Below are 72089 nucleotides of genomic sequence, written 5' to 3'. Positions count from 1 at the left end.
ATAAAATACAATATTTCCATAGCTTCTTGGCCTTTTGGCTAAGATCGAGTGTAGTATAAAAGACGATATTTCCAAAAAATTAAAAAAATAAATAAATAAAAATAAATGTATAGAAAAAAAAAAAAAGACGATATTTCCTGTATGAGTTAATGGAACTGAAGCTATATATACAAAAGATTCAATGTCTCTCACATACAGCCCCTCGCACTTCCCATTTGAGCTACAATAGTCCTATGACCAGCTTCTTTTGCATCCAACCCAAGACTGATTAGAATACTATCTTCCTTATGCACCTTTATGCTTACATTAATTCATTCACTTACGTACTCTCTTATTGGCTCAGTTGACTTACAACAATGCTCCTCAAATGTTAATGTGCTTAAGAATAACCTGGGGATCTTGCTAAAATGCAAATTCTGATTCAGTAAGTCTGAGGCTAGGGCAGGACCTGAGATTCTGCATTTCTAACTCCCAGGTCATGCCTAGCCCACGCTGCTAGTCTAAAGTCCACTCTTTAAGCACAAGGGCCTCAGGAACAAAGTACAAATTCTTTAGAGTAGCTTTCAGTGCCTTCCACAGTCTTATCCAAATTTCATCACTCATAACTGTGTATTCTGCTGGGGCAATGTCTGATAGGTCTCTGTTCTATCCCCAGCGCTTAATTTAGAGCTTGAAACAGGATAGGTGCTCAAAAAGTATTTGTTGAATGATTGAAGGAATGAATGAATAAACTAAACCACTACTCCCTGCTCATATACCATACATTCTAAGCAAACTAAATTACTTTCTATTTTCCTAGTACTTTCCCACCTCTGTACATTTGCTCACACTATTTTTTCTCCTTTCCCAGGATTTGCCCTATTCAAATTCTCTCCACCCTTAAATGCCCAGTTTAAATGAGAAAATCTCCATAAAGCCTTCCCTGATGTCCCAATATGGAAATAATCTCTCTCGTGTTGCAAGGCTTCTCCCGACCAGATTTTAAATGCCTTGCAAATAATAATCATAATAGTATTCATGTTTTGTTCACATTTGCTATAACCACCATGCCTGGCACAAATGTTAGCATATAGTAGAAAATCAGTGTTTATTAAATTGCAATGTGAAAATAAAGAATTATGTAGATCAGCACTATGTTTTAGAACTTTTTGCAAAGATGGCAATTTCTATAATTTGTGCTGTCCAGTATGGTAGCCACAAGTAGTTATTGAGCACTGGAAATGTGGCTAATGCAATTGAGGAACTGAATTTTTAATTTTAATTAATTAAAATTTAAATGTAAATAGCCACATGTGGCTAGTGGCTACATATTGGACAGTGGTTATCTAGATAATTCTAGTTACAATTGTTCTTCATTCAACAGTATTTACTGAATGCCTCCTATGTGCCAGACACAGAATAGGCCAGGGGCTGGTGATACAAAGATGAATAACTCACCGTCCTTGACCTCAAAGAGCTTGCAACCTATTAAGAAAAGATAGGATCAAATAAATCCAATCAAGTGTTATAGGTGCTATTATAGAAGACTGACAAAGTGGAATGTGTGTACAAAGGTGAATGTGGGCAGGAGTCAGGAAAAGGTTTATAAGGAAGGTAAGAGTTGAAATGACATAGTATTCATTAAGCAAACAAAAGATAAAGAGCTTTGCCCAGGGAGGAGTGTGAACAAGGACGTGGAAAGTCAAAACAGAGAGCCCCTCTCCTCCTGGAACTACAAGTAGTTCGTTTGGCTAACACCTAGGAAGTGGAGGGCAGAGAGCTCTATTAAAAGGAGAGCTAGAGAAGTTTATGCCGGAGAAATAGGCAGGAACCCAATCGCAGAGGGCCCTTACAATGCCATGCTAAGGAAGGAGCTTGGTATCTTGTAGGCAATGGGGAGCCATAGAAGTGACATGCTCAGTTTGACAGTTTAGAAAGATGTCTCTGGATGATGGATTGGGAAGGGATAGACAGTCTGAGAGGTGATGGGGCTTGGACTAAGCAGTGACAGTGAAAATGCAGTCCAAGTTTAGATAGGGTGTATGTGCTGTTTAGCCTGAAATAATGATGATAATTACAGTAACCATCTTTGTTTTGTCTTTATTTGATAATCCATTCGATTTTTCTTTTTCTTTCTTTTTTTTTTTTTTTTTTTTGCATATAAAGACATAGCCTTCACTGAATGGCCAGATCTCCATGGAAGCGAAGTCCAAACTTGGTATGAATGTCTGGAAATTTCAAGGAAAATACTACCGTCTGCCTTCTGCTTGAATCATTTGAGAAATACTAGCCAAAATAATTCATTCCTATCAGCAGCTAATTCTTTCATTACTTAATGCTGGCACTGGTCCTAGTTATTTGTATTAAGTAGTTAAACATACCAAAGGATTTGTTTGTGTAGACAGATGACATTTGCATTATTTTTTGAGTACCAACATTTAATAAACAACAACAAAAAAGACTTATCAAGACATGGGCAGACCTATCAACTCAGATTTGTGAATTACTTTAAAGGTCTTATTTAAAGATGCAGGATTTTTCAATAGATTCAGGAGACATTTATCATTTTAAACCCATACACATTTAATGATTACATTATTTTTCATTTTGTTTGTTGCTGTTGTGGAACTGTTGCTGGGTATTAGTTTTTATAGAAACAGCAATAGTTTTTGGAAGCAGAAACGTTGTTAGCAAAATAACAGACACACACACACACCCCAAAATAGTCATTTTTTAGCTATTTCCCTATATTGCTGAAAGTGATTTGGTTAAAATTAGCATTGCCCAGAACCTCCAGTAAGACTCTCTTTTATTGACACTCATGCAAGCTTATAAAGCCAAAGTCATATTAATAACTAAGAGGGACACTAACATTAATAACAACAAAGACTACTCCTTGAATTTAAGTGCAGTATTTGTTACTAGTACCTACCAACATTAAGTAAAATTCAAACACTAGAACCACTGTCAACATTTGATGTCTATCATTGGTAACGAGTTTACTGTTATATGCTGATAGCACTTCCAATGTTAGACACTAGAAATTAATGCCAAAACTACTCGTGGAAAGATGAAGAAGTGTGAGGAAAGGACGAAGGGAAATTTGCCTAGTGGAAGAGGGCTAGAGATAGAAACTTCTCAGAAAATACATTTTATCCCAAAATTATAGATAATACTGGATTAGATTCTGGACCAAACCCTTTTTTTAAACTATAAAGGGCATTATTGGGATAATTGGCAAAATTTGAATAAGATCTAGTAGATTATATGATAATATTGTATCAATGTTAATTTCCTGATTTTGATAATCATATTGTGATTATTAGAAGGATGTCTTTATTCTTTTTTTCTTTTTTTTTGTGAGGAAGATCGGCCCTGAGGTAACATCTGCCAATCCTCCTCTTTTTGCTGAGGAAGACTGGCTCTGGGCTAACATCCGTGCCCATCTTCCTCCACTTTATATGTGGGACGCCGCCACAGCATGGCCTGACAAGCGGTGCGTCGGTGCTCGCCCTGGATCCAAACCGGGGAACCCCGGGCCACTGCAGCAGAGCACACGCACTTAACCGCTTGCGCCACCGGGCTGGCCTCAGGATGTCTTTATTCTTAAGAGATATACACTGAAGTATTTAAGGGTAAAAGGGGCATTATGTCAGCAACTTATACTCAAATGGTTCAGAAAGAAATGTAAATGTATTCCTTAAATACACATTCTATATTATGTTGGTGTGCTCGAGTGTACTAGCACCGGCTCACAAGAGCTGATTGTGCACATGTTCTCCCAACTCCAGTTAGTGCCTTCACATTGAGAGCTTCATATCAGCCATGGTGAGAGCATTTACACCATGGAAATCAGCAAATGCTATAGATGAGGGCTATTTTTTCCTCTTGGAGAGCCAGTTGTTAAAACGTATTTGCCATGGATCAAAATCAAAGATAATGTCCGGATTCATGAAATTTTTTTGTGTTGTTATAATGACAGGTTACTCTATTTTGCTCTTAACTTGAATTGATGCATTCAAAAAAACCTAGTGCTGTTAAATACTCAATAATAAAAATAATTATAGTAATAATAATATACTTAAATATGCCATCTTTTAATCACCTGAAAATATCTTTCAAACTTATCTTCCCAAGAAAACAGGTAAATATATACATTATCCTAGTTTTGTAGTTATTTATTGTACACTGTAAACGAAAAGCAATCAGATATCTAGCAGCAGGAACCAATTAAGTTACACCCAAACACTACGTGCCTCCCAAGCATCTGAATCCTTCATAGGACTTTGTGGAGCCTCAGGTTCTCTGTAAGGTCTCTCTTGAATACCACATTCCACACTAGTCCCTTCTTTACAGTTCATAGAATTGTGTGGAAGATACTTAGAAGAGCATCCAGACCAACCCCCTCATTTTTCAGAGGATAAACTGAAGAGTCAAGAGATTAATGTCCCCAGTATTACACAATGTCCAGTGACAGAGTTAGGAACACCACCCTAGTCCTCTCATCCCCAAGCCCTGGGCTATTTCTCTACACCACTAGAGAACACACCTTCCAGACCAGATTTAGACACTGGATTATAGTCCTCTGCTTCCTGGTCAAACCTAGTATGCTTACTCATTTCAAGAGTAGGAACATCTAGGAGCCAGCCCCGTGGCGTAGTGGTTGAGTCCAGCACACTCTGCTTTGGTGGCCTGGGATTGCCGTTTTGGATCCTGGGCACGGACCTACATCACTTGTCAAGCCATGCTGTGGCAGCAATCCACATGCAAAGTGGAGGAAGATTGGCACAGATGTTGGCTCGGGGCTAGTTTTCCTTAAGAAAAAAAAAAAGAGGAAGATTGGCAGCAGATGTTAAAGTTAAATAAAGATGGGTAGTGTTTTTTCTTTTTTTAAAAAAAGAGGGTCCAGCCTGGGTCATAGTGGTTAAGTTCGAGTGCTCTGCTTCAGCGGCCCAGGGTTTGCAGGTTCGGATCCCGGGTGTGGACCTGCGCACTGCTTATCAAGCCGTGCTGTGGTGGCGTACCATATATGAAGTAGAGGAAGATGGGTACGGATGTTGGCTCAGGGCCAATCTTCCTCAGGAAAAAGAGGAAGATTGGCAACAGAGGTTATCTCAGAGCTAATCTTCCTCACCAAAAAAAAAAAAAAAAGAGTATGAACATCTATCTAGCACAGTAGATGCTCAATAAATAAAACTTTGTGCTCAATAAACACTTAATATATCCATTAGTTTGGAATGCCTTTCACACAGCCCTCTTTTTTTAAAAGATGCTTTTTTTTATTAGCTTTATTTATTTATTTATTTATTTATTGTGAGGAGATCAGCCCTTCCTCCTCTTTTTTTGCTGAGGAAGACTGGCCCTGGGCTAACATCCATGCCCATCTTCCTCCACTTTATATGGGACGCCACCACAGCATGGCTTGACAAGCAGTAGCATTGGTGCACGCCCGGGATCCGAACCAGCGAACCCCGGGTGCTGCAGTGGAGCTCGCGCACTTAACCACTTGCGCCACCGGGCCAGCCCCTAAAAGATGCTTTTGATTTATTTACAAAGCTATAAAACCTGACATGTATTTTCTTAGAGCTGTAAATGAAGAGCTGGCTACCAACAATGAAAATAGATGACTTGTTTCAAAGAGGGTGGGACATCCAAATGTCTAGGTGCCAAATTATAAAATGAGATCAGCCTCAGAGTATTTACCGAGGTTTTATTCTTTCAGATTTAAATATGGTTTATAGAACGCTTTGAGAATCGATTTAAAGTCACTTTACAGGGCAAAACATTACAGCGATTTAGATATTCTTAAAGGAGAATTGTCTCAATTAGTAGCACAAAAAAAGTGCAAAACATAATGGCTATCAGAAGTTGTTTGTCTCTATTTTTAAAAAATAACACTTTCCTACAATGAGACAATTTGAATAAATTTTCAAAAGGACTACCAGATGAAACTTAATGAGGTTAGTAGTCTAAGGTCCCAATCATCAGAGACTCTTTAACTGGGGTCTTTATTCCTTTATGAGTTGTTGAAACATTCTTAAGGTTTATAGCCTCCCATTCAGCAAGTTAGACCAATAAAACACCCACTTGACCAATTCAGTCTTTTCCCAAGAAGAAATAACAAAACAGAGTTTGAAAAGACATTCATTAGTTACAACTGTTGTGACATAGACCTCAAAAACCTTTGAAGTATGATGATCAATCAGATTTTTTATATGTAGTATAAAAAATGGTATGCTGTTTGATCAGAGGTCAAGTTCTATCCTTCAATTTGTGGATAGAAGTATGTGAAAATTAAAAGGCAATCAAAAATTAATTAATAAGACCAGTATTTGCTGCCGTGACATCATTACTTCAACCAAATTGTAATTCTAATGCTCAAGAGGATAGTTGCAAAGGTCTAGAAAGTCCCAAAAGCTATTGATTTTGAAGACATCGGAATGGATGAGACACATATTTCCTTTGCCTGTGAAAAAGAAATCAAAGCCATATTTTCTAAAAAATGTATCTTTCTAGAAATAGTTAAAGACAAAGAATTCTAGAGAAATTGTCTCATATATGTGCACAAGAAGACATGTACAAGGATGTTCATTGCAGCACTTTTTATAATGGAAACAACCTAAGTGCAGTATATTCATATGATGGAATATTATGCAATAATGAAAATGAACTAACGCTACATGTATCAATATGGATAAATTGCAAAAATGTTACGTAAAAAAAGCAAGGTGCAGAATGATGGCTAACACATTATGCTTAGTTTATCATCTTCTAAGTACTTTATATGTATCAACTCATTTAATCCTTAAAATAACCTTATGAGGTAAGTATTATCATGAATTTCCATTTTATAGATGAGAAAAATGAAGCACAGAAAGATTAAGTAATTTGCCCAAGGTCACACAGCTAGTAACACATACAGCAGACATTCCGGACCAACTCTGTCTCCAACATTTGTGCTCTTATTCACTGCACTATACTACCTCTACTACTGATGGTATGATACCACTTATATAAAGCTTAAAATATGCAAAACAATGTTCTATACAGTTAATGGATAGACAAATGTGGTAAAAATATGAAAACATGCATGAAAATAAAGGCATCAAATCCATAATTGTGGCTACTTCTGAGAAAGGGAGACAGGCGACATGAATGGATGCAGGAAGCCTCAACTATATCCATTGTCTTATTTCTTAAAAAAAAAATCTACAGAAAATGTGGGAAACTTAAGATTTGACAATGCTTGGTGGTGGGTACATGGGAATTTATTATATTATTCTCTATGTTTCTCTGTATATGTAAAACATTTCATAATTTTAGAAACAGAAGTTTTAAAAAGAAGAAATGGAAAGGTATAATATAAAGTCAGAATATTTGTCTTGGATCTCAAATGTAATAAATAATTCTGATTGTAATTTTAATTTTATTTATTTATTTATTTTTCCCCCAAAGCCCCAGTAGATAGTTGTATGTCATAGTTGCACAGCCTTCTAGTTGCTGTATGTGGGACGCGGCCTCAGCATGGCCGGAGAAGCGGTGCGTCGGTGCGCGCCCGGGATCCGAACCCGGGCCGCCCAGCAGCAGAGTGCCCGCACTTAACCACTAAGCCATGGGGCCGGCCCTGTAATTTTAAATACTTATATAAATAATGCAAAATAAAGATTCTGTGAAATTCAGAAACTCTTTTTCCTTTCAGTTGAAATGCACTTGGATATTTAATAAAAGTTCAGTAATACAGTCTAAAAAAATTAGATTCTACCGATAAAAATAATGAAAACTTCACAATAAAATATTGTTAGCATACATTCATATAAGCATCACACATACAGTCTCTTAAGAGACCACATCCAAATTCAAATCAGAAGTGCCCATCACCACTTTGGAATTCCTTAAATGCAATATTGTTGTTTTGTACATTTAAATTACATTGTTTAAAGAAAGGTGTACTTAATCAGGGAAAAGGAAGAATTCCGAAAACAGCCTTGAGAACTATACTGATAAATGACCAGGTTTGAAAAGACGCATAATTCTATTTGAATGATAGGACATTTTATTTGTGTAACAACTAATACGCCACTTTTAATTTAAAGGTCAAACCATTGATTTGGAGTGAGGCCGAGGAGAAGGGAGCCTGTTCCAGCTCCCTGTTTACAGACATTCAAGCAGTCACACAACACCGCCCAAGATCTAAGATGCAGTAGCTTTTCTTAATTTGGTGCAAACGGAGTTTGTTTCTGTTGACAACAGAAGGAAACACCTATATTCCTATTTTCCCCTTTTAAGTAAAGCAGAAAATCCCCCAAATAGATTTCACGTCAATATATCTTTCCCTAGAAATACAGTCAAGAGAGCTCAGAATTTTATAAATATTCACATAGTTTTTCCCCCTTTTAATTTTTTTCTGCCTTCCTCTTACTTACATATTTCAAAGCACATTTTTCCTGTCCAGAAGAATTATCCCCATCCCTTAACCTGGAAGTAAATGGAATTTTCCACTGCAAATGTTGCTGTCTAGCTACAGTGGCCCATAAATTATGTGTCTGAAGCATTGATTCTCAATGATTTCCAAAGCAGTATTCTCTCCACACTCTGGGGGTCAGACAACTTTTGGCACATCCTCAAATCTTGAAAGTAACATGGAGTTAATTACCTTGTTTATGAGACATTTGTTGCCTCCTCTCTCTTCCTCTGCGAGTGTGAGCTCACCCCTTGGGTGTGGAAGATCTGAGAAAGGAAGGTGAGAAGGAAAAATCAAGAAATGAGAATACCTTTCATTTCAATGTCCTAACAAGGAGCTCCACATACTTTTATTTTATAACTCTGCACTTGTCTTTGCAACTTCCCTGAGAACTGTGGATGTGGGAGCTGAGGGGAGGGACTGCGGCAATCATTTAACCTTTCAGTTTCATTATCCGTTAACTGGGAATAATAATACAGGCTTCACATACTTTGGCTTTTTGAAGATAAAGTTAATAATAAATATAATACCTGAATTCTTTCTCCTTTTAAAACATTGGAACATTAAAAAGATAAAGCTAAAATCCCTGTATTAGTTAGGGTCTCCAGAGAAACAGAACCTACAGGATATATATCTATGTCTGTGTGTGTATATATATATGTATATAGAATTAAACTATTATATATAGAGATTGATTTATAAGAATTAAACATTAAATACACACATATATATACATATATATAGAGAGAGAGAGAGAGAGAGAGATTGATTATAAGAAATTTGCTGAACACAATAATGGAGGCTGAGAAGTCCCACAACCTGTAGTCGGCAAGCCAGAGACTCAGGAGAGCCGACAGTCTAGTTCCAGTCTGAGAGCAGGCTCAAGACCCAAGAGGAGCTGATGTCTCAGTTTGAGCAGCTCAAGTAGTCAGGCAGGAGGGAGGGTCAGCCTTTTTGTTCTATTCAGGCTTTCAACTGATTGAGTGAGGGCCACTCACACTGGGGAGGGCAATCTGCTTGACTCAGTCTACAGATTCAAATGTTAATCTCATCCAAAAACACCTCACAAACACACCCAGAATAATGTTTGACCAAATATCTGAGAACTCCATGGCTTGGTCAAGTTGACACAGAAAATTAACCATCACAGTCCCCTTGGTCACCTCCCCAACTTGTTCCCCTCCTTTCTTCCCATAGGTAACCATTTTTGAATTTGATGTGCATTCTTCCACATAAATCTTTTAAATACTTTTACCTAAATAGGTATAGAAAAATACATAGTATTGTACTGTAGTATTTGACATAAATGGTATCATACCATACATATCCTCTTGTGGCTTGTGGTTTTCATTCAACATTATGTTTTTGAGATTTATCGCTGTCGACACATACACTAGTTCATGACTTTTAACTACTGTATAGTGTTCCATTGAATGAACAAGCTACATTTAGTCACTCTCTATTGATGGACATTGAGGTTGTTTCTTGTTGGTCGCTATTAACAACAGTTCTATAGTAAACATATTTGTGCACATATGGGTGTGTTTCTCTACCTAGAGGTGCAATGTATGTACTTCTTTCGATGGGAGAGAACTAGTGTGATGAAAACTGGTTGTAAAGTTTTAAGCTAGTCTTTTTGGTTTGTATGTCATCTTGTGAATTGTTGCTTTTTGCTAGAGATTCTCTAGATAGAGATACTGGATGGGGCCAGCTCTCCACTCAAACAGGGCTTTGCAGAGTGGCTGTACTTTGGAGGGGATCAACACAATTCAGAACTCACTTCTGCAAATCCAGGACCTTATTTTTGTCAGTCCACCCATGGAGTCATCCTGTTTCAAGTATCCAGGTACTGCTGAAGCCACCTCAGATATAATAAGGTAAATTCTTCTTATTTTATATTTTCCAGAGTATTTCATATTTTTTTTACAAAAGTTTTTTCTCAAAGTCTTGGGGACCACATCAGATTATTTGAACCTTTTGATGCCCGTGACTTAAATTGGTTGTCATTCATAAGTATGAGCTTTGATTTTTCAGAGCTCACAAACTGAAACTAATTTATTTTATTGGTTTTTAGACTTGTGTATAAGTGAACAAAATCCCTCATCTTGTAACTAGGTCCATAGTGTTATCCCTATTTTACACACATGAAAACTAAGGCTCAGAGAAGTTAGGGGGATGTGCCCCAGGTCTCAAAGCTCTGAAATGGTTGAGCCAGGATTCAGTCCCAGGTCCATTTGAGTTCAAGTTTAGTGCTTTTCCCACAGTATACTGCAGCCTTTCTTGACATATTTTCTTTCTCTATCTCTAACTCACTTTGTGACAATATGTATGAAAGTGCTTTGAGACATATAAAGGGCCAAGTAAATAATGAGTAAAACTACCATTTATTGACCACCTATTCTATGTCAAGTATGGGGCTAGGCGTGGTATCTGTAAACCTCATAACGTCCCTCTAAGGTAGATATTATCATCCCCATATTACGGATGATAAAACTGAGGTTCAGAGGGTTTAAGTGACTTGTACAAGGAGTGTCAGGACCAGGGTTCAAACTCAGGTCTATTAGGATGCAAAATGTATGCACTTTCCCCTACAACCAAGCTACCTTTTGGTGTATTATTTTATTATATTTATATGTATTATTAATATCTTCATTCTGGTCAAGTTTATAACTTTTTTAGACACCATTTGTGCCCCTCTCTGGTTTCCCTTAATTGTGGGTTTCATTTCATTTCTTACCTTAATGGGGAGGAGTTGAAGAAAGAATTAAACTCTTGCTATTATCTAGTGCCTTCTTCATTCCGCTGTTGTATATTTTCTCTTAATAAAATGATTTTGCTTGCATTTTTAAAACTGCCGACAGAACATCAGTAAATAGAAAACTTATCACCTATGAGCAGTCCTCTGTTCTTTTCCTTAATATAATTTGGGTTTTTATCGAAGTATGTGTCTAGTTCTGTAGGCATTTTTATCTTTAAAAAATAGCTAAAACAACAGAGCAAGAGGAATCATCCATAAATTTCAGGGGTCATTTGTTCATTCATTTGTCCATCCATCCATTCAACACACATTTATAGAGTGCCTATTATGTGATAGGTACTATGTTAGGTTCTGAGGGTAAAAAGATGAATTTAACATAATTTCTATTCTCGACAAACTCACAATAGGTAGGGAAGGCCTACAGGTAAATTGACAACTACAACACAGTGTGGTGAATACTGGGCCTGAGAGGGAAAGTAGTATAGTGGTTTCAACAGTAGGTCCTTGGGCCAGGCACCTGGGTTCAAATCCCAGCTCTGTCATTTACTAGCTGCCACTGTAAGAATCTCATGCAGTTGGTACGAGAATTGAGTTATTCACATAAGTCATCAATAAGTATTATTGTTATGATAGCAATAAGCACCAGGTGCTACGGCAACACAGAAGAGGGGCACCTAACTCAGATTGAGAGGGGGGTATGCGTCAGGGAAGTATTTCTAGAGAATGAGTCTTGAAAGAAAACTGGGAGTTACCCAAGCAGAGAAGGGGGCAATGGTTTTTGACACAGAATCTAGTATAGGCAAAGGCACGAAGATATATGGGGGCATGGCGTGAATTGAGGAGCTACAAGAAGTTTGGTATTGCTGAAATATAAAGGGCAAGGCAGGAGGCAGTAGAGGGAGATTGGGCAGGGGCCAAATCACGGAGGGCCCTTGTAAGGAGCGCTAAAGACTTTGAACTTTATCTTGAGAGCAATAGAAATCCACAAAGGCTTGTAATGAGGGGGCTACCATCAGCAGATGATTTTGGTGGAAGTATGGAGGGTGGACATGAGAGGCAAGACTAGTATCAGGGAAACCTGTTAACAGGCTATGACAATAGGTCAGAGGAGAAATGATGAGGCCCTGGACTAAAGCTATGCCAGTGTGGATGGGAGGATGGGACAGAGTCAGGAGATATTTAGGAATTATGATGACTACCACTTGGAGGCCATTTGGTTGAGATGGGTGGAAGATGCGAGTCCCTATTTCTGCCATTCACCCAGATAGGAAATATAGGAGAAGCAATTTGGGGAGAGAAGATGTTCTTCATTTTTTTTTTTAACTCCTTTGCCATTTATTTATTTATTTATTTATTTTCCCCCAAAGCCCCAGTAGATAGTTGTATGTCATAGCTGGACATCCTTCTAGTTGCTGTATGTGGGACGCGGCCTCAGCATGGCCGGAAAAGCGGTGCGTCGGTGCACGACCGGGATCCGAACCCGGGCCGCCAGCAGCGGAGCGCGCGCCCTTAACCACTAAGCCACGGGGCCGGCCCCGAGAAGATGTTCTTGACTTCAGTCCTGCTGAATACTTGCAAAATAAAATCTAAATTCCTTAGCATAGCATTCAAGGTTCCCCATGATCTGGCCCCAAACTGTATTTCCAACTGCATCTCACCAGTATAGCTCTCCCCAACCAGATTACCGAAGGCTGTCCTTTCATCCTCTGTACCTATTTTCCTAAACCCCTGCCTCCTTCACGTGTGTCAGGAGCATGCCAGAGTATAGCAGGGGAAACAGACATAGACAGAAATAATGAGATAAGGAGATAATGTCATGGCCCCGCATATGTATACATATATATATACATATCACATATGGTGAATGAAAAGGTGACATCTCAGCTGTATGATTGTTAAAAATGGCTCCCAATGAATTATGCTTCCCTGTGTTCATGTCCCTTTGCAATGTGAGTCTGCAGCTCCTCCTATCAAGAGGTGGAGTCTATTCCCCCCCCCTTGAATCTGGGCTGACCATGTAACTTGCTTTGACCAATAAAATGCAGAAGTGACACTGGGATTTCCGAGACTAGGAAGGCCTTAAGAGAACTAGCAGTTTCTGCTTTTGCTCTTGGAACCCAGTTGCCACGGGAAAAAGTTCAGGCTATCCGGCTGGAAAGAGGCTATGTGGAGAGAGAGGCCCTGGAGGATGAGAGACCATATGGAGAGAGGACCAGGTGTGACAGTGTCCCAGCCGAGCCTAACCTCCAGCTGACTGCAGCTACATGAGGCAAAACCAGCAGAGCTGCCCAGGCAACCCACAGAATCTTGGGAATTACTGAATTATTTGTTTTAAGCCACTAAGTTTTGGGGGAGTTTGTTATGCAGCATTAGGTAATTGAGACAAGCTGGCAATGGAAAGGTGAATAGGAATTCTCCAGGAAGATAATGGAGGAAAGAGCTTTCCAGGTAGAGTGGATATTAAGAGCAAAGGTGCACAGGAGTGAAAAGTGCACAGCCCATCTCAGGAAGGGCGAGTAGTACTGTGCAGTTAAAGGAAAAACAGAAGGTGCACCGCGGGGAGTAGCTGATGAAAGCGTAAGCTGGGTCTTAGTCTGGAAGCGGAGAGTGGGGTTACCAGTTGTAATTTAATGCTGAGCTTTGACTATATCACATCTTCGAACGTCATACAGGAATTGTGCTTCTCTTAAATTGTTCCTTTCCGTTGCAAACTGTTTTCTCCCAAACCTCCTCAAAGAAATTATTAGGGTATTATCTAGTTTCCTTCAATGCCATCATGTAGAGATTACTAAGAAACACTTTCAGAATTAGCTGCCTGCCATGGGTAGGTAATGTTGCCTTTCACTTTTGCTACGTTTACTTTGCTGTTCATTTATTAAAGAAGTAAACATTTATTGGGTTCCTAGCCCACTCCCAGGCACCTAGGATTCAGAAAAAGTAAGCCACGGTGGGCAGGCCCAGTGGCACAGTGGTAAAGTGCACGCGCTCCGCTTTGGCGGCCCGGGGTTCGCAGGTTCTGATCCCGGGCATGCACAGATGCACCGCTTGTCAAGCCATGCTGTGGCGGCGTCCCATATAAAAAGTGGAGGAAGATGGGCACGGATGTTAGCCCAGGGCCAATCTTCCTCAGTAAAAAAGAGGAGGATTGGCATCAGATGTTAGCCCAGGGCTGATCTTCCTCGCAAAAAAAAAAAAAAAGAAGAAGAAGAAGAAGAAAAAGTAAGCCACAGATCTTACATTCCAGAACGTTATAGTCTATCTGGTGAAATTGACAGGCAGTAGAAAATTATAATGCAGCATGCTTAGCCCCAGAAAGGAAGGAGAGGTTTTCATATATTATTATCCAAGACAATATTGTATTTACAGAAAGAATTGCCATCAAGATCCCTTATTTGTTTCCAAAATAATAGACTGTAGGTTTTTAAGGGGCCATGAAACTGTGATTGGCTTGATGCCACCAGCTTTGGTTAGAGACCACCTGGAATACTTGAATGTCAATGTAAACTTTGCTCCAAAAAAGCCGAATTACACACGGCCAGACTCCCTCTTCAGTTCCTGTGCAATACTTTTCAGAAATCCTCATTTTTAAAGTTCCTACTAATTGTTTTCCTTTCATTTTCTTTTTACAGCCTAGGACCAGTTCTCTGTTTTCTACATTTGTCATTCATTTATAATTTCTCAACCATTTGGAGCTCTTGGAATCAGTTCTGTGCTAATACTTGCAGCCTCTGGATCTGGAGCTCTTCATTGCTGCTTTTCCCCTTTTTGCTTTCAATAAACCTGTTTTCAATTCCCTTCACCCAGACTTTCCCCTGGCTCATTAGAAATTACTGTACAGCCCTTTAATCCTTTCAGAGTATACCTAGCTGACAGGTCCATTTTGCCCATGTGTCTTTGAAAACCTCTAGTAGAGCAGCCCTTCCCTATCTCCCATGTTTTCCCCAACGTGCTAATCTTGATCTTGTGTCTGCTAAATTATGAGCTCTCTCCTAGTCCACGCTGGCGCTGAGATCCCTAACTCAGCCTCCAGGAAATTATTTTCCTTCTTGCTTGGATGATATGCTTCAAGTCTGTGTGGGGATGGAAAATATCCTCCTGTTGGGCCTTCAGGATGTTGTTTGAAAGAATGCTGTTATTTGCCAGGAATATCTGTACAGTAGCTGGACTTTCGCATATGCATTATTCATTACTGTTCAGCCACACCTAGTCTTTCGTATGATACCAAAAGGATACTGGGCAGAGACTTGACTTTGACCCGGAATTCTTTTTCAGGTCTACATTAAAACGTTTGTTAGTTTGATTCTATCTGAATTACCTCATTATTGACTCACACAGAATAATTTAATTGGAAAAGGTTTTAATACTTAAACAGATGGGCTAAGCCGGTTTTTCCTCTTTTATTCTCTCAGGATAATGATTATCAAACAGCAAATATCAATGGCTACAATTAAAGTCTTTCTCATCTCACCTTGGTCCTATCTACTGCTACCTTTTTGGTTCAAATATATATTCAAAACCTAGAATTAACATTTCTTCATTTCCAGAAAAAAATCTGTATCTACAATATTTGCTGTCACTTGATACTCTTAGTGCGAAGTTTAACCTTTATAAGATTTATTTATTTCTCAAAACACATCTGAACCAGTCATTTTGCAGTGACGGCACCTGGGTTAAGGCAAATTTCTGCCCTATTTCCCCACACTTTTTCATAAAAATACAATTCTATAATAAGATAATTAAATAAGCATTAGGAAGTAGATATTTATTTATTTATTTACTTTTTTGCTGAGGAAGATTCGCCCTGAGCTAACATCTGTGCTAATCTTCCTCTATTTTGTATGTGAGTTGCTGCCATAGCATGGCTGCTGATGAGTGGTGTAGGTCTGCGCCTGGGAACCGAACCAGGGCCACGAAAGTGGGGTGCAGGGTGCATAACCACTAGGCCACAGGGCCGGCCCCATAGATATTTATTTTTAGAGTTCATATCTTAGACTGACTTTAAAAAATAAACAAATATTGTACAATTCAGCATCTTTTTTGCTAATTGGTAATCTAAATCCTTTACGTGGAATGTTCAGTTGTAATCAAAAACCTTCTTTTCTTTTCTAATTTATCAAACTTTGGTTCTGGGTCAGCCAATCCTCAGAGGCCAGCTTTCTTCTCTTTGTCTCACCCATGGTGGTTTGTCTCCTTGCCTATGCTATTTGAGTGCAGCCTAGAAAAGTCCTCGTTAACTTTTTTTAAATTGAAATTGTTACTGAGATAACTGTAGATTTGCATACAGTTGTAAGAAATAATACAGAGCGAGCCTTTGAACACTGCCCGGGTTCCCCACTGGTAACATCTTGCAAAACTATAGTATCATATCACAACCAAAATATTGACATTGGTACAATCCGCTGCTCTTATTCAGATTACCCCAGTTTTAATTGTATGAATTCGTGCGTGTGAGCATTTATTAATTTATGTACAATTTAATCACTCATGTGGATTCATGTATTTACCACCACAGTCAAGATCCAGAACGGTTCCAACACCATAAGCATTCCTCGAGTTGCCCTTTTATAACTACACTCACCCCCCCTACCCTCCCTCTCCAATCCTTAGCAGCTACTAATCTGTCCTCCATTTCTTAAATTTTGTTGTTTCAAAAATGTTATATAAATAGATACTTTTCAAAAGTTTTCTGCACTTCAAGTGAGAAACATATGCAGTGCTACAGTATTTCAAGGAGGGTAAAAGCCCTCTTGTGTTTTTTACTCCATTTGAAGGAAAATATTTCCTACCAGCAAAGTAAAGGAGTAAAATTGACCTACTCTCTGGATATTTTACTCTGGTCAAGTTCTAGTTTAGTGATGGTAACTGAAGCCCCTCAGCAATGGGCACTGCTTCAAGTAGTGGTTTCTAGGAAAGGAAACTATGCCCCCCAGGTAGTGCAGACAGAACTTTGGGGTTGCGGGGAGTGAAGGAAAGCTCTTGCCTGAGATTCATATGTTGAAATTGTCACACATATTGATAAATGAATTCAAATGCAGCTTAAGAAAAAAGGTTTGATTTATACTCATAGTTTCATATTCCATTTCATATTCCATCTTGGAAGCAGACATTCAGAAAAAGCGTGCTTTCCTTTGAACATAAAGATGTCACTGTAGATCCAAGGTCATTATGACATATAAATTGTTTCTTCTGTGATGGGGAGGGATACCACTTTCTCTTGCTTCCTTCTCTCAAGTGGCAAAATGGCAAAAGGAGTTTGTGGGAAGGCTGCTCGGGTTGGGGCTCAGTCGTTCTTTTCTCCTGAGTTCTCAATTGGCTTTGTTGTTCTAGGTTTCCCCTTACTTCCGGGATACACTGGATGTTGTCATAACATCTTGCTCGCATCTCCCCTCTTGTTTTCTGCTTGGCCAATCCCAGCCCTTCTTCCCCTCACTCAACAACACAACATTTGGATTTCAACATCTCTTTTCTTCTCTTGCTGTGGAATCATCTAAAGAATTTCACCTGCTGTGTGTTTCCAACACGCCAATTAAAATGGGGGAGAGGGGTGGAGGGAAAGAAGAGGAAGAAGAATAACAAAGAAGAAATGACCAAGTGTTGAGCAAAGCAAAGAAGGGCCTCCTGTTGCGTTTCAGTGAAGCCATTGAGCTGATCTTTTACAATCTTCTGGAACTGTCATCAGAGAGGAGATGAGTGAGCCAACTGAAGTGGAAGAATTGAGAAATGAAGGTAGAGAGTGATCTGGAACACGAAACTCCCCACAAGGAAAGAGTTTAAGAATCCTAAAGCCAAAGGATTAATGATCCTTACTACTACTGTGGGCTGCATTCTATTTTAAAGGCAACTGGTATCAGTGGCTAAATAATGTAGCAATAACTTGAGAACAAGGAAAACCTACCTGAGCTGTGTCATTTTGAATACCTATTAAAGAGTGAGTAGAGGAAGCCGGTCTGAGGAACTCACTGCAGTGCGTAATTATGCACTTTGAAAGCACGGGTCATCCGTGGATCTCAAAGCAGAGTACCAACTTTAATTATTTTTCATAACACCTCTGTGAGACCATTATTTTCTACAAACAGATGAAGAAATTGGGACAGAAAGCTTACCAGACCCCTTCAATCACACCATGAATCACCTGCTGAGTGGCTCCTATTCCTGATTTGTCATTTGAATTAATTGACCATTTCCAAATGAAGAAGGAATTCTTGAGAGAGGCTTTGAGTGAATTTTGGCTTCTATTTTTTGTTTGGAAGCAAGGGAGGCTGAATTCCTTTTAAGATGGGATGCTGTTCAAAAAGTTATTGTTTAATGGAATGTGTATGGAAATATATTAAAATATTCAAGACACATGCCAGAACATGCATATAAGCCTATGGCATAACAGCCCAAGTGGGTCCTCTTGTCCTCCGTCATTAACCCTGCATAGAAAACAAAACAAAACAACAACAACAATGTCATATACAATCATATGTAGCTGGAGCGGCCTTCAACAATCTCAGATCCTTTAGCTTTGGTCGCACCACTTTCACGAAATCTACTCCAATTATCCGGCCACACCCTCATTTGTCCTTTTGTGTTCCTGTAATAATGATAGTCTATACCACACAATCTAGCACTGTATCACACTGTATTTACACTCTTTTGTTCCTTTGATTTTTTGAGTTAATCAACACAGTGGTTACCAGTGGCCCTTGTACTATGTTTGGAATAGGGGAATACCTGTGAATGATGAATGTAAATCTCTTTCTGCTAACAAGACTGTGAACTCCAGGAGGGCCGAGCCTGGGTATGATTTTCTTCCATCACCACCTCCCAGAATTTCTGAGTACAGTGCAAGCGCTTAATACACACTGTTGGTATGATTTAATAGGATTAAGAGACGTTGTTGAGGCCAACAATGAAGTGAAACAAGGTTTCATTAAACTCATTAAACAAGGTGTCTTAATTTGAATATATATTTCAAATAAAAAGGAATCTATGTGAGACTCGTATATTCCATTCAGCCCCAGCAAAGGCTTAGAACAGGTGACAATTGAGTGGTGAATGAATATTCTTCCCCCCCCGACCATACCTCACACAACCTGCTTTAGAAAATAACTTACTAGTTTCCTGCTCAGAAGTTCAAAACCCATCCTACAAGCTTGAATTTCTCTAATCTGCAGGGGAAAGAGAGACCAAATTTATCCTAAATGTGTACCCAAGGGGACCTAGTGCACATAAAGAGCCCCTCAGGATTCTCAATCAATGCCTTCGGACCTCTCATTGAAAACCTCCACTTGTAGTTCTTCAGATGTGCCAGACTTCCTTGATTCTGAGCTTTGCACCTGCTTCTCTCCTAGGCAGAACTCCATTCCTCCACTTCCTTGACTACTTCAAGGGCCCCCTCTCCCAGCAAACTTTCCCTGAGACCCTCCCCCAAACACTTTGCATTAGATAAACAGTTTTTATTGCCCTTCAGTGCTCTATAACAGAATAGACTCCTTAGCATCTAGCACAGAGCCTGGCACATAGTAGGTGTTTAATGTTTGCTTGTAAAAAGAATGAAATTTGTAGAAAATCAGTACTGATTTCAAATTGTATTATATTTGTCAATGCATACCTTTTAGATGAGGAAGTTTCCCCACTCGGTTCATTTATTAATTTGTTCCTTCATTCCTTCACTCATACATCTATGTACTGAAAAAAATAACTCAGTGCTTATTAATGGACTAAACAGCATGCTAGTCATTGGGAACACAGTGCTTAGGGAGACATGGTTCCTGACCTCCAAAGTTTGCCTTGGCAATGCAGTGAAAAGTTCTCTTTCCTATTTCCAAATTCTTGAGATCAGAAACCTAGTTATAAATTTTGGTTTTTTAGAATTACTTTAATTTTTCAATTCTGGTTGAATAGACATGCTAAGGATCACATATACCTATTTATTACTTCTATTTGGTTTTGTGGTTTGGTATCATATGGCCAGCCAGGTCTTGCCGTCCAAAAAAGAGCCTGGATTTGGACATATATACTCTTGGTTCAGACGGTGAGGCAGCCAATTTAGCTAATTCATGCCAAAAATTAGCTAGAAACATTTTCACTGCCTATAAGAACAGCTTGACTGGTGACTCACCATATGATTTAGGTGAGTCACATAACCTCTATGTCTGGGGTTCCTCAGCTGTAAATTACAAAGATGCTAGGAATATAATGAATGAGAGACACAATGGCATAGTGCAAGAGTACCAGACCAATTATTTTATCGTCCCTAAATTTATCTGTTTTATATATTCTTATTTTCACATGTTAGAAAACAGAGCTGACCTGACTGCCCAAGTAAATCTATTTGAGGGCCACTTGAATGGCAGGGTTTATGAACACAATTTCCACAATTGTACACAGGAACAATTTCTCCAATTATCTCTGTGCCTTTACTCATATACTTCTGATTTAAACACAAGGAGTAACCGTGTAGAGAGTGGAAGACAAAGAGATAATACATGGAAAGGTTTTTGAGAGCCATGGAAATGACTAAGAAACTGTATTAATGCTTTTCATCACTATACATCCCTTATTAATCGGATACTGGTCCATGACTGTTTCGTTTTGTGTGAAACTAACCCATAATTAGCCCAGTACACTCTAATTAGAGGAATGATTCCTTGGGCTTATATAGGTTTATACTTTCTGAAGCTCTTTCATGTACGTTTACTCATATGATCCTTGTAACAATCCTCTGATGTAGGTGGAACAGGGATTATTATCCCCATGTATTAATATTTTTGTTACATTTCATTTTGTGTAACTGACGAAATATTAATTTATAACTCATACTTAAAGGTCTTTTTACTTAATTCTTATAGACCATATGAGAATATCATGTATCTGAAAAGTTTACAGTAGAAAACCCAGAAAAGTATAAGTACAGCAGAGTACCTTCTTCTTAGTAATCAAATAACAAACAAATAAAAAAACCTAGTTGCAAGAAAAACAGGTTTTTCCAGAGGAGTTAGGTTATTCTCTTAATGATTAACCCAGGCCTTTGTTAAATTTCTACTAAGAAATCTTTGCACAATGTTTATTTAATGAAAAATAAAATGATGTTTAGCAAGTTTTTCTCCAGATTAATTTTATGGGAGGAGATTTGGGGTCTTGTGTTTCTAACACAAGTTCCTTGGATACATCAGTAAGTGTTCATGAACATACTCATGTGTTCTTTTTCCCTCAATACAATTGTCAGTAATTTGGCAGAAGTAGAACCTAATCTCTGCCAAACAAAATTCCAATATTTAATGAGAAAATACATTTTTGATGCTCTAGCCAAAAATGTAAAGCCCCTTATATAAGCTAATGGAATTAAAAAGAAATCGCTAGTACCTAGTGACAGAATAAAGCTAAAGAAACACAATGGATAGACTTAACTCTCAAAATAAAAATTTATGTAACAAATGGACAGCTATAATTTTATGTGTAAAATATATTTTTGAACAATGAAGTTTATTGAAACAAGAATTAGATTTTGAAGCAAGATCATTGTTTAAATACTATTACCTCAATTAATTATAACCTAGTCTTTTTTTGTAAATTTAAATTCTTCTGGGAAATTAAAAGGGGGAAATAATAATCAAAGTTTGGTTTCTCTTAGGTTCTTATTCCTTATTTGTTTTGAACTAGTATTCTTCCAATATTTATTCATAAGTGTAAAGTGAACAAGTATAGGCCCATACAAAGGATTTCTTATGCTGTCGTCATTAATTATGGTGCATATAAAGGTCTTGAAATCTCAAATTTAACAGAATAAGATTGGGGGAAAAAACCTCTAAGCAGAACAAAACTATACAAAGCCAAATGGCTAGGTTATGGAAGTATTTGTTATAAGCAAATTAGTGGTTTGGGGGAAAAGAAAAGAAAACTAAGTCTACTGACTAACTTATGTCTAGCCTTACCTACCTTAAGATTTTTAGTTTGGTTAGTTAGAGACCAATATTGACCTATGAGTGTGAATTTATGCAACTCTGAAAGCCTTTAGAGACTCAAGCGAGCTTTCTTTGGTTCTTTTGTGTCACAATTACTTTAAGAATTTCAGACCTAAAAAAGAATTCAGAACTGCTAGTTATTACGAATTAGAGAGACTGACCCCTTCCAACTCAAATTCTATCATTATAGATTAACCGTCCACATTTCACTGAAGCTGTGACTCTTTCTAGAAGTGCAGGTGTGTTCTGTACAATTTCAACTGATTGCTGTCACACTAGCACTTATGAGTGAGTCTTCAAATACTTAACTCTTGCATTGCTTGATTGGAGGATAGTTTAATGGCAATGAGCGATGTGGGGCTACTCTGAACATAGCAGTGAAAGGGCTGAAGATTGATTCTCATTACAAAATTCAAAGAGTACTGTATGCAAGAAAGTTTTGTTGGAAAGTAGAATCAGAAGGGACTTTCAAGATGTTGCATTTTATGCCTTCGCATTTTGGTAGCAGAAGAAAATACAGGGCTGGATCAGCAATGAGTTATAAGCAAAAGAAACATGAGGATGACAGTTATTTACAAAGAGCTACATCAATTTGCTTTACAGGTTTCAGCCATTTTGTTTTTCTGGATTCAGATCCCATACTATATTCTAGTGGTTTTCAATCCTTAGCTCCATCAGAACCACCTAGAGGGCTTGTTAAAACACAGATTGCTGGGTAACACCTCAGAGGTTCTGATTCAGTAGGTTTGAGGTGGGGACCAATAATTTGCATTTCTAACAAGTTCCCAGGTGATGCAGCTGCTGCTGGTCTGGAGACCACACTTTGAGAACCCATGGTATCCATACCCCATGCAGTTAGCCTAACTTTTAATAAGTACCGCATTTCTTCTACAATCTATAAGCAAACTACAGATGAAACAGTGAGAATGTGGTCTAAAAGTATTTTTTTTAATGATAATATCAGTTTTGAGGGTGTTTAATGTTCAAATAGGGGAAAAGAGGGAATAAAGTTCATTTTAATTCTTGAGATGTTCATTAAAATTCAGCAATAATAGTGGCAAGTTAAAAATTCACACATTTATGTAAAAAATGTCCTTGTCTGGTATAGGTACATAACGAGGTAATTACAGGAGAAATGACATGTCTAGATTTGCTCTAGAACATGCCAGCAAAAAAAAAAGAAGGGGGAGTCCTAGATGAAACAAGATTGGCAAAATGTTGATATCTGTTGAAGCTGAATGATGAGTACCATAGGGTTCATTATACTTTCCTTCTACTTTTGTGTAAGTTTGAAAATTTCTGTAAGAGAAAACTTTGAAAATCCACATCTTCATCAATATTCATTGAAACTGTAGTTGACACGTAAAATAGAATGTGGGCTGCATTTAAAACAAGGTTTTTTTTTTTTCCCCCAAAGCCCCAGTAGATAGTTGTATGTCATAGCTGCACATCCTTCTAGTTGCTGTATGTGGGACGCGGCCTCAGCATGGCCGGAGAAGCAGTGCGTCGGTGCGCGCCCGGGATCCGAACCCGGGCCGCCGGCAGCAGAGCGCGCGCACCTAACCGCTAAGCCACGGGGCCGACCCTAAAACAAGGTTTTTATGCTGTATCTCAGATAACAGTGATAGTCAAGGATTTGATAATCAGTCACTATACGTACCAGGCCTGAAATAGAACTTAATTTAGGAACCTCCATTGTGGGCAGGAACCGGTAGGGGAAATAGCCACTTGATGCCATTAAGGATCCTTTATTCCCTCACTCTTTACCCCACCAGATTGCTTGCAGCTTTTTTTTTGTGTGTGAGGAAGATCAGCCCTGAGCTAAGATCCATGCCAATCTTCGTCTTTTTTTTGCTGAGGAAGACCGGCCCTGAGCTAACATCTATTGCCAATGCTCCTCCTTTTTTTTTTTTCCCTTTCCCCCCACAAAGCCCCAATAGATAGTTGTATGTTAATAGTTGCACATCCTTCTAGCTGCTGTATGTGGGACACGGCCTCAGCATGGTGAGACAAGAGGTGAGTCGGTGCGCGCCTGGGATCCGAATCCAGGCTGCCAGTAGCAGAGCGTGCACACTTAACCGCTAAGCCACGGGGCCGGACCCTGCTTGCAGCTTCTGACACTCTGGGCAGCTGCCTCTAGACTCACAAAAATCCTCCTCTGCTGCCTGCCTCAAAGGGGCAGTGGCTTTTAGGTCCCTTGCTTGTTCAAGCTTTGTTATGGCGACTATACTATCTCTTGGGACAACCAGACCAACCTTTGTGGGAAGGAGGGTGTTACTATGGTTCATATTTTTATACATTTTCAAAATTGACTTTTCATGCACTTAGAGAATTCTATAAATTAATGTGAAAACAGATGTCTTTAAAAAAAAAAAAACACATAACATGATGTGTACCTTATGCCTTGCTCAATGGCATAAGATATATTTAGGAGGTTATGTTTTAGTATTTTAAGAGGGCTATTTTATTTTTTCTGAGAAAGTGAAACAAATACAAAGTAATAAGATATTTTAAAGAATAGTACTTTATTGAATAAGTTTTATTCACAGAAAAATAAGCTTTAATCTATGACGACTGCCAGATGATACAGTAGAAAGCAATTTTCTTCGTTTTCCATACTGATGGAAAGATTTCTACTAAATGAAAAAAGCCATAAAATTATATTCACAAATATAGTACTCTATCTGAAAACATTTCACATAATTATTCACAACACTAATACAATGACATAATCAGTCATTCTGTTGGGTTAGATAAAGTATAACAGTAATGAAAAAATGCAACATTTTCTAACAGAAATTACATTAAAGCCTTTGTTACATCAAATCAAAAATGCAAATCTATTATTAAGTATAGACAAAATGACAAAATATATAGTAATTTTAAATGTTACATTAATGATATACAATAAGAATGTAGTAAATGCCAAAAAATCTATACGAATACCTGCAACTTTGAGACTTCAAAATAGAATCTTACCACCCAAACATTAATGTAGTATTGTACACTTGGAAGATATATGTATTTAGGATTGTCCTATTGTATTAGTTATAAAGTGTCATTTAATATGTAGTGAAAGTTATGGTATAGAAGAAATAGTTGAAAAAAAATAAACATTTGAGAGCTCCCAGGAGAGAGAGCTTAAAGTTTTTCACCTTCAAACCATGGCCCAGTCTGGGCTGCCACTAATTAGCTATATGGCTGTGAACAAATCACTTCACATTCGAGCCTCAGTTGCCTCATCTGTAAAAGAAGGGGGATGAATGAGATACTCTCTAAGGTCGCTTTTGGCTCTGACACCCTCTGATTCCATTATGCTGCAAATAAAATTCACAATGCTAAGTGTATAAGAGTCAAATTGAAACGGATTATGAAGATGGGAATAAGTCAATTGTTTCTATTAGGAAAGCTCAATTAAATTTGATAATTTTTTCAAGTTTTTAAAGGGCTTGACCTTTTCATTATAATTTACATCTCAACTATGAGAAACACGAAAAAAGATGAGTAAGTGTCACTGAAAGAGTTATCATCTAAGTTTCAGCCCAAATTTCCAGAGTCAAGGTAATCCCATGCAGGGTAAAAGAGTGTTAGAAAGAGAATTAACATTTATAGCAAGTATTTTACATACATGGTCTCCTTGAACTCTCATAACTTTCTAAGACAGGTATTATTCTCATTTCCTAGATGAAAAAATGGCTAACTTTTTTTAAAAAGCAGATTTGGCGAAAAAAGAACTACATCTGTCAAATATTCTCTCCTGTTTTCTTATTTCTCTAATGGAAATGATACACAACCCATCCCATTTCTCTCACCCCTCTACCCCTCTTCGCCATTCAACAACTGGGTAATCAGAAAATAAAACACTGATTTGTGGCTAAAAGGGTACAATACATGCAACTAATGCGTGGTGGCAGTCTCCATTCAGAGTTCAAAATACAAATTCTATCCACTAAAATGAAAACAGGAAAAAAACTACCCAAATTTAAATACTATAACAACAAAATCCACAAAAGATCATAATACACAGGGCCAAAGCACATTATATACATTCACTATATCCACCCTACCCCATCTTTGCCCCTAATCGAAGGGGAAAAAAAAAAACAAATCTAGTAAGAAAGGCAATATAAAGCCATTCACTAATAAACTGGAATTTATCTTATAAACATTAAACTCATTTCTCAAAAATTAACACAAGGCTTTTGATCAGCACACCAAATTATTACGAATAAAGATAACTGTTTATTACAAAACAGCTTGACTCTTCACGTGACTAAAACATAGTAAAATAGGTGGTGACTTCAAAATCTTAGAGTGAACTTTATACAGAAAAAGAATGTCTACATGTAGATACTGAGAACTATTTTGGGAAAGAGAGAGGCAGAGATTTGGATCTGCTTATATTTTTGACCTTGCAAGTGATCACTTTTAGCACAATTAGATGGGAAGGATCCAGTGCTTTTTATAGTGCGAATACAGACAAACATCGGTAAGTCTTAAAAAATTTGATTAGAAGTTAGAGTGCTGAGTGATTTAAGAACCTGAAGCAACAGCATTTCTAAACAATTCTTAAAATAAACTTGTTAGCCACATCAGCCTCATGCATTAAATTTCACAACTCATGGGGAGAAAAAATGTCTTGCTTAACTCTAAACATACAAGTTTTAAAAGATGAGTTTTAGTGAACTGAGGCTCCCAGAACAGGAAAAGCCTTATGTTAAAACAATTCAGTCCTTGGCCAACAACTAGACTGAACTAACTACCTGATTTGGAGCTGACGTGTCCTGGAAAACACATTTTAAAAACTTTTAACACTTTTCTCCCCTTGTAATTTAAATTCAAAGCTTAGACTAAACATGTAAAATTTAACTTAATGAACATATAACTAAATCTAAGTGGAACACAGCGCAAAGTTAAAGAGCTGAGGATTTATATAGTAAAACAAAAACGGGGCAGTCATTATGTAATTAAAAAAATTCTCATTTAAATTTGCAATGCTTTAAATGAATATCACTTAAAGTTGTAATCAACAGAGGCTAGGAGAACATGACAATACTCTTTCTCTTAGAAAATACAATGAAAATATAATTTTTAACAGTTTCACTCTTAAACTTTTCTCTGCAGTAAAATGTCTCACTCACCTCTACAACAGGTTGTGTGAGAATCTTGCGATGTAAAGCCTGGATGTTCTATGAAGCATTTTTAAACTTAGATTTTTTATCTATATTGATTCTTACTCAAGTTTTCTTTTCTTTTCTTTTTAATATTCAAACAACTACTCTTCCTTTCTTGGCAATATTTTATAAATTCCAAGAGGTTTTTAAGGATCTTGAGAGAACATTTATTTCAGAAGTATCTATTACTATTACTAGTCAAGAAAACAAAAAAAATTTAGGCAGAGGAAAGACTTGACATTTTGTCCTATATACATCTTATCATCCTAACGGTAAAAACTCACATGAAACTTTAAGATACAAGACGACATGAGAAGCTCAACATGGAAAGCTGTCACTAGAACTACTAGCAGTGTACAAACATGCTTCTACTTTTACCTACATAAGCTGACAGATGTTTAAAATACTGGGTTAACAAAGATCTTTTAGTAAAGTGACTTAGGCAGGCTTAAACTAGCAAGGATTAAGGATGAATCCTTACTAATTAATTGGAAGATCTGAGACATATTTTATATTTCATTTTACAAAATCAGGAATATTTATTTTGAAACAAGAGAAGAAGACATGGTCTACCTGTCAGAAAACTACCACTCAGAAATATTTTTCATCCACAAAGCAGGAAAAACATAAACATTTAAATTTCACATTGGCACCAAAAAGGTTAACTGCCCTGCATTCTTGGATTAGAAAAACTAAAGCTGAGCAATAAGTAGTTTTGCAGGCGTTTGAACATGCCTAAGCCTTTAAATCAGTAAAATACTTTCTAAAAATTCTGATTACAAAAGTAATACATACTTAAAAATTCAAACAGAACAAAATGAAAAAAGTAGAAAGTGAAAGGCCCCTGTAAACCCCCTCTGGGACCCATCCCCCCACCCCCTCAAGAGAAACCACATTTAACAGTTTGGTGCATATCTTTCCAAATGTTTTGTCCTATACATATACAAAACACACACACCTTCATTTGGCTCATCGTATACATAGTGTTTTGCCACTTGCATTTTACACTTAATATAGCTTTGACATCTTTCTATGTTAGTACATGTAGGCTAGATGGTATTCTATTATTAAATATCCTTTTAACAATAGCAAAATCATTTTTTAAATCAGCTACCCAGTACATGTGTAAAATTTTAAAAGAAAATGGACAGAATTCTAAAACACAAAGACAAACATCTGAAAATAATCTCTATCTTTTCACCAGTGTGGAACAGTTCATTCCTTTTTCACACAAAACAAATTGTGATTGGGGAGATTAACTCTAATCTCCACATTTAAACAGAATGCTCCATTTGTTAAGCCTATCTGAAAAGAATGAAAAGTTCAGTTGATTAATTCTCTTACACATAGAAACTAAGTCAGTTTACAACAAACACATAGTGTGATCAGTTACAATATGATGCTTCTTAGTCTAAGGTTTCAATTAAATAACAGTAAAAAAAAATAGATAATACAGCTAATATCCTGAAAAATCCAGAAATTCAAATTTTAGATTGCCAACTATAACATTGCAGTTTACACTTTTTTCTACCTGGTAGCAAATGCTAATCGAATTCAATGCTGATTACTTAAAGTCAGTTCACATCACACATTCAATCAGGGTAATAAGAACATAACACGCCTACTGTAGAGTTAGATTAAGACATAAAAATGTTTTGCTTCAAAGTAATGACTGTGTAACACATGGGACATTTGTCAACTGCTTCAGCACATTGTTTACAAGTGACCAGATGTCCACAAGGAACAAAAACTACAGCAATATTTTCATCCATGCAGATCTTGCAAATCTTCTCCTCCTGCAGGAGCCTTAGCTGCTCTTCAGTACTAATCTCTGCACAAAGAGAAAAGAAATGTGTTAATTTTAGACTTTCTTAGTAGCCTAAATTCACTGAAACAATGTGAACCCCTACTATGTGCTAGGCACTAATCAAGTGTTGAGGAGAGGATGACTCACTCACACATGGCATCTGCTCTTAAGTAGCTCGCACGCTAGTGGGAGAGGACATGAGCTGAGGCTATGGAGGTAAGCACAAAGTACAAAGTGATAAGTGCTATAATAAAGTTACGTACAAAGTGCTCTGGGACAAGATGAGAGAACAAGCTCTTCTGTTCAGACTAGTTGGAGAAGGCTTCACAGTTTGGTGGCAGCTGGGTGGGGGAGGGGAGAAGTAGAGTGACATTTAAACATAGCCAGCAATTTGCCAGGCAGAGAAGCAAGGGTTAGGTAAAATAAGCAGCATATGGAAAGGGCATGGTTTATTCTAGAAATAGAGGGATGTATTTGAGGGACACTTCTGAAGTGGGACAAGTAGGACTTGGTGACTGACTGAATGTGAGGGGTGAGGAAGAAAGAAAAAATAAAGTTGATTTCAAGATTTTCAGCGTGGCTGACAAGGGGATGGTGATGCCAATAGGAAATATAAAAGGAGGAATAGGTTTGGAATTTTCAAGATATTTTTGAAGTGTCTGTAGGGCATTCATATAAAAATGTCCAGTAGGCAAATGGAGAGTCAAATCTTGAGGTCAGGAGAAGCCAAGGCTAGAAACAGAGATTTGGGTGTCATCAATATATAGGTGGCACTAAAGCACTTGCTTAATTTAGCCTTTCCCAAACCAGGTTTTGTGAAATGTTAACAAACATGCCACAAAAATGTGTTTCATGGTGATATATAACTATAATGACAACACCATCAACAACAGCAGCAGTTAACAGTAATACAGCACTCACTACTGCGAGCTAGGCACAATTCCAAATGCATCACACGTTTTCACAATCTTTGTAATCACTGTATACCAGTGGTTTTCAAATCTGGCCTCACCTAAGACTCACTTGGGGCATTTTTAAAGAATACATTCCTGGGCTCCATCCACTGAATCTAAAATTTCTGGGGTTGAGCACACAGGCATTTGGGAACCTTTGCTATCAAGTCCAGGGCAGTATAATATAGTGTATATCCTCTTAGAAATTCACAATGCATTTCTCTATTTAACTATGGAACTCCTTTCTCACGGCATCCCTTTTAACATCCTGGGGAACACTACTCTGAAAACAAGTTTGGGAAACTGTGCTTTAATTTTATTCAACAAATACTTACTGAACACTTAATTGGGTTCTAGGCACTAGAGATCCAATTAACAAATCTATAGACCCCAGGCCCCCAATCGTTCAGACAAGAAGGGAACACAAGCAGACAGGAAATTATAATACAGTGTGATGATAAAAGTAATTACAACGTGTTATCAAGAACATAGGAAGGGTGTAAGTCTGTGCACGTGTGTGTGCACGCACACACACAAACGAAAGGCCTCTTGGAGGAAATTATACCTAAACTGGGTCCCAAAGGAGGAGTAGGAGTTAACTAGGAGAAGGCCCTGGGAGATAGGGGCAGTGGGAGAAGTGTTCTGGGCAGAGAAAATGGCATAAGCAAGCTCCATTGAGAGAAACAGAACCGGGCCTGCAAGTGCACAGGTTAAGGCTTGGGAATCGAATTTGAGGGGGAAACAGCATAAGATGAGGCTATAGGTTAGCAGGAGCCTGATCATAAAAGATTTGGCAACCCACGTAAAGGAGCGTGGGCTTGATCCAACTCCCAAGAGAGCCAACTTGATCCAAAGAGAGCCAATGAAGGGTTTTAACCTACAGAGAGATGACCTGATTTGTGCCTCAAAAAGGTTTCTTTTTTTCTTAAAAGGCAACCTCCTGGGCATAATCAAAATTCTAGGCTCAAGCATGGAATGTATGCGAAATAAGAAGATAAAGCACCTGCCTGCCTTCAAGAAGTTTGTCTAATGGGCAGGACAGAAAAGAAAACAGTTCCAAAATAATGCTACAAATGCTCTAACAGTATGGAAAGTGGAGAAGAGGGAGCTCCAAACTCGGCTATGGGTATTGGGGAAAACTTCAAAGAAGTGATCTCTGAGCTGAGCCTTGAAGGATGAGTTCACAAGATGGATTTAGGGAACTGGGGGTAGAGTGGGGAATAAGGACTAGGTATATAGACAGGGAAAAGGCATTTGGGGCAGAGGAAATGACATAAGTAAAGGGATGGCATTATAAACTGATTTATATTATATGAAAGCATCTGACCTAAAACATCAGAATGAAGTATATATTCACGCCGTCACCATGAGCCACGGTAACCAGTACGAGCTCGCCCACCAGAAGAATAGGAAAAAGCAGAGAGACTTGGTTAAGGGACAGCGCTGAGATGGTGAGCTTTCTGCTGCCGCCTGCAAGCAGAAGGACTTGGAGATCATGCAGCAGAAGCAGAAAAAGACAAACGAGAAGGAGGAACCCAAGTAGCTTTGTGTCTAACCCTCTTGCCCTTTGCCCATGTGCCTGGAGCCAGTTCCATCACGCCCTCGCTTCCTCCCACAGTGCTCACAGGTCCCGGCACCAATGGCATTCCCTTTGCCCTGAGTCTGCAGTGGGTCCCTTTCGTGCCTCCTTCCCCTCAGGTAGCCTCTCTCCCCTTGGACCACTCCTGGGGGTGAGGGGGTTACCCCTTCCCAGTATTTTTTATTACTGTGGAGCTCACCCCAAAGTATTAAAAGTAGACTTGTAACTCAAAAAGAAAAAAAATCAAGAGGAAGAAAACAATTAAGTAATTTACACATTATTTTTGGATGTGATGCTGCAATGAGTGAAAAAGAACACTAGGCCAGACACCCAGAGTAGTCAAATTTATAGAGACAGAAAACAGAATGGTGGTTGCCAGGGGCTGGGGGGAGAGAGGATTGGGGAGTTGTTTACTGGGTACAGAGTTTCAGTTTTATAGATGAAAAGAGTGCTGGAGATTGGTTGCACAACAATGTGAATGTACTTAACACTACTGAACTGTACACTTAAAAATGGTTAAGGTAGTAAATTTTACATTATGTGTATTTTATCACAATTTTTTTTAATTAAAGAAAAAAAAGGAACACTGGACCTGAATTTTACTCCTAACTATCTGAGGGATCTTGAGTAACAGCACATCTGCACTTCAATTTTCTCACGGAAGTCATGAAAGTTATTATATATGATCTTTAAGGTTCCTCTTGGTTCTGATCGTTTGCAATTCCATTTTACAGATCACAATGGAATGAAACATCATGCCTATCAAACACTGATATCAACTCTACTTTTCCTACCTTATTTCAGCCTTGCATACAGACACTTACTTGAGATGGTGATGCCATGGGCACGGATTTTTGTTCCCCAGACTATTAGTTTACCTCTGGCAATTACTTCACTCTAGCCTTAGAAGTAAATATTGCACTACGGAAAACAGAATGGAGATTCTTCAAAAAATTAAAAATAGAACTACCATATGATCCAGCTATTCCACTTCTGGGTATTTATCCAAAGAAAGGAATACAAAAACACTAATTTGAAAAGATATATGCACCCCTGTGTTCATTGCAGCATTATTCACAATAGCCAAGACTTGGAAGCAACCCAAGTGCCCAACAACAGTTAAATGGATAAAGAAGATGTGGTATATGTCTACAATGGAATACTACTCAGCCATGAAGAAAGATAAAATCGTGCCATTTGCAACAACGTGAATGGACCTTGAGGGTATTATGCTAAGTGAAATAAGTCAGATGGAGAAGGACAAATACCATATGATTTCACTCATGTGGAAGATAAACAAACAACTGCATAGATAAGGAGAATAGATTGGTGGTTACCTGAGAGGCAGGTGATGGGGTAAAGGCAAAAGGGGTAAAGGCGCACATACGTATGTTGACAGATGGAAACTAGATTTTTGGTGGTGAACATGATGCCTTCAAGAAGCCAAATATACATATGAAGAAGCCAAATATGTCTATACAGAAGCCAAAATATAATGGCATACACCTGAAATTTACATAATGTTATAAACCAATGTGACCTCAATAAAATAATTTTAAACAAAGTAACTATTGGCTTCTATGTCCTTCCCTATGGCACCTTTCTCCTTCTACTTCCTACAAAGCCTTCTTCTAGGTCAGGAGATTCCTGGCACATGAGCAATAAAGGCAATAGCTAGATAACTTTTGATGTTATTTGCCAAGATTTTTACCACATTATTTTAAACCACTTCTAGAATAAACTGATGTTATTCATTTTACTATCAGAGCAGATCCATGTGGAAAGACAGGCTGATAAGAAATGTGTATGGTGGGCCGGCCCCGTGGCTTAGCGGTTAAGTGCGCGCGCTCCGCTACTGGTGGCCCGGGTTCGGATCCCTGGTGCACACCGACGCACCACTTCTCCAGCCATGCTGAGGCCGTGTCCCACATACAGCAACTAGAAGGATGTGCAGCTATGACATACAACTGTCTACTGGGGCTTTGGGGGGAGAAAATAAATAAATAAAATTATAAAAAAAAAAAGAAATGTGTATGGGTTATTTGATTTTTATATTACATACAGTGATATACACATAAGGATTAAAATAAGTGCTTTAGCACACACACGAAGTAAAGGGCTTTATATCATACTACGTAATTTTTAAAAAGAAAGGAAACAAGATACTGATTTGGTACTATTTTTAGAAGACTGTTTACTGGGGCATTCTCTGTCACACAGCCATTAGGATAAAAACTAGTATTAAATCTAGGATTTCTCACTAAGCAACAATAATGTACTTTTTCTAATAACTTCCACCTGCTTTACTTCAATTAGGCACACCTTCTATTTTGTATAGAATTAAAAGATTCTTAGTGCAAGTCTTTCCTCATCAGCTTTTGGGAAGAGAAACAGGCAAGCAGCTCCAGCATGAGAAAATAGCCTATATCAATTAACTGCCTCTCAATTTAATGAGACTAAGGAGAGGAGACCTGATAAATTCCAACCTCCACCCCTGAGAGCTGCCATTTGCTTAAGTCCTCCTTCCCACACCATCCTAGCTTGTAGTCTCAGTGATAATAACCCCCATTGACTCCTGTTGGATAGAGAACAGACACCCCCCCCACCATGCACTCTGTCCCTTGTTCTCTTCTATTGCAACTCACTAAATCCTTCTGTTACAGACAACACCTTCAGGTATAAAAACTAACACCTTATCGTCAAACTTAATTAAGCTTGAGTTGTGGTTAAGATGCTGGAAAAAAATGACACAATCACTTTTCTATGTATTTCTACTGCAGTAAAAAGATGACCAAGTCAATGGCGGTTTCTTTTACCATCACCAAGACGAGTGGAGCTATTGTAGGTCTTAAATAAATGCATCTTTAGCAAAAGTATAGTAAGCTTTCTGCTGAATATGTTACATCAACTGATGTAATTTTAAGAAATCATTGATGTTATACTGTTTTATGACTTATGTAATTATCTGAATAATGTTTCAAAAGCATCTGAAATAAAGATCAAAAGGATCTTTAATGTGAAAAAAAAAAGTAGGTAAACTTTTAAGTTCAATAGCACATAGGAAAATTCTCATGTTTTGGAAGAGGCGGTCAAGAGTTGAGGGAACAATGATTATAATAAAGTACCCCAAAATGTATTCAGCTGGAAACCTTTTCTTTAACCTTCAACGATGCTGGCAAGCTCTAGAGTAGCTGTCATCCTTAAAGGAGGAACTTGTAGTTTTGATCTTTGTTTCCCAAAAGCAGTTTATATGCTTCTCTTCTACATTATTTAATACTCTTTCTATATATGATTCACAGTATTAGAGTGCCATTCATTCAAGCTCTATTTAGTAATATGACCCTTTATATGTTTATATCATATGAAAAGTTGCAGAACACTGTAAATCCAAATGGTTTCAACTACAAAACTTATAGATTCTACACACAATGATAAAAGTTAGCCTTTGTTGCTCTTTATCTAAAACAGAGCGTAAACTCACACTTTTAAAATTAATGGATCAGTGAATCTTACCTGGATCCTGATTAGAACAAATCAACTGTAAATACATTTTAAGACAATGGGGAAAATTAAAACCAACTGAGTTTCAGATGATAGTATAGAATTACTGTTAATTTTGTTAAGTGTAATAACATTATGTTATGGACTAAATGTCTGTCTCCCCAAAATTCACATGTTAAAGCCCTAATCCCCAGTGTGATGGTACTTGGAGATGGGGCCTTTGGGAGGCAATTAGGTTTAGATAAGGTCACGAGGGTGGGACCCCCATGATGGGATTAGTGTCTTTATAAGAAGAGGAAGAAAGACCAGAGTGCTCTCTCTCAGCCACGTGAGGACACAGAGTGAAGGGAGCCTCATCAGGAAGGGAGCCTCATCAGGAAGCAAATCTGCTTGTACTTGGATCTTAGACTTCCTAGCCTCCAGAACTTTAAGAAATAAATGTCTGTTGTTTAAGCCACTCAGTCTATGGCATTCTATTATAGCAGTCTGGGCAGACTAACACATAGTATTATGGTTATGTTCTACAAAAAGTCCTTATCTGTTAGATATCTGTTGAAGTATTTATAGGTAAATGATATATAGGATGTCTGAGATTTACTTTGAAATACTATAACAAAAAAAAAAGTTAGGGGAAGAAATGAAACAAGATTGGAAAAGTGTTGATAATTATTGAAGCTGGTTGATGAGTACATGAAGGTTCATTATACTATTCTCTCCATTTTTGAATGTTTGAAATTTTTCATAATAAAAAGTTAAAAAAAAAGTTTATCTTAAGGGGGATGTGAGAGGAGGGAAATGAGTGGGCCACAAAGTCACAGAAGATACTATCCATAATGAAGTACTGTTAGGTGTTTCTTGCTTTTTAAAAACAGCCATGCATACCTCTCTGCAATGAAGTCTGACTTGATTCATCTTGTGTATTGTCTTTCTGGGCATTCACTAGATCTGCAACCAGAATCTCAAGTGATTTATAGTTGCTCCCAGATGTGTGAATTTTTTCCTCCATTATTTTCTTAATGTCCCCGAAACTGAATCCCATTTGTATAGCTTCTTGTACCATAGAATTTTGGAAGATGGTGTCATCTGAAATGAAAATTGGTAAGGAAAAAGAACACAGAATTTAAACAATTATTTTCATTAATACAACTCAACAGCAAAGTATAGTTAACAATAACAACGAAAAAACTTAAGCAGCAAGCAAAATTAAATAAATAAATAAACCAGCAAACCAAAGCTGCTTTGGGAAGAAGATTTTGAAATATTTAGGCACTGAAGGATCACTTTCAGAATTTTATAATTGAAAATGCAGTGAATATGTATTTTGTAGCACTATGAATTGAGATTAAGTGCTTTAAAGACTGATGGGGGCCAGCCCCGGGGCACAGCAGTTAAGTGCGCGAGCTCCGCTGCTGGCGGCCCGGGGTTCGGATCCCGGGCACCCACCGATGCACTGCTTGTCAGGCCATGCTGCGGCGGCATCCAATATAAAGTGGAGGAAGATGGGTACAGATGTTAGCCCAGGGCCAGTCTTCCTCAGCAAAAAGAGGAGGATTGGCATGGATGTTAGCTCAGGGCCAATCTTCCTCACACACACACACAAAAAAAACAAGACTATGATGAAACAGTGCAAGATAAGGTCAAACAGATAAGAAAAGGGTTAAATCCTTCAGAAATCTGAACTTTTTCAAATCAACTGTACTCATTAACAACTAACCTAAGGTACTTAAAGGGAGCATATCTTTACTGAGTCATTAGCAATTTTTTTGAAAAAATCATGGGAAACAGGAGAAAGTCCCAGTTTGTGACCTTGAATGTATCAGTTTCCTATCTCAGACTTAGTTTTTGCAGCCAAGGGGGTTGGACGAGATAAGGCAAGAAAGCAAATAGAAACTCACTTTAATGATACTGAAAGTAGGATTACAGGTTGTGTAGGTAAGTGCTAAAGGAGACATACCCTCTGGCTCATCAATTCCACTCTAGGGTATTAAAAATGAGTATGTAGGCCTACCAAAGACATACACAAGAATATTCATAGCAACATTATTTATAACAGCCCTAAACTGGAAAAAACTCAAATGTCTACCCATCAGGTATATGGATAAGTAAATTGTAGTATATTCAAACACTATCCAGCAAGAAAAAAGAATAAAACTACTGCTACAGACAACATGAATGAATTTTATAGATATGAGCAAAATGTCATCATAATGCTGAACCAGAGGGGCTGGCTTGGTGGTGCAAGCGGTTTAGTGTGCTTGCTCCACTGCGGCGGCCTGGGGTTCGCCGGTTTGGATCCCGGGTGCGCGCTGACGCACTGCTTGGCAAACCATGCTGTGGCGGCGTCCCATATAAAGTGGAGGAAGATAGGCACAGATGTTAGCCCAGGGCCAGTCTTCCTCAGCAAAAAAAAAAAAAAAAGGAGGATTGGCAGATGTTAGCACAGGGCTGGTCTCCTCACAAAAAAAAAAAAAAAAAAGGATGAACCAGAGACAAGAGTATATATTGTATGATTACATTTATAAGATGTTCAAGTCTAATCTATGGAAACAGATGTCAGAATATAAATGAAGGGTGGGTATTGATTGGGAAGGGAACTGAAGGAGCTTTCTGGGGTGGTCGAAATGTTCTATATCTTGATCTGGGTAATGGTTACACAGATATATATAACATATTTTATATATATGTATGTTAAAATTCATCGACTTCAATATTTAAGATTAGTACACTTTAAGCACTTTTTGTATGTACATTAAACCTTAATAAACATTTTTTAAAAGAGGAGGCTGGAAAGGGAGACATGAGGAGATTTGACTATAAGGAACATTATATGGTAAGTAACAAAAGATATTTTCTAAGTAGGAAAGTAACTTAAGATTTGTCTTTGATAAAGGAAACTCTGTCAGGAGGTTATAATGCAGACAAAAGACCAGTTAGGAGACTACTACAATGGTCCAGATGAGAAATAAGAGCAGGAACTAGGGCAGATTATCGGTGGATTTTAGACAATATTAAAAAGGCGGACGCCATCAAACTTGGCAATTAATTAAATGTAGAGGGATTAAGGAGAGCAAAGAGCTTAGAATGACTCAAATCACCAGGCAACTTTGTGAAATTGTGGTACTATTAACCAACATGAGAGGAAAACAACAGGACTTGATTCAGTCTGAGTGGTTTTTAGAGATGCTGAATTTGAGCTGCTTTTGAGATTTCTAGGTGGAGTTGTCCAGAGGGCAGCTGGACATCACTCTTTCATGGTTCTACTATCTCTGACTTTTGTTTCCAGTTTGTTTTGCTAGCTCCTTCTGCCCACTTAAATAGACATTGATAGTGGCTCTCTTTCATTCCCTCACTGACTCTTTTTTTTTTTCACGATCTCTCTGGAAACTTCCCCTACTATCACAATTTTACTCTCATTTATATGAGTTCCAGGTTTTCATATCCACCCACTTGGATATCCTGCAGGTTATCTCAAGCTCAACTTTCTAAAAACCAAAACCAGGGACAACAGGATACCCACATGAAAAAGAATTAAATGGATCCCTACCTCACACCGTATACAAAAATTAACTCAAAATATATTAAAGACCTGAATGTAAGAGCTAAAACTATAAAACTCTTACAGGAAAACATAGGTGACCTTGGAGTAGGCAGTGGTCTCTTAGATATAACACCAAAAGCATAAGCCAACAAAATATAGATAAATTGGACTTCACCAAAACTAAAAACTTACATGCTTCAAAGGACACCAACAAGAAAACCCACAGAATGGGAGAAAATACTTATAGAACACATATCTGAAAGGGACTTATATATATAAAGAACTAGAATATATAAAGAACTCCTACAACTTAATAATAAAAAGACAACCCAACCAACAAATGGGCAAAGGAGATGAACAGATATTTCCCCAAAGAAGATATACAAAAGGCCAATAAGCACATGAAAAGATGCTCAACATCATTAGCCATCAGGGAAATGCAAATCAAAACCACAATGAGGGGCCGGCTCCATGGCGTAGCAGTTAAGCGCGTGCGCTCCGCTGCTGGCAGCATGGGTTTGGATCCTGGGCATGCACCGTTGCACCACTTGTCAGGCCATGCTGTGGCAGCGTCCCATATAAAGTAGACGAAGATGGGCACCAATGTTAGCCCAGGGCCAATCTTCCTCAGCAAAAAAAAAAAAGGGGGGGGAGGATTGGCATGGATATTAGCTCAGGGCTGATCTTCCTCACACACAAAAAAAAGAAAAAACAAAGAAAAAGAAAACCACAATGAGATACCACTTCACACCCACTAAGATGGCCGTAATAAAAAGACAGACAGTAACAGGCACTTATTGTTAACAAGTATTAACAAGGATGTGGAGAAACAAACTGGAACTCTCATACACTGCCAGCGGGACTATAAAATGGTGCAGCCACTTTGGAAAACTGTCTGGCAGTTTATCAAAAGGTTAAACATAGAGTTACCACATGACCCAGCAATTACATCCCTAAATTCCAACCCAATCCCAACCCAAGAGACTTAAAAACATACGTCCACACAAAAACTTGTGCACAAATGTTCATAGCAGCATCAGCATCATTCATAATAGCCAAAAAGTGGAAACAACCCAAATGGCCATCAACTGATGAACGGATAAACAATATGTGATATTATCCATGCAAAGGAATATTTTTCCATTATAAAAAAGAATGAGGGGCCGGCCCGGTGGCATAGTGGTTAAGTTCGTGCGCTCTGCTTCAGCGGCCTGGGGTTTACAGGTTCAGATCCTGGGCACGGACCTACACACCACGCATCAAGTCATGCTGTGGTGGCATCCCACATGAAAAATAGAGGAAGATGGGCAGAGATATTAGCTCAGGGCCAATCTTCCTCACCAAAAAAAAAAAAAGAAAAAGAAAAAAATGACATACTCATATATGAGTACTAGAACATGGATGAACCTTGAAACCACATATATGATTCCATTTATAAGAAATGTGCAGAATAGGCAAATCCATAGAGACAGAAGTAGATTAGTGGTTGTTTGTGCCTGAGGGTGGGGGTGGACAATGGGGAGTGACTGCTAATGGGTATGTGGTTTCTTTTTGGGGTTATGATAATGTTCTGCAATTAAATAGTAGTGATGGTTGCACAACTCTGTGAATATACTAAAAACCACTCAAGTGTACACTTTATAAGGGTGAAATTTTTCTATATGAATTATATCTCAATTTAAAAACATTAATCCTAAACTAGAGCAAGAGTCTCATTAGTCATAAAAAGAACAGTATGCATTATAAGGATGACTATTATCAAGAAGTGTTATAGAATCTTTGTTTCTCGATAATTTCAAAAATATAGGCTGGAATAAATGATTCCTTAAACTATATTATTTATGCCCATTACAAAACCCATATCAAACAATATCAAAGTGGCTCTCCTTCTCAAGCATCTTTATGAATCTAAATAGTATTCCTTTGCCTTGTAATCCTTAAGATACGAAACAGATGATGCTATGAGTATAGGGAGTGGGGAATCACCAATATAGACATATTCTTTTTTTTAAATTTTTTGTTTATTGCAGTAACATTGGTTTATAACATTGTATAAATTTCAGGTGTACATCATTATACTTCTATTTCTGCATAGATTACATCATGTTCACCACCTCTAAATTAAACTTTTTACTATTTTTGAAATATGATGCTTAAGTTGAGTATGAGATGTGTAGTGTGATGTAGGATTCAGAAGACCCTGTTTACAGTCCTAGTTCCACTAATGATTCACAATGTAACTGTGGGCAGGTCACTTAACCTGCCTCTGTTTCTTCATCTGAACAGTGGGGATGACAATATCTCCTTTGCTTAACATAATATCTTTCTCTGCCCACTTTCTGGTTTTTAAAGATGTCTATGATGAGTAAATAATCTTTGTGATAAAAACTTCTACCTCTCTATGAGGTAAGAGGAGGTCAACAAACTAAAGCACACCCCTCTGTGAAGAAGCTGGGGAAAGCACAAAGATGGCATCGGGTAAGGAAGCAGGTAGGTCAGGACTGATTATGGTGATGGCACCTTAGAGCACTGGATTCATGATCCCGGCTGACTAAAGAAGCTCCAGGGACAAAAACACACTTAACCCTTCCTTTTGTGATTTTAACAGAAATGGCGATGGACAGCCTATTAGTTGCTCCCCCCAAACTGGGAAAAACTGTCCAACATCCGTACGAATGTTCTTAATATATAAATATCTGACTTAAATTTATAAGCACTTCATTAATTCTTAAATTTATAACAATCTCATCTCAAATAAATATACCTTGGACCTTGAAAGATTACGATTACCTTCCACCCTATAAACAACAACTATAATAAATCGGCAGTGAAATTAAAAGTAAATTAATAAGTGTATTTACCAATTATTTTAGTTAGTGATGTTGTTTTTCCAGCAGTTCTTACCTAAAATAGAAATATAAACTCTAAGTTAGAATTCTTTTTGGTAGAAGGCAATTACCTCAATTTGAAAAGTTACGTTAATCACGAATTTATAAATTGGCTTTGTTTCAATTCAACACATGAATATTCATAAGAGGCATAGCTTGACAAAACTAGAAGAAAGTTAAAAGATCATCTAACCCAATCCATTCACTTCACAAGACAAGAAACTGAGGCTCAAGGAGATTCAACAACTTGATCGAGGCAATCAAGTTCATGGCAGAGCTATAATGGAAACTCTGCTCTCCCATTCTAATCCAGGGCTCTTTGCACATGGTACTGATGCCTTAGCCACCCCAGGTCACACTATCAATTTAGATACATTTTTGAGATTTTAAATAATGTCTGTGAAAAGTTTAAAACTATGAGTACGAAACACCTAATACAAAAGTCTAATTTCACAAGGCTGAGGGATTTGAGTATTTTAGTTCTTCAAAACCATTTTTGTCTACAGTGATAGTTAAATCAGTACATCTGAATCCCCTTTCCACAAATTTGCTTCAAGAATAACAAGAATTCTTCAAGATCTCCCCTGTAAAGCTCACCATACATAATTAATTTAAAATACTATACTGTGAATTTTACACCAAGAAATCACTGCACAACAAATTATATAATATTTGAAAATATATATTCTACAATGTGACTTACCACAGACTCCTCAGGTGGATGGGTTAAGTGAATATCACTTACATATTCCTCTCCCTTCTCTTCTAATAGATATTTACACCTAAATAATTAAAAGAAGGTTAAACTTTAGTAGCTGATAAATTAGTAAAGTATAAGCAAAGATATAATCTCCATCATCTTAATTCCATTAACTTCCTTTTCAGTATTTCTAAGGAGCTGCAAAATAAAATATTAATTCCCTATCCAACTGTCATTTTAAGGTTAAAAAAATATGTTCCCAAGAAGATATAGAGATGGCCAATAGGCACATGAAAGGATGTTCAAGGTCACTAATCATCAGGGAAATGCAAATCAAAACAACACAGATATCACCTCACACCAATCAGAATGGCTATAATGACCAAGACGAAAAACAACAAATGTTGGAGAGGATGTGGAGAAACAGGAACCCTCATACACAGCTGGTGGCAATGCAAACTGGTGCAGCCTCTATGGAAAACGGTATGGAGATTCCTCAAAAAATTAAAAATAGAAATACCCTATGATCCAGCTATCCCACTACTGGGAATCTATCCAATGAACCTGAAATCAACAATCCAAAGAGGCTTATGCACCCTTATGTTCATTGCAGCATTATTCACCATAGCCAAGAAGTGGAAGCAACCCAAGTGTCCTTCAACTGATGGTTGGATCAAGAAGATGTGGTATATATATACAATGGAATACTACTCAGCCATAAAAAAATGACAAAATCATCCCACTTGCAACAACATGGATGGACCTGGACGGTGTTATGTTAAGTGAAATAAGCCAGAAAGATAAAGACATACACCATATGATCTCACTCATATGTGGAATATAAACCAACACATGGACAGAGAAAATTGTTATTGTGGTTACCAGGGGCAATGGGGGTGGGGGGTGGGCACAAGGGGTGAAGGGAGACATGTATATGGTGATTGACAAACGAAAAAGTACAACCAAAAATTTCACAATGTTATAAACTATTAAGACATCAATAAAAAAAAAAAATGTTCCCTTTGTTATGCTACTTATGCTAACGTTAGCGAAGCAAAAAATTTCAACTTGAGAACTTTCAACTTTTAAGTTATTAAATTATCACCTTGATTTTTTTTTAAGTTTTAAATAGTTAATCTTAAATTTTATTTAGAGGATTAACCAACTGTACATTTTAAAAGAATTCTTTAGGCTTTTGATCTTTCCTTTTATGGCTGTTTAAGGTTAAGATTTATTTTCAAATGTTCACTGTGAAGTTAAATTGTACTATTTTGTAGGCCAAAAATTCACATCACTTATACATCTGTGTGCTTTATTTTAAAGAGGCAAGATGGCAGAGACATTTAGAGTGTGTCATCATCATTCTAAGATGCCATTGATTGTTAAGAAGCATGATTATTTTGTGTACCACCACTACCAATTAAATTATGACCCACCACCAGATGTGTCCTGATTTCAGAGATCTGAAAATGTGAACAATTGTGTGTCTCAGAATCAGTGAGACACAGTAATATTTGCTAGGGGTGTCTGATAGGTTCTTAAGGAATCTCCTTGGCAACATGGGCTCTCTTGTGCCCACTGTGAAAGAGCTTACTTTCAAGAACAACAAAAGTATACATTCTTAATTTGGTGTTTAGAAATGGAATCATCTGAATGTCACAGATACAATACACAAGCAATGAATGTTCTGGTCACCAGCGAAGGCTTAGGTGTTTTGTTTTTTTTTTCTATAAAGTAGGTGACCCCATTTTTATAAACCTGGTGTGAATTTCAAGCCATGGTGAAGGCAAAAATAGTTGAGGTGACAAGTTATTCAGGTCTTCCCACTGCACACCGTCCAACTTGTCTGTTACTGAATGAACATTTAAATACCTTACCCTGGATACCACTTAGCATGTTGTTCCCAAGGGTCTTCACTGGGCTTCCAATCAGTTAGCCCTCCTCCACAGTGAAAGCACTTTACTTTATCACCCTCACCTAAGAAAACACACAGGTAAAAATACGTTTATATGAGTAATTAGAAGCTTATACAAAAATACCTTTTAAATACCATGAGCTTAAACAATTCTAAATTACACGAAAATCTCATAGCCTAAAAATCATTCAAATTCACATCTAAGTAATAGATACAATCATTTGAGAAGGAAATACACACTATATTCACTGATTTAATTTGAGGGATTTTACAGAAGACAAAAATAAAATTGCCTAATTTTTATGTAAAAAATTACAATTGTTATGTTCTTTTTAACTATGTCATTTGGGGCCATCAATACTACATTTTTTCAAACTGTGAAACTTTAACAATAAAGTTCAGCATAATGAAATTACAAGGTAAGTTTCTCTAAGGTTATGGCTACATAACACTAAACAAACCTCCAAGATTGCTGTATGATACTATGTAAACAAAATATTGAAATAACTGATATTTTGTATTTTGGCACTATTCAATCCTAAAGAAAATAGGTCAGATACATAACAGAATAATATTTCTGAATATCCCTGGAAGCCATCAAACTAATGGCCCTTCCTGACATGTCTACAAGAGTCCATTTGAAAAGCACTCATTTGAAGCAATAAGGCATCATACAGGGCAACTTTCAAATATATAGTCTATGCACAAAAGGCAGTTAATCAATTTTAATATCAGACAAACTAAACTCTCTAATGTTAACTTTTCTTATAAGGCACAGAGAAAATGCAGGTAATATATGTACTGAGCACATATAGTAGATGCTCAATAAATTATAGTATTACTATCAGACCCATTCTTTTATCAGGGATATCTATCATCTTTTGCATGTCATCCTTCTCCAAAAAATAATTACAAGAAGATAAACATGATTGCTAATATGGTAGTCTTTTTCACATTAAATTCAGTGGTTATATTACAGATTCAACATAAGGGTTCACAGACTAATACTGATATAATCATGCCAGCCTACAGCTAAATATTTATCAGTTCAGGGGGCTAAAGGAATCTATTTACTTTTTAGGAGCCCTGAGATAGTTGGAACGTTATTTATTAGCCTGGTTTTATAATAAAGTTTACCTAAAGCATAAAATCCAGCTCTTGCAAGCTGCTCCTTGTTAACTGAGTATTTCCACGTCCCAAAAGTAATGATCCGTGCTTTATAATCTGCCATGGCTGGATTTCTTGGAGGATTTGTTGAATTTGAGAAATTCCTATCAGAACTCACGACATCAGATTCACTTCGAATATTAACATTCCGGCCCAAAACAAAGAAGCAATTAGGAAAGTGTCGCCTGTGTTCTGACCATGCACGATCACAAGGTTCCCAATTTTTCAGTTTTCCACCACAACAAAAGCACTGCACTTGATCATCAATACCTGTGTAGTAGAGTCCAGCACGAGCTAACTCTTCTGGGGTTAAGTGGGCATAGTCTGGCCAGTTCTGAAAGGACTTTAATCTAGCTTCTTCACTAGACATGGCAGGGTTCCTCGGGTATATGTTATCTGATATATCTACAACCTGTCCAGTTCTCAAAAGATAGTCTGCATGAGTCTCAGATGGCCTGCCTAAAACAAAATGATTTCTGTTTCCCAGATAGTTTTCAGCTTTGTATTGACCATTTTGGACACTAGAATTTGTAGGTTGCGCAGCATTAGTTTCAAAATAAAAGCCATTGATAAATCTGCAATTTGGGGATACTTTTCTGTGTCTTCCAACTGCTGAGTCTCCATACTGCCATCTATCTACTGCTGCATGACAACTAAAGCACCGCACGGTGTCCCCTTCACCAGTATAGAGAAAACCAGCTCGTGCTAGTGTTGAAGCTGAAACAGGACTACTACTTGGAAAATTAGCAAAAGTTTTTAATCTATTAAACTCTTCTACAAATTCTTCATCCTTATCGATGTCTGCAGGTACACAAGTTTTAGATCCTTCAAAACTGTTAAAAGTCATCTTCTCTTGAAAAGAGGACTTGTCCACCTTTTCTAAAAAGAGAACATTACATTAGGAAATCCAAAATGTGAAACACAGGCAATATACTTTTGATATTAGGAGCTAACAAATTACTCACTGATGATATTAAAGTAATCACACAATCTCTAAGAAACATTCTAATTCTAAATACTAGAGTTCTACATTACTACATGATTCAAGTAATAAATTAAACACTAGCATTTTTGTTTTCTCTTTTGGAGGAAAGTAATATTTAAGCAGGTAGAACAGAACTATTCATTTTTAAGTGCTTATTTTACATAAATATGGAAACTATGTGACGCAGAATATATTAAAATTATTAACCATATAAAATTATTAATTAGGAAAAAAATGAAAGAAGCATAAAAGATGCAGATTCTTAAAGCCTATGTATAATTGTTATAATGGATCATTGTATATTCAAAGCATCAAAGTTCAGTTTTTACAAGTTAAAAAACCAAATGTTCAGAATGTTAATGAATTAATTTTTAATATTTCTTTACTTTTTTGCTTAGCAAAAGATAAGTTTTATTCACAATATTGGTTCCAATGTGTTAAGAGCATCAAATGTTTCTGATTTTCATGCATAAACATGAAACATTCCATTTTTTGTTGGAATTGGATAATTTCAGATGTATATAATACTGCCCTCTAGAGGGTGGCTCAGAAAAAATACTAAGTATGAGTAGACCTTAACTACAGTTACTTTTGCTATCAACTTCCAATGGTCAAGGAACAATCTGTTCAAATGGAAAGGAAGCACTATTGCAGCCTCATTAGAGCTGCCAAATTATAGCTGTGTAATATTTAGCTCAGATAAAAATACTAAAAGGAACTGGCTGGGTTATGAGAAGCGTGGCCAGATAATTTATCCTCCAAACCTGAACGCTTTTGAAAGTGAAAAATGATGGTACTAATAATTACACTAGGACAACAGGCGTAAATCAGGGTTGCCCCAGGCAAACCTGGTTCTCCAGAAGCTGCCACCATTTCCTGACACTGTGCTCAGTATATGCTTGTCAGATGTAAAATAAAAGAATGGTCACTATGACTCTGTCTCTACTTCTTGGTGTATTAACTGATTTCTTGGGAAGAATTAGTAGCTCTTTTGGCATTATGCTGGCCCAATATGTTTTGGAACATCATCTCTCTTGGAGTAATGTTCAACACAAGGCTTATGTCTTGAAGGCTGGCAATGGACTTCAGTCTTTCCTGGCCTTGTCAAGTTACAATGGTATTAATTTATATATACCTCAAGAGCTCAGTTACATCTGCATACAATTTTTGGAAGACAGTCTCTGTGACTTTTGATTACTGTTTCTCAGATGTCTGAAAACATTCGGACACTAGCTTCAAAACCCTTTGTGGAATCAGCATAAGCTGGATGACAAAAAGCAAGAATCAAAGAATCCACGGATGGTTGATAGGCTAATGACATAAAATTTAATAGGGATATGTGTAAAGTCTTCTATTCTGACTTTAAAAATCTGTTGCACAACTAAAGGAAGATGAAATCGTGGTTTGCAAAGAAGTCATGTGAAGGCAAACCTCCAGATTAAAATCTTGGGATTTTAGTTAATTACAAATTCATCATGAGCCAACATTACATGGCTTCTAAAAAACTTAAAGCAACTTCAGTCTGCGTTAATGTCCAGATGTGCAACATCCAGATCCAATTCAGCTACATACTGAACATTATTTTTAGTTCTGAACACATTTTAGAAGGGACATTAACAATGTGTAATGTCCATAGAGAGGAATCAGGATGATGAAAATGGTGTCCTATGAGGAACAGTGAAAGAACTGAGAGTGTTTAACTTAAAGGGAAAAAAAAATTGTGGAGAGAGGGGTGTAGAGGATAGACTGACTATCTTTAGATATCTAAAAGGCTGTCATGCAGAGAAGGGATCCAAATTCTGTGTAGCTTGAGGGGAGAATTAGAGCCAATGAATATAATTATATCTAGTAGATTTTAACCCAATACAAGGAGGAACAGTTACAACAATCAACAGTGGTACAAAATGGATTGGGTTGCTTTGTAGATTATAAGTTCCTTCCATCACTGGAAAGACCTTCAGCATGGACTAGATAGACGTCTAAAATTGACGATTTACTCTCATTTCACAATAGTGGACATTCTGAGTGGTTCAAGTTGTCACTCCATTTCATCTAGATAATATCAGATAAAACTCCATCATTCAACACTAGCAAGAGAATCTCTATTTGAAGCTTTCAAGTAAAGACCTCATCTTTCTTCCCAGGGGCTATTTCCATGCTAATAGTTTCGATTTCACTGTTTTGAAAGGCAGATAGTTATTCAGAAGCATTTAACTGAACACTATATACACATTATCAGACTGTGAGCTTTTGGAGAAGGATGAGAAAACAATTACCAGGGAGGTTAAGAGTAAAAGGGAGAAAGATGACTGACAAAAGACAGAAAGAAACTTTGGGATTGGAGGAAGGCGCCAAAAGAAAAGGATGAGAGAGGATTTTTTTTTTAAAAGAACTTAAGTGAAATGAAGGCGGGGAAGATGACATTTAGAAAATAAGTATATATGGAGCACAGGAATTGTGACTACAGAAGAAAATGGGGTATGAATATTGGAGAAGAGTGGTAAAAAGGCTTTGGATGTATAAAGGTCTGAGTGCAATAAAACATGCTGAGATAATTTAAGGCTTCTTTCTGAAAGCACATTCAGGCTTTGTACTGGGTAAGCAGAAAGGTAAGAAGGCAGAGAAAAAGATGTCAAAGAAAGCTCTCACATAAAGGGGCTAGGCAGTCAGGAATCTCGAGGGGAGCAATGGTTGGGAAAAATGGCACCATGGAAGCTGACACTGGCACAGGAAGAATCATCAAGCAGTGGTATATGTTTGTATGAGCGGTATGGAAGATTTCAAGATGGTGAGATGTTGTAAGTGTTTAAAATATACAAATACATGTATATATACATACACACACAGCACATATATATATTTAGCCTAGTCAAGTGGGTAAAGATAGCCATGGGCAGGTGCCAAGAAGAGGAGGGTGACTGCTAATCTAGTGATAATGTGGCAATGTGGGGAGTTGAAGGGGAGAAAAAACACACACAGAAAACCAACCTACCTGGCATCTGCACACAATACAAAAGTTTCTATTTCCTCCAGGTTTTTATTATTAAAGTCGTCAAATATATAGAATAAAGGTTATTTTAATGGGCAAAAGGATATAAAATAGCATGTACATTAGATTGCCACTGCATAAAAACATATACTCATGGACAAGACCTGGAAGGTAATTTTTAACAAATGGGTAAAATATGTTAAAGTGGCAGGATTACAGGTGATCTTTTTCTCCAAAATGTCTTTAATGATATTTTCATCTAAAGTCTCTCAGGTTGGTGCTGCTGGCCCGAGTCAGGAGCCTGGTTATGTGGGAGGCGGCAGAGAGCAAGGAGGTAGATGGGCTAGTTGCCCCCTTATCCTTCTCCACAGGAGCCCTGCAGCCACCAAAGCAGAGTTTGGGAGGGAGTTGTAGTCTCCACCTGCCACACCGCAAGGCTGCCCCCAGCCACCCTGTGGAGCTCAGTATTGAGACCCAAACTGCCTCTGGCACTCCCAAGGGGCAGTCCCGCACTCAGCATGACCGTGGCTGCCAGGGCATCCTGGGGGTGAAGAGTAGGTTTGGCACTGAATTTCATCAGTTTTTGCTAGAAAGAGCAATAGTTCGCATTTTGAGGAGTTTTATGGATTACTGCAACATGTTCATAAGACATCTAATGTTGACGTTTTATTAGGTTATGCAGATATCCAGGGATACTTACTACCTATAAATAATCATGATAATTATCACAAAGCTGTTTCAACAGCCAACCCACTGCTTAGGCTTCTTATTTTTATTTTTTTGTGTATGAGGAAGATCAGCCCCGAGCTAAGATCCGATGCCAATCCTCCTCTTTTTGCTGAGTAAGACTGGCCCTGAGCTAACATCCATGTCCATCTTCCTCCACTTTATATGGGATGCCGCCACAGCATGGCTTGACAAGTGGTGCGACAGTGCACGCCCGGGATCCGAACCTGTGAACACTGGGCTGCTGAAGCAGAGCGTGCACACTTAACCGCTGTGCCACCGGGCCGGCCATGGCTTTTTATACAAAAGATGGAAGAAGCAGACAACAGTGCCTTTGGTACAGACATGCTAATGAAGAAGGAAAACGTTTTAATCAATGCATTGTGTTCTGTCAACCACAGAAAAAAGCCACATCCAGTCACTGGGTTGCCCCAAGACTTTAGTCCTGTGTCTGCTATTACAGATGTGGATGTTCTCCCAGAAACACATCATGGGGTTAGCTCATCTTTACAACCACAACCCTGAACATTTCCTAGAACTTTATAGCTGGGATTGTTTCAGCCTAAGGGAGACACCACATGGCTTAGACAAGGTCCCAAAGATCTTTATATCCTGGCTTGTTCCCCAGGGTCTGGCTCACGGCACAGGACTATCGGCTGTTAATGATGACGTTTTAGAAGTTAATTATATAGAATTTTCAGGGAAGAGTTTGGATCAAGTAACAGACATGATGATCGCAAACAGCTGCAACCTCATCATAACAGTGAGACAAGTAAATCAGGAGAATGTTAGCAACAGTAGGACTTCTGGCAGCTCCAGCCAATTTACCAATAACAGCCTTCTTGGCTATCTGCAGCAGACTGAACCACACGTTGAGCCAAAGGATAAAGACAGTGATGAAGATGACATTATTATTGAAGGCAATGGTGTGCCACAGAAGATTCCTAAAGCTATTTCTACTACAGAAAGCCTGGAATGGTTAACACAAATAGAACAAACTCAGTTTTGAGTCTAGACATGATGTTTCTATTCCCTCTAATTAAGTGATTTTAGAACCCCTAGCAAGTGGCACAAACACAGAATTTGAAATACACGTTCCAGATCAAAAACTCTTAGAAGATGGAACAATCACAACATTATGAAACCATCGTTTGAATGTTTTCTGAGTGAGGATGTCAGAGGATTTGTAAATTTGGTTTGTTTAAAAGCTTTTAAACCTCGGAGCCAATGACCTGGAATAGGCACGAGAACAATAACGTGGCAAGTTTAAAATGTTATTAAAATAAATAGAAACAGAAAGTCGATTGGTGGTTGCCTACAGCCGGAGGAGGAGGGGAATGCGGAGTAACTGCAAATGGTCACTGAATTTCTTCTTGGAGTAATGAAAATACAATCCAAATTAGATTGTAGTGATGGTTATGCAACTCTGTGAACATACTAAAAACCACTGAACTTCACACTTTAAAATGAATTTTATCGTATATGAATTAAATCTCGATAAAGCTGTTTAAATGTTATTAAAATAGTAGTTTGGTAATTGTTAGCATAAACTTGGGAGGATCAGAGGTGATTTTAAGTCTAAAACAAAGGGACCTTTGCTAATGAAATTACGTGCTTTTGACATGGAAAACTAGATGTTACAGCACTTTTTCAGAACTACATGAGAGGACTAAATCATTTCTGTTTGAAGTGGTTAAATATTTAACCTGTTGCAAAGATTCCAGTTAATTTTTCCTTTAACTACATTCTTTAAATTCTGAAGTGAAGTCTGATTCCATCTCTTTTGGTATTCTGAGGACTTCAGTTCTTGTACTCCCATGTATTTTATTTTTTAATATTCTCTTCTGTTGCTGTTACAAATCATTTTCTGAAATGCATTTTTTTAACTTCTAAGAAATCAAAGCAGGCCGGCCCCATGGCTTAGCGGTTAAGTGTGCGCGCTCCGCTGCTGGCGGCCCAGGTTCGGATCCGGGCGCGCACCGACGCACCGCTTCTCCGGCCATGCCGACGCCGCGTCCCACATACAACAACTAGAAGGAGATGCAGCTATGACATACAACTATCTACTGGGGCTTTGGGGGAAAAAAATAAATAAATAAATACAATTATTAAAAAAAAAAAGAAATCAAACCAATTGGCTGTTTTTAGGAGTTTTTTACATATTATGAAGCACTGAAGCTATGTTCCCGAATTATCAAATTCTGTGACAGTTTTTCACATTGGTATTTGTCCATCCTATAGCATGTATATTTATAATCTAATTCCAAATAGGTATAATTTATGTTTTATTTTTTATTTTTTTTTATAATTTTATTTATTTTTTCCCCCCAAAGCCCCGGTAGATAGCTGTATGTCATAGTTGCACATCCTTCTAGTTGCTGTATGTGGGACACGGCCTCAGCATGGCCGGAGAAGCGGTGCGTCGGTGCGTGCCCGGGATCCGAACCCGGGCCGCCAGCAGCGGAGTGCGCGCACTTAACCGCTAAGCCACGGGGCCGGCCCATAATTTATGTTTTAAAATGCTGTTCATTTCATTGACTCCAGTAACATAGAAGACTCTCGCCTTTAACTAATTCTTATCCTCATTCCCAATCTCATTGGAAAGCATTCCTTTTGCTTTAGGTGTATATGTTGGTGTGCTTTTGAAGTCTTGCAACGTCTTCAAGTAGTGTGAATTGTTTTGGATACAAAATGCACCTAGATGAAAAGATCTGTACACACAGGACAAACGTGCACTTTTTTATACAAAGATTTTGTATTTTCTTCAGTGGGATTACTCTAGGAGCACCACCTACACCTTAAGAGAAAGATGTGGTATTTACCATTGACAGGTAGAGTTTATCCACATTATTTTCATTAGGCTGTTTATTTCCCACATATCCACTTTGAACAAGTTTAAGAGGAAGGCTGCCAACTTTCATTCTTTGCCTGATTTCTTTGGTATTTATCATTGTATAATGTGCACAAGCACTATGGTATGCGTGTATATAGAAATTAAGAATACTATGAGGTACATAAGTTCGCTATGGTTTATGGATAACTCCCCCCAAAGCTATTTATTAATTACTTTTATGGTAGGGCTAGTCTGGATGCCTTTATAACAGTTGTGTGCTATTAAGACAATGACGAATCAAATGACTCTGTTTTGAAGAGTAGCTTCTCTAAACTGTAAAAGACATATGAAGAAATAAAGTCTTGATTAATTGAAAAGAAAACCTCTAATGTTAAAGCAATAGAAAAAAAATCCCATGCAGAGAAATATTTTTTGTGACATTTAATATCAGAACACTACTCAGAAATGTATTTAAGTATTAAGCTTTCTCATAAAAATCTGCCTTACTTGAAATGAAGATTAACAATAAATTTTTTAAAAAAAAAGCTATTTGGTAGTCAATTATTACTGGCTTAAGCAATTTAAAAAAACAATCTATTCCATAATACTGTGAGTTGCAGTTATTACAACATCTTAGAAAAAAATAAGTTTCATATACGTACCAGACACTGAAGAAAGTAATTTTGACTCTGAAGATTAATACAAATTTAATGATTTAAGTTGGCTAACTAGTAAGCTATCTCTGATTGCTGAAAATTAACTACTAAAAATACTCATTCAAAAATTTTAAGTCAAAATAGCACCTGAATAACAAATCACTGTTCTTAACAAATAAGTAGCAAAACCTTTAGTCTTGTTTTTCTGTCGAGCTCATATCTCTACAATCTGTCTGTGCTTCACCCTTCTGGTCTCTGGAAGAAATTGATCCAATCACCATAGGCTCACTTAATGAACCACATATACTTAATATTATTAACGCAACCAAGGGCTTTGTTAACCTCTCATCATAAAAAAGCATTTCTTGGGGCCGGCCCTGTGGTGCAAGCGGTTAAGTGCGCGCACTCTGGTGCGGCAGCCTAGGCTTCGCTGGTTCGGATCCCGGGCGCGCACTGACGCACCGCTTGGCAAGCCATGCTATGGCGGTGTCCCACATATAAAGTGGAGGAAGATAGGCATGGATGTTAGCCCAAGGCCAGTCTTCCTCAGCAAAAAAGAGGATGATAGGCAGATGTCAGCTCAGGGCCAATCATCCTCACACACACAAAAAAAGCATTTCTTAAGTAACTATATTGATGTGGCACAGTACAAAGGGAATTAAATGATTGTTATGGGTTGAATTGTGCCCCTGCTAAAAAAATAAGTTGAAGTCCTAACCACCTTACTTGTGACCTTATTTGGAAATACTAGGGTCTTGGCAGATGTAATCAAGCTAAGAAGTCATTAGGGTGGGCCCTCATCTAATACAACTGACAATCTTATAAGAAGAGACACACAGGGAAGATGGCCATGTGAAGACGGAGGCAAGGACTGTAGTGATGATGCATCTACAATTCAAGGAACACCAAAGATCATCGCAACACCAGAAGCTAAGAGAAAGGCATGGAACAGGTTCTCCCCAGAGCCTTCAAAAAGCGCATGGCCCGTGGGCCAGCCCTGTGGCTTAGCGATTCAGTGCGCGCGCTCTGCTACTGGCGGCCCGGGTTCGGATCCCGGGCACGCACCGATGCACCGCTTCTCCGGCCATGCTGAGGCCGCGTCCTACATACAGCAGCTAGAAGGATGTGCAGCTATGACATACAACTATTTACTGGGGCTCTGGGGTAAAAAGGAGGAGGACTGGCAACAGATGTTAGCTCAGAGCCGGTCTTCCTCAGCAAAAAGAGGAGGATTAGCATGGATGTTAGCTCAGGGCTGATCTTCCTCACAAAAAAAAAAAAACAACCAAAAAAACCAGAGCGTGGCCCTGCCAACACCTTGATTTTGGACTTCTAGCCTCCAAAACTGTGAGAAAATAAATTTCTGTTGTTTTAAGCCACTCACTTTGTGGTACTTTGTTATGGTAGCCATGAGAAACTAGTACAATGATGTTAAAAATATGACAAGAATTATGCAAGTAATAAAACCCATTAGCTCCCACTGCAGTACTACCACGCTGTCTGAAACACATTATGTGATTAAATAAAGGCATCTGTTTAAAACTCAGAAAACGTCTATTTTTAGAATCTCATCTATGACATCTTAGTGGACTCTTCATTCAAACCTCCAGTAGAATGACTGACTACTCTTTGTGCCCCTACTATATCCTCTACATAATTTGTTGAGGGCCCAAGTTGTACTAGAACAAGATTTAATAATTTCTGCATGTGTGTATGTTTGTGTGTGTATATATAGGTATGTTGTTACAAGGAAGGTCCTTTACGGCAAGAGCTGTGTGTTATCACATTTGTATTCCCAATGCCTAAAGGAATGCACAATACACAGTAGTGCTTAATAAATGCTGGGCCAAAGAATGAATGTTAAACCATTTCTCTTAGGTACTGCTGTTATCCCACATCCCATCCACCACCTCCTCTGGACTCTTGAGATCACTAAGGGTACTAAAGATTGTTAATACGCCACCGTGCCTAGGAAATGTGACCAAGATAGGAAATACACACATACCATGCAAACAGTATAATTCTTCAGTGATAAAAACCTATACTAAAATCACATTTCAAAAATACTACAGAAGTCATAAAATTTTTCATAGTAAGGTAATAAAAATTTTATATGTGCTAACCAAAAAAATCATCATAATTTAAAATTTATCTTAAGATTCTCTCTTTGCTCATTATGTACAGAAATATTACAAGTTTTTCTCATCAGTCACTTTTTCCCCCTATAGAGGATCCAGTATAGAGATCTTGTCAAATAAGCAACATTCTTCCTGACCCAATGGAGGTCAATCCCTCTTTTAACTATCTAAAAGTATTAGCCAGTGAGTTCCCTGTTTAGAAATAGCATTTTCATTTATAAAGTTGTAGTATCTAGAAAATGTTATCTATGTAAATGTATCATAGTATAAAAAAGCTGAAATTTTTAAATGATATGCCCTGAACAAAACGGGCATATCATTTTTAAAACTTAGCTTTTATACTATGATATATGCCCATAAAAATTCAACTTTTAGTCAAATTGTTCATTTATACTACTGAGGTTCTTCAAACTATGAAGCATATTTTCTTTTAACTTTAAGTTAAATGGTCAATGAAACATTTTTGAGGTTAATTACATTCAATCAAATCAAAAGTTCTTTCCCTAAAATTAAGCACTAGAGCCATTGAAATAACTGAATGGCATTAATGAGTACTTAGCCCATAAGCTCAGTCAATAACATAAACTTATTAATACTGCTGTATACAATATATGCTTGATCATGAAGTCTACCTCTGTAAACACCTGAAAGGGCATACTGAGAATCAACAAAGGGAATATCAATTTCATGTTCTACACTTAATTTAGAAAGTCATAGTAACACTTAAATTTGAGCACAGACCTCCAATCTTTGCCAAATTATTTCTAATAATTAACTCCACAGGTACAGTTTCCCCAGAATGAACACATAGTAAGGCATTCCTTCATCTTTTCTTCAACAAATCATGGGGCTATGTTCCCCAAAAGAACGTTTTGCATGAAGAATACACAGGTTTTGGGCTCAAGAATTCACTCAAGATCATAAAAGGGCTCAAGATCACTATTATTCCTTCTTCCATTTCACTGAAAACTGTTCAGAATTTAAGACAATTTACAGTGCTCATTAATCAGTAGTCTCTGATTCAAAAACAAACCATCTACAGTCCAACCTGTATATCCATGACATAGATTAATACTATTTATGCTTATTCAGAGCCCAAATCAAGACCTTTGCTAAAATCAGAGCAGGCAGGGAAAAAAATCGCAAGATGGATACTAACCCAATCTTTAATACAAACAACTGGTTTCCTTTTTAAAAGAGAGGGAGGAAAAAAAGAATCCTACTACCCAAGCTACGAACACTTTAGCACGTGTACATGCACATTATAAATATTTCTAAAGGGGATTTATTGTACATAGTATTTTATAACTTGTTTTCCATTTAATAAATCACAGGCATCTTTCCACATCAATTTTTATCTGGATTAGAACATTATTTTAAATGGATGACTAGCACCTAACTGTATGAATCTATCATAACCTCACCAAATCCATACCGAACATTAATTTCAGATGTCTATTTTTAAAAAGAGACAATATACACATGATCAAACAATTCAAGAGGTACATTCATTCATTCCACCTCTGTATCTTAAACCTCCAGTTCCCTTCCTAGAAGCAACTACTCTTACCAGTTTCCTGTGTATTCCTCCAGAGATGGTCTATGAATATATAAGCGTATATGAGCATCTCTAAAAACACAAATGTTAACATATTCTATATACAGTTATGGACCTTCATTGCTGGACATTGAGAAAACTAACAATTTTTTACTATTATAAAAAGTGTTGGAGTTAATGTCCTTCTATCTAAACCTGTTTATGTCATTATTTGCTTTTAGCATCAATATTAAGTTGTCTCAAACGGGAGTGTGTCCTATCACCACCTCCTTTTAATCTATGTTGTTTTTCACTAGGAGTAGTCTTAAGAAAAAGCTTGAGGGACCGTCCCAGTGGCACAGCGGTTAAGTTCACATGTTCCGCTTCAGCAGCCCGGAGTTCGCAGGTTCGGACCCTGGGCGTAGACCTATGCACCGCTTATCAAGCCATGCTGTGGCAGGCGTCCCACATATAAAATAGAGGAAGATGGACACAGATGTTAGCTCAGGGCCAATCTTCCTTAGGAAAAAGAGGCAGATTGGCAATAGAGGTTAGCTCAGGGCTAATCTTCCTCACACACACAAAAAAACTTGAAAGCACTTACAAATCTATAAGAAAAAGATGAACACTTCAATAGAAAATAAGCAAATTTATGGGGCCTGTCTGGTGGCGCAAGCAGTTAAGTGCGTGCGCTCCGCTGCGGTGGCCCGGGGTTTGCCGGTTTGGATCCCAGGCACGCACCGATGCACTGCTTGTCAAGCCATGCTGTGGTGGCGTCCCATATAAAGTGGAGGAAGATGGGCATGGATATTAGCCCAGGGCCAGTCTTCCTCAGCAAAAGGAGGAAGATTGGCAGATGTTAGCTCAGGGCTGATCTTCCTCACCAAAAAAAAAAAAGAAAAGAAAAGAAAAGAAAATAGGCAAATTTACAAATGGCAAGTACTAATGGCCAACAAACATATACAAAAATGTTAAATCTAGGGGCTGGCCCAGTGGAGTAGAGGTTAAGTTCACGAGTTCCGCTTCAGCGGCCCGGGGTTTGCCGGTTTGGATCCTGGGTGCAGACCTACCCACCACTCATCAAGCCATGCTGAGGTGGCGTCCCACATAGAAGAGCTACAACTCTACAACCATGATACACAACTATGTACTGGGCCTTTGGGGGAAAAAAGGGAAAAAGAGAAAAATTGGCAACAGATGTTAGCGTAGGGCCAATCTTCCTCAAAAAATAAAAAAATATATAAAAATGTTAGGGGCCGGCCTGGTGGCGCAGCAGTTAGGTGCACGTACTCTGCTTCAGCAGCCTGGGGTTCACAGGTTCAGATCCCTGGCGTACACCGGCGCACCACTTGTCAAGCCGTGCTATGGCGGTGTCCCATATAAAAAAGTAGAGGCAGATGGGCACCGATGCTAGCCCAGGGCCAATCTTCCTCAGCAAAAATAGAGGAGATTGGCATTGGATATTAGGTCAGGGCTGGTCTTCCTCACAAAAAATAAAATAAAATAAAATAAAATAAAATAAAATAATAAAGAAATAAAAATGTTAAATCTCATTAGTAATAAAAGAAATAAACATTTTAAAAGATACCATTTTTGTCCTGTTTAGCAGAGATCACCATCACTACCAACACTAAAAATTCAGCAGTGGAGAAGGTATGGGACAACAGGCACTCTTGCTGGTGGAACTGAAAATTGGTGCACCTTTTCTGGAGGGTAATCTGGCAATATGTTCTAGAAGTCTCAAAAATGTGATTACCTTTTGAACCAGCCATTCTAATTCTAAGCATTAACTCTAAGTAAATGATCAGGGATGTTTTTTAAATATGTATATATAAGGATGTTCAATACAGTGCTATTTATCAAAAAACAACAACAACAAAAAACAAACCTCAATGTCCAACAAAAGAGGACAACACTTTGGTAATGTGGATACTAGGCAACCATTAAAAACTCAGGTTGTAGAAGAGTACTAAAGGACATGGATACATGTTCATGATGTTGTATAAAGTGAAAAAAGCTGGTTATAAAATAATACTGTACAGTATAATCCCAATCATAAAAGCTACACATATATCAATACTTAGGCTAAATTAAGCATCAAAATTCTACTTTGGTTATCTCTGGGCAGTGGGATTATTGATTCCTATTTTTTTCTTTGTGCTTTTCTTATTTTTTCTAAATTTATCCAGCAAACATATCAGATTCTAATCTAAAGAAAAAAAGTAGTTGAGCTCTTGATTTGTCAGCTCCCTTACACAATCCTGCCCAGTAGACTGGGGGTGTTATTTGGCTGTCATGTGACAATGCTTCCTTCATCTGTGAATACATTGGCCCAGTAAACTGTCAATAACAAGGCCAGGTCCTGTAAGGTTTTGGCTTTTCATTCACAGAAGATAATTTTTATAACTTACAACAAGGCGAGGGAAGGATATGTTCTTGGTCCTTATCTTCTTGCCTATCCTGAGAATTTTTGCCAGCTTGCTACTTTGTAATATTACTGTTAGGTAACTGCCTCTGAGCGACCCCGACAAGGAGAAATTGTAAACTGATGTCAACACTGTCAATCATCAGGTTAAAAAAAAAAAAAAAAGGGGGCCGGCCCCGTGGCTTAGTGGTTGGGTGCGCGCGCTCCGCTGTTGGCGGCCCGGGTTCGGATCCCGGGCGCGCACCGATGCACCGCTTCTCCGGTCATGTGAGGCCGCGTCCCACATACAGCAGCTAGAAGATGTGCGGCTGCGACGTGCAGCTATCTACTGGGGCTTTGGGGGAAAAATAAATAAATAAATAAAAGAAATAGTAACTAATGATTAGAATTAAAAAAAAAAAAAAGGGACACAGGTCAACTCACAGAGATAAAAGCAGTAATCAGGTCATGTCCACGGTGGTTGGACATGAACAAATGTCTTTTGGTCCACGGCTCAGGTGGCAGTAAATCACCAGCAGAGCGGTCTGAGAAACACAGGTAATACCTGATTACTACTTATTGTTAACTTGAGTTGAAAATAAAAGAACTTCATTTAAAGATGCTTCTGAGTGATGTCTAATGCTGGACTTCTGAACTGTTCGCTCACTGCCTTGTAAAAATAACTAATTTGGGGTCTGGAAAGAAAAGAGTCTCCCCTGATCTTTGGCCAAAAAAATTTCCCTAAAACATTTTTTCCAAAAGGGCAGCTCAGAATCAAGTACACTGAACAGTAAAATCATTATATTTTGGAGATGCCCGCAAGCAAAACTTGTTCACCATAATTGACCGTGTTTGTGCTGAACAGGATAATAGAAATCACTCTTTCATTTTAAAGATAAGGAAACTAAAGCATAAGGAAGTTAAATGATTTGACTAAGGCCATAGAGCTGATTAGTGGCACAGAACTGGAACTTATTCCATTTGATACTTATCCAGATAACTTATCCTGACAGAGTGATTAGGATGCAGTACTTAAAAATCAGATGGTTCCCCAAGTGCCATGCTGGGGTTCTTGTAATGGATGACTTGGTAATGAATGAATGGGTAATAACTACCCTAGATATTTCTCAGAATTAAGTATTCTCTTCCACGATCATGTTGGGATCTCAAGCAAGTGCTAAAACAAGTTCTTGATAAAAGCCAACATCTTTTCTTTTCCCTGAGTAAAAACATCTAGTTCTACCTGAAAGCCATTCTGCTGCATATACATAAACATTTAGTAGGTTTGTCTTCTGTCTGGATTTGAATAAAATAACGACACAAAGTAAAGAAACTGTGCCACAATAAGTGACTACAAGCCAAATTAAAACAGTACAACACGAGTGCCCACATGTTCTAAACACTATCTACAAAATTTTCCTTTCTCTCCATCCCATCATTTTAGCTACATGTAAATATTTTCTCTATCTACTAAAATATCCTGAATTGAAACTAAAAATTTCTAATCCTATTTGTTTTAACATAAGGTCAAAACGTAAGCATGAGCCGGTGTGACTTCACAGCCCATCCTCTTTTTTTTCACCATGTACCTCTGACAATAACTAAAATATGTAATGTGCTTTACAATTTAGAACGTTTTCATATGTGGTATCTAATTTAACCTACACAACATATCATAGCCTCTATTTGAAATATGGGGAAACTGTGGTTTTCTGACTGCTTGTTACTCATCAAAGATCATGTGGCCAGTAAATGACAGTCAAAGATCAAACCCAGCGATTATGACCAATATAGGTCTAAGGATATTACTATAAGGATAAGGATGATTACCAGAAGGGGTAGTCCAGTGAGAGAGCAGAAAATGTTAGGCTCCTTGCCTTTTCAAGGCTTGAAAAATTAGCTGGAGGCATAGAAAGGTAAATCGCATAGCAAAAGATGCTGGGAGGCCTGTGTTTTGAGGTCAACAAAATTATTACAGGGATAAGTATAAAAGTTCAAACCATATATAAGTATTTATAGAAATGCCAGGGAATGCACAGTGGCACCAGTTTTGCCCAGTTTAGGAAATCAGCCTTAACTTACTCAGTTCAACCTCTGTCTGACCATCTGAATTCAAGCTATGCCCAGTCTATACAGGCAAACCTCACTTTTCACCTTGAAAATACATTATAAAAGCAGATCATAAGTGAATCACATGTATCCTTAGCAAAGACTGGGTACCAATCATGCCAAAATCAAATCCCGAAATGTATCAAATAGCAGAGCTACAACTATACCATAATTAAAAATAATAAAAGCCCATGCTGTGTCCTAAAAAATGAACATAAATATGCTTTTATCACACAAAGGACAACCTACTATTAAGTATACACAGAGCAGATAAAACATATAACTCTTAAGTTTGGCCTCAAACTCTTACAGTAGAAACAGTAACTAATCAACAATTGCTTTGCTTAATTTCTCAGAACACAGAAAGGCCTTTCTTTTGGATTATCTGGAAGGCCTTGGAAGTTTTAATTTTTCCTTTTTCATCTAATACATTTCCTTGTAACAAGCAGAGGCATTCAGTCAACAATTTTTTACCAAGCACCTACTTACTACATGCCAGCCACTGTCAATACACTGATGTCAGAGCTCTGCTCACAGTAGAAGGCACTCAAGGTGTGGCAGTTGGCTTATCCCAGCCCGAAAACCATTCCTAAGTGCTATCTCCACGTTTCTCACCTTAGCTCCTCAATTTATTCAAAGATACCATGTTGGTCAATTTTGATCAAAGCAATACCATCGAGAAATGTGTGTACGAGATTGTCATCTTTTGAGGTATGGCATGCAATGGAAGACAGACATGAGTACTGGAATCGGAGAAACCGGGACTCAAAAACTACCTCTCCGGGCCGGCCCCGTGGCTTAGCAGTTGGGTGCGCGCGCTCCGCTGCTGGCGGCCCGGGTTCGGATCCCGGGCGCGCACCGACACACCACTTCTCCGGCCATGCTGAGGCTGCGTCCCACATACAGCAACTAGAAGGCTGTGCAACTATGACATACAACTATCTACTGGGGCTTTGGGGGGAAAAAAATAAAATAAAAAATAAAGTAAATCCCAGTTATCATTGTATCATTTCATCTGTAAATACTTCAGTATGTATCTCTAACAAAAAGCTAAAACAAAACAAAACAAAAAAAAAACTACCTCTCCAACTTAACAGCTATACAGACCTTGGGGAAGTTATTAAACCCTTGAGAGCCTCCACAAATTCTCTCTCCTCTGTGCTATATCTCAGAATATCAAACTCAGAAGCCTGGTTTCTCCCTCTTCAACTTCTTCTATATCCACCCTACAAAATAAAACTAAATAGGTCAGCTCTTAACGCAGTAATGATACATATATCACTTGCACATCCAACAAATTAAAATTCAACTACTTACGTGAAATTTTAAAAGAAATGAAAGTATAATCCATAAATTATTAAGGTTTGTGTCTCCACCGTGTCTTGATTTCTTGTCCCTCTATTTGAAATATTTATTCCAAACAGATTTGGGATTGTTATATGAGATTTTTTTTCCTTGATAAAATCTGAGATAATCAGTTTTAAAAAAAACTATTATAATGGGTTTTTGAATCTTTGGAATCAACTAGCTCAAACCTAGTACTCTACAGATGAAGGAACTGGGGCATAGAATAATATGCCAGATAAACAAAAACTATATTTTGAAAGACTTTTCATGACATAGGAAATGTTTAATACAGAATGTCAAACGAGAGAAAAGGGATTAAAACTATATAAGGATTAAAAGGATTTAAAAGGATTAAATCTATATAAAACATGATCTTAAATAAAAAAAGTAAATACAAAAGAATGTGGGTGATACTTATTCTCTTTATACTATTCTGCATTTCATAAATTTTCTATAATAAACATATTTCTTGTATAATATATAATATTCCAAATATTCTTTTATGTTTTCAATTAAATGGAATAAATATATCAAAAAAGTTATGAAAAAGAAATATAGACGCACTGAAAGGTTTATTGACTTGCTCACAATCCCACAGCTAAACAGAAAAAAAGCCAAGACAAGAACCCAGACATCCAATCCAGGGCTCTTTCCACTGTACCATATGACCTCTAAGATACAAAAATAATATTTGTTCAATTCAATATCAACTTCTTATTTACCATTACTGTTTTTGTCTCCTCAAATCTACTCAAACAATGACCTTAAACAGTGCTACAGATTACATTTTATAATACTATTACCAGATTAGACCACAGAGATAAAGCTTGAGAACAGATAGCTCACGATAATCTCCCAGCCTCAAAAGAACAAGGGCATCTATTTTGCCATATTCATCTTTGGAACCTTACCACATAGTACAATGCCTGGCATATAGTAGGTGCTCAATAAATGTTTTTTAAAAATACTAAATAATAGCCTTTTTTTCCTGTTAGCACTAGCTACCAGACTGAAATATGAGACCAAACAAAAACAGTGAAATATCATTATTTCATATTTGGGGTCTCCAAGCATTTATAAAATAAACAAAGGATTTACTAAATAAATTAACGTTTACAACCAAATGTGAAGGGAACATTTACATTACTAAAATATTTCAAGCACTATACAAATTAACTAGTACATTAATTACAGTAATTCTTATCTACTGAAATGGGCCTGACTAACCTTTAGTCAGCATTACTTTGTCCACCTAGTTGGAGTCATCAAATGCACAAGAAAGCAATAAAATTACAGGTGTACAAGGAGCAAATTACAGTACAAGGGGCACTGGACTAGCACCTTGACCCTAGTCCAAGCTCTGCTAATAATCAGATATATAATCTTGGACAATTCATTTTTTTTTTCTTTGAGTCCTAATTAACTTAATAAAAACAAAAGAGCTGAACTACTAATCACCAGGGATCTTTCCAGCCTTAATTTTTTAAAATGATTCTTATCCACAAAGATTCTACATTCAGTTTTTATTGTGTCCAATTTGATATGCTGAATGTTACAGTTTGCTACATTGTTCGATAATCAAAAGCTTAGCACATTTTCTAAAAATATGTAAAGACTAGTAACATATTATTTTTACCATCTTCCATTAGGACCAATAGGAGAAAACCAAAGAAGAAACGTGAGCAGCCAATACTCAGGCCTGCTTTGCCAGCTGGGCTGACATGAACCACACTGAATTTCACAACACAAACCACTACTCATTCATAAATACATATATGTATATAAATACATAGACACATACCATTGACATATACTTATTTACATTGATATACATATGCGTGTGAACTTTACAACTTGTTTTTAATTATAAAACCAATACTTTATGGTAAGAAATTCAAACAGTACATTAGGCCACATGTGAAGTGCAAAGTAAAAAGTCTCCTACCTCTCTCTCTAGCCCCTATAAGTAACCACTGTTAACAGTTTTCTCATGTATCCTTCGAGAAATTATCTGAGCATATACAAGTACTGTATACATGTGTGCATGTGGATAAATCTTTTTAACCTGAACTGTTGCCACTTCTTGAATGATAGGGAAAAATATCTCAGGCACTGGCTTCATAAGCATGTTAAATATATTGAGAGTAGTAGCGCAGTTGTATGGCACAAAGTGGCATAGGCTTCAGAAATGTGCGTTGAGCTGAATACATTTAATTTTCTTGCTTGGAGGCTATGTAGACCAGTTTCGCAGAGAGTGGTGAGAAAGGAGCCAGACACCCGGGTTCTAATCTAAATAGTCGAGTAGCTTTAGGCCAGCCATGAAATCTTCCTGTGCCTTAGTTTCTGCTTTTGTAAAATAAGAGAGTTGGACTAACATCCCCTCCAACTCTAAAATGTTGTAATTCTAAGATGGCCGTCTGTAATAATAGTGCTCTCTTGAACTGATTGTAACAAATGTTAAGTAAAAAAAAAAAAGAGAAGAAACACACACTATAGCAACCTCCAGTCTTAACAAGAGTAAATTTCTATGCGTCATTAACTATCAAGGCATAGTTGTGACAGAACTAGTGACACAATTATATTTGAAAGCAAAGTAGTAGATTATTAAAATCTGATAGGTTTTTACAAAGCTTTGATTGATGTTTTTCTTTTTTTGGAGGGGGAGAAGACTGTTGCTTAGTTTCTGCAATAACTACTTCCCCTCCTTCGAAAAGAATACAATTAAGTGCATTATGGAGTTCAAATAATGAAACTGAAAGTTAGATTGAATTTTGTTTTACTCACAGAATATGCTGGGGAGATGACTAGGGCAGCAAAGCTTGCAAAGAATTAGATACTAGCTAGTTTCCTCTTCCGGAAGCTCTCTGGCTCCTATTCTTTCGGCTTCACACGCCCTCGCCAGACACACTCCACCCAGCCCCGTACGGGCCACAGGCATCAGATGGGGAGTGGGGAGGGGGCGGCCCCTTTGATCACTAAAAAAAAGTTCTTTGACTCGGTTTACCTTAGGGGTCACGGGTTTAGGGAGGCACCCGGCCGGCCTGAAGCCACCCACTCACGCCTGCCTTCAGCAGTCCCCGGAACCCGGGCAAGGTGCCCCGGTCGGGCCAGCCCCGCCGGGCAGGGGCAGCCTCCTCGCCCTCCCTCGCACCGCGGGGCCCGAGGGGAGGGAGGAGGAAGGGGGGCGGAGGAAGCCCGCACGGGCAGTACCCACTGCGCCCGGAGAGCCGGTCCGGATCGCCCGCGGCGCCCTTCGCGGTCGCGAGGGGAGGGTCCTGGAGGAGGGGCGGCCCAAGTCCCAATCTGGAAACGCCAACTCCCGTCGGCGGCCGGGCCCCAGCCTAGAGGGAAACGGAAGTCGCGTCGTCCCCCTCACTCGCACCCAACAGCCGGCCACTCCCCGGAGGAGCCCCGAGGCAGGGCGCTCGAAGCGCGGTCGCGGCAGGGCCTCGAAGAGCCCCCGCGCGCCGTCCGTCCGTCTCCCGGCCCCGGCCGCGCGACTGGGCCCCCGCCGTTTCATTCCCACTGCGCCCGCCAGGAGGCCAGCCTCCCGCCCTGCAAAGCCCCTCCCTCCCCCTCCGCCATTTTCCAGCTTACCCTCCGGGCCCGCGCGTCCCTCGATGAGCGCGAAGCCCGCCCAGGGCGCCGCCGAGGTCCTGCCACTTCCCCGGGCCGGAGGGGGGGGGCAGCCAGGACAAACCAAGCTCCCCACGGCCGCCCGACCCCCCAGCTGGCAACCAGAACCTGACGGAGCGGGCGCGCAGGCGCAGTGGGCACCTCGCAGTCCCCGCCTCCAGCTCACGCGTTTCCTCCTTCAGCCTCGAGGCGTTTTTTCCCACGGTTTCTACCTGCTGGGCCCTGGGGTTGATGAGTAGGGGCATGCTAGAGGTAAAAGGATGAAAAGAAAAAGAGAGCGAACATATTGAATTCTTGCTATGGACCAGGCGCTGTGGTAGGCATATAACGTGTTATTTGTTGTAATTTTGACAACTCTGTGAGGTAGGCATTCTCTTATTAAACCCATTTTACAGTGGAAACTGAAGCCCAGAGAGGATACCTACCCCAATAGCGCCCAGCTAGTAAACGGGGAACTGAGATGACAATATGATCCACTTCCAAGGAGAGAAGGATGAAAGGAAAAAGAAAGGAAGACACTCAGTAGGGGCAAAAGCGGATTGGGAGATGAAGGGAAAATGAATAAGGAAGAAGGAAAGCAGAAAGAAAGGAAACAAAGGAAATCTGTGTACATACAATGCTGATCACATCCTGGATTTATTTCAAATATGCTGTAGGATTGTCAGATGAATTTTGTTTTAGAAACTTGGGCTCCCTTACAGGCTAGTGTAGTGAGATGAGAGTTTCTGAATGAGAATGTCTCATTTCAAGGGGAGAATCGTAAGTATCACCTGCATCCTCAAATGATGCTGCCCTTCATGAAAAGGGAACTTGGAAGGAGAGGAAAGACTTCGTTTTGGTTCTTAGACTTTCACTAAGATATTATCCCCTCTGATCCTCTCCTATTGTCACAGCTCTGGGAATCTCACATATGACTTATTGCAATAATAATAACTGCAAATATTTACCTCATTTAATTCTCACAGCAATCTTATAAAATATGTAACTATCATTATCCCCATTTTACAGATGAAGACACTGAGGTTTAGAGAGTTTAGGTGGCTTGCCCGAAGTCACAGCCCTAGTATGTGTGGGAGCTGGAACAGTGATTCAAATCTAGATCTGTCAGATTACAGGTGGATCTGACCATTACCCAGTCTCCTAACTGGCCTCTCTATCCCTAGACCGGTCCCCGGCAGTCCAACCTTCAGAGGTCCATCTGAGTTAACCCTTCAACACTGCCTCCAGAATAATGTTAAAACTTCTTGACTTCTTGTTCACTCTCCCCTTGGGCCCCCTACCTATCTTCTAACAAAGTGGAACTACTCACTGTGCCCTGCCCATCCCCAGCTTTCCTGCCTTCCACTAATTTGTTCAAACTGCTCACTCTGTGAGGTGAAGCAACTGCCCCTTTTCAAAGCTTTCCCTTAGCCAAAGGTCATCTCTTCTTCCTCCTCTGAACTCTCTTCACACTTGAATTTTTCTTTCGGTTTTGTTCACATCTTTTAAAAATTGTGGTTAAATGTATATAACAAAATTTGCTGTTTTAACCATTTTTAAGTGTACAGTTCAGTGGCATTATGTACATTCACCATCCATCTCCAAAACTTTTCCATCTTATTTGGCACTTGAATTTGTGCCTGTGTTACGGAGCACAGTATTTTCTGCCATGTAGTATAGCTACTTGTGTATATGCCTTATCTCGTCTATGTTGTAAGTTCATTTATAGCAAGATCTATGTCTAACTCATTTTTGTAATTCCTCCAAAACGCTTGGAGTCATCTTTAATTCCCCTCTCTCCTTTCCCACATCCAATCCATCAGCAAATCCTGTCATCTCAATTTTCAGAATACATTCAGAATATCACCAATTCTCATCAACACCACTATGGCCCTAGTCCATCTCTCTCGGACATAAAAGCTTCCTCACTGGTCTCCCAGCTTACATCCTTGCCCCTCTCCAGTCTATTCGCACAGCAGCCAGAGTTATCCTAATAAGTCAGATCATTGTCATTTATCTGCTCAAATCCCTTCAATGGCTCCCCATTTCACTCAAAGTGAAAGCAACAGATTTATAAGGGCCCACAAAGGCTGTTGTAGCCAGCCATCAAGATGATCTCCAGTGATCGTTACCTCTTGCTCTTCGTGTCCTTGGATAGTTCTCTTCTACAATGAACCAGGGCTGACCTGTGTAACCAGTAGAATACAGTGGAAGTGATGGCATGTGACTTAAAAGGCTAGGTCATAAAAGGCATTGTGGTTTCTGCCTTGCTCTCTCTTGGATTGGCTGCTCTGGGGTCAGCCAGCTGTCAAGTCATGAGGATACTCAAACAGCATGTAGAGAGGCCCACACAGGGAAAAACTAAGTCCTCCCCTTCTCCATATCTCCTCCTATACCACCCACTGCCAACACCAACTTGTCAACCATGTGAGTGAGCCACCTTGGAAGAGGATTCTTCAGGCCCGGATTTCAGATAACTGTAACCTCTTAAGATCCAGAGCCAGAACCACCCAGCCAAGCCACTCTTGAATTCCTGTGTATTGTTGTTTTAAATAGCTAAATTTTAGGGGAATTTGTTACCCAGCAATAGATAACTAATAAAAAAGCCCTACACAATCAGGATCCTTCTTACCTTGATGTCCTCATCTGCTAATACTCTTTCTCCTTGTTCCTTTAGCTTTCCTGCCTCAGGGCCTTTGCACTTGCTGTTCACTCTGCCTGGAACACTTCTCCCAGATATCTCCATGGCTTGTCCTTCACCTCCTTCAACGTCTTTGCTTAATTGTCACCTTCTCAATAAGGCCTAACATCACCACCACATTCAAAATTACAACTTCTCCTAGCACTCCCAATCTTCCTTCCCTGCTCTCCTTTTTCCTTTTTGCATGGCCTGTATTACTTTCTAACATACTATATGGTTCTCTTATTTATTACGTTTATTTATTGTATATCCCCTCCCTCCCACACCTGCTAGAATATACGCTCCAAGAGGACAGGGATCTTTATTTCGTTCATTGATCTATTCCAAGTGCATAGAACAGTGGGCACAGTGTAGGTACTCAGAAGATATTTGTTGAGTGAGTGAATAAAAATTTCATAAACATGTCAGACCCTTGGTAAATACTTGTTGGATGAATTGTTGGTTGGAGGTGTGAACAGCAAAGACAGATATATCTGGGGTATGGTGTCTAGGTTTTATATACAGGGACACATAGAGGTGTGAAGTCAGAAAAACACAATCCCTGGAGAGGTTACTCTTATCTGTACAATGATGTTTTGTTGTAATTGTTTTTGGTTGAGGCTAAAGGCCGTGAGATGTAGACAGAGAAGAATTTCAAGGGTGGTCACCACACCTCAATGGCAGCTGGAGTGTATGAAAAGTAAAATGTGTAGTTATCTGCTGAGGGAAACAGCAAAGGTTTAGCACTAGAACACTTTTTGCAAAAGCAGTTATAAGTGAAAGCCCAAATAAATAAAATAGATAAAAGGCAGAATTGTTTCGAGTGAAGGAAGGAGAGGTGAGCACTGACTCCCACACCTTGCCCTCCGAGCATTCAGTTTTATGTACCTTCTTCTGGTGGGAAGGGGTACACATCTGCACAGGATTACTCTTAATTCATTATCAGAGAACAGCCTTTGTGAAGATCACTCATCTTGAACAGCATCTATCGGCTGCACCTGCCCCTCAGTCTCCTGACTTCTGCTCCGATATCTTGATCCCTAAACTCCACTCCCGCCTTGCTGCCACAAAGACTGCGACTGTCACTTCCCCTCTTTGAGCAGTCATAAAGATGCCTGCCCTTATCTTGTGCCTGAAAAACGCAAGGGGCTCAGCCAGCCCTCCCTTTCCCTTCTCTGCCTTTATCTTCCAGGGACCCAATCATACAGAAGAGACTTGTTCTTGTTTGGAGTGGGGACAGAAGAGCACACTCTCCTCTCAAGCTAATCGAAAATCCCATCTGGACTTTCTATATACTAATTTATTCCTATGGTTATACACAATCGAGTCAGTCTGCAAAACTCCCATAATCCAACAACAATGTCAAGGTCGAGGTGTTGTCATGGTGTGTCTAGGGCAGGGTGGAGGTGAAAGCTACCGGAGTTGAGGTCCAGGAGAGAGGCTAGCATGTTAGAGGGGTCATCACGGAGGATTGTAGTGGGATTTGTGTTTAGAGAGGAAGACTATGAGCCACAGGCCACAGATATCAATGAATGTGAGGGAATGTCCTCAATATAGATAGATAATAATAGCATTCACTGAGTGTTTGCCATATGCCAGGCACTATCTTAAGTGCTTGGCACACTTTATCTCTCGTAATCCTCTCAGTAACCTATGAGCTAAGTGTTCTTTTTATTCTTGTCTTGACTCGGGGGAACCTAGAATGGCGCCTGTCATATAGTAGCCAGATCAGGTCACTCCTCCACCGAAAACCCTGCAAGGGCTTCTGACGTCTTGGAGGCAAGCATAGGGTGCCCTGGGAGCCAGAGGAGGGCTCCAGACTGGAGGAAGGGTGGATCAGAGCCGGTTCCACCAGGACTTCAGTCTTGAAGGACAACCAAGAGTTAGCTAGGTGAAGCAGTGGGAGAAAGGCATACTAAGCAGACATGTCAGCATGTGCTGACTCATGGAAGTGGAACAAAATAGCATGCATTTGGGAGATAGCAGTTAATGCCTTGTGGCTGGAGTGTAGCCGCTAACATTTAGTGAATGTTTTTTATCTTCACACTGTGTTAAATGCATTACATAGGTGATCACATTTAATCATGACACAACCCTGGGGAGGTAATATTATTATCCCCAATTTCTAGATAAGAAAACTGAGGACAGAGAGGTTAGGTTGCCCAAGGTCTCAAAACTAGTAAGTGGTGGAGGTGTGAGTAGGTGCTGATGGGGAGATGGATGGAGCCTGACAGAGAGCTGAGGCTCTAGAGAGGTAGCTAGGACCCAGATAAAATCCTTGTATATTAGTCAGCTCTAATATGCAGACTAATAATATGGAATGCCTTAACAAAATACCATGGACTGGATGGCTTACACAACGGAAATTTATTTCTCACAGTTCTGGAGGCTGGAAGTCTGAGATCAAGGCGTTGGCAGGTTCAGTTTCTTCTGAGATCTCTCCTCTTGGTTTGCAGATGACTGTCTTCTTTCTGTGTCTTCACATGTTCTTCCCTCTTAGTGTGTCTGTATCCTCATCTCTTCGTTTCATAAAGGCATCAGTCATATTAGATTAGGGCACACCCTAACAGCCTCATTTTAACATAATTACATCTTCAAAGGCCCCGTCTCCAAATACAGTCATATTTTGAGATACTGGGGCTTAGGATTTCAATATATGAATTTTGGGGGAACACAATTCAGTCCATAACACCTTTCATAG

The 72089-nt window shown here is 38.5% G+C and overlaps 1 protein-coding gene and 2 pseudogenes across 4 annotated transcripts; 2 read left to right on the top strand and 1 right to left on the bottom strand.

Moving 5' to 3' along the window:
• Positions 1-24648: 24648 nt before the first annotated feature.
• On the bottom strand, positions 24649-66779 carry XIAP (X-linked inhibitor of apoptosis). Of its 4 annotated transcripts, none has more exons than XM_058536644.1 (8): positions 66691-66779; positions 66308-66434; positions 45340-46248; positions 44165-44264; positions 42291-42369; positions 41561-41603; positions 36044-36244; positions 24649-29152 (listed from the first exon to the last, which is right to left on the bottom strand). In XM_058536644.1, exons 3-8 carry the CDS (start codon positions 46214-46216, stop codon positions 28959-28961), a joined length of 1494 nt encoding a protein of 497 aa, XP_058392627.1. In that variant the 5' UTR covers positions 46217-46248; positions 66308-66434; positions 66691-66779; the 3' UTR covers positions 24649-28958. The 4 variants fall into 4 exon arrangements, with proteins under 4 accessions (XP_058392627.1, XP_058392625.1, XP_058392628.1 ...); XM_058536642.1 differs by lacking the exon at positions 66691-66779 and adding an exon at positions 65878-66068 and having other exon boundaries at positions 66308-66363; XM_058536645.1 differs by lacking the exon at positions 66308-66434.
• On the top strand, positions 31448-31624 carry LOC131401401 (small EDRK-rich factor 2-like; annotated as a pseudogene).
• LOC131400350 (partitioning defective 6 homolog beta-like) lies at positions 49042-51211 on the top strand (annotated as a pseudogene).
• Positions 66780-72089: the final 5310 nt, after the last annotated feature.

This window comes from Diceros bicornis, chromosome X, assembly GCF_020826845.1.
Source record: "Diceros bicornis minor isolate mBicDic1 chromosome X, mDicBic1.mat.cur, whole genome shotgun sequence".
Lineage (NCBI taxonomy): Eukaryota > Metazoa > Chordata > Mammalia > Perissodactyla > Rhinocerotidae > Diceros > Diceros bicornis.
Note: the sequence above shows the minus strand (reverse complement) of the source record. Positions and strands in the feature narration are given on the sequence as shown.

What these genes read in the sequence shown, in the direction of transcription:
- XIAP (XM_058536644.1), bottom strand. Translation starts at nt 46,216, where the DNA reads ATGACTTTTAACAGTTTTGAAGGATCTAAAACTTGTGTACCTGCAGAC. An exon ending in CATGCTAAGTGGTATCCAGG is followed by an intron (nt 42,370 to 44,164) that starts GTAAGGTATTTA and finishes TTAATTATTTAG; the next exon opens with GTGTAAATATCTATTAGAAG. An exon ending in TCAGACTTCATTGCAGAGAG is followed by an intron (nt 29,153 to 36,043) that starts GTATGCATGGCT and finishes CTCTTTGTGCAG; the next exon opens with AGATTAGTACTGAAGAGCAG.